The sequence below is a fragment of the Xiphias gladius genome, chromosome 22 (assembly GCF_016859285.1).
Source record: "Xiphias gladius isolate SHS-SW01 ecotype Sanya breed wild chromosome 22, ASM1685928v1, whole genome shotgun sequence".
NCBI lineage: Eukaryota > Metazoa > Chordata > Actinopteri > Istiophoriformes > Xiphiidae > Xiphias > Xiphias gladius.
In genome coordinates, this window is record NC_053421.1 from 17235374 (window position 1) to 17306596 (window position 71223).

Sequence of the window (71223 nt, forward strand, 5' to 3'; positions counted from 1 at the left end):
TCTTCTACATGTAGGAAAAACAAATGCCTGAAGTCATAAAAAATGTTTTGACATGACACATAAAGGCATGGATTGATTTCCATTACTCTAAAGAGATTATGCTGAGATTAAGAGATGCTTTGGATCAACAGTTGTCGGTGATACAAATGGGAGTATCTTCTGCTATCAGATTTTGTTTCACATACATCTTGTAGTTCAGTATAACTCTCCTTGAACCTGTTTTTCACACAGATCTCAGCTGACATTCTTGACGTGCCTCACCCTGTGGTGCTCCTCGCAGCGACAAACCATCCGTCACTACCCACAGTACAAACTACAAGGCCTCCTCCTCCAGGTCTCCTGCCTGCCTTTCATGGCCTAATCCTGATCACACAGTCAGAGTTTGAACGAACAGACATTGTTCATTTGTCTTAAATCCACCAAAGGTGTGATTTAGTATTTCCCTGCCTCTCTTGTAGTGCAGAACTGTTTCTGACTTAATTCTTGTATGTAGAAAGTAGAGGCCTTGACTATTCATCCAAGCGTGTGTGGGACATCTTGTGAATGTGTCCACAAATGTATGCTGACCTTGCATCAGCTCAACCGATTTGTGCCCTGTGCGATGTTTATCACATCTACAATCAAAACCCAGATTTCATTTTTGTAAAACATTACACTTGGTTAACCAGATAACCTCTTTGAAAAAAATGCATTACAATCACACAGTGTTCTATTGCTTGTACTTTATCTTTCTAACACTTGTTGCTATCATCAACACGCACAATTTCATCCTGGTTTGTGTGAACAACATAATCACGAGACCGTGTCCATAAACAGGATTGCTGTCCTATTTGTATCAACACATCAGCCGAGTTGGTTTCTGCTCTACATGATGCATATCGCAGTTGTGATGAACAAAAACAATTCTGCAGCAGGAGATAAGAGGGCAGAACAACACTGGCACTGTCATGGCCGCTGCAGGGTCAGTGAATTCTCTGCTGGAACAGCCGATGCAAACATAACAGAATACAGTAGGTCACATGTTGTGTTGTGTTTTTGGTGGTAATGTTTGATTCCCTACAGGGCCTGTGCAGGATGGGCAGTCTCGCTTTGCCCATACAGTAACTACTGTACCTCAACTCTACACAATAGGGAAGAACTGTGCATTGAAGAAGATATTAAACTTTCAGGAGAGCAAATAAAGTATAAACTAGCAATTTATAGACCTTTTTCACAGGTCTATAAATTAGACATAGCAGAGAGAATAGGTGTAATTAAATTTATGATTCAAGTGCCCTGACAAGACACTGAGTGAATGTGCACAGTTTCAAGACATTGGAACTGGTAAACTCAAATGGGAGGAATCCTTTATTGATGTTATTAGTTATACCTGTGGTTTTCCTGCCAACATGTCTGCTCTGCCACCAAATAAATGTTTGAGTTAAGAGAAAGCTGTAATTGGACTGGCCATGGGAATTAAGGTCAGATACTGGACACGCACAGCCTTTTGTCATTAGTTTTGATTGCACTAAGATAAAAACCATTATGTGTACTGAATAACTCATTCAGGTTCACACTTGTGTAAAACTCAGGCTCATATAGCAAAAATTACCTGTAATTCCAGAGAAGCACAGCCCCGAAGCCAAAACAATAAATAGCACTGTTATCTAGGTAAATTCTTGACTAAAGACAAAAACAATATAATTGGTTCATTATACTTAAGGGATTAGGGTACTATATCAAACTAATCCAGCATTTTTCATTTTGATTATTAAATGAGTGATTCAATAGTTTATTTTTAGACACATTTTAATGGAGAAGAATTGGGGTGTATTGTATGCACACTGCCTCTTATCTGGATAAAAGTTTTATTGACTTCCTCTAACTGTGTTCTTTTCAATTGAAGCCAACTGACCTTCCACAGAAAGTGTGGGGAGATTATCTTCACTTTAAAACCTATCACTAATGAGTGGAAAGTCTGTTATGTCTGACCCCTTCCGTTAAAGGGTAACAGAAACAATGAGGAAAATCTGTATCCTGAAATGTGCTAAAAACAGACTGCGCAGTAAAACCATCTGATTAACAGTGTAACTGTGACAAAGACGATACATGTAGATCAATTTAACTTAATATTTTTTATTGTTTCTGAATTTATAAGCAATAGAAAAAAATCTATTATGTGAAGTAGTTAAGGTGTGAAGGTATTCCAGTCAACAATTACAGAATGTACCAGCATCTTTAAATTCAACATATTTATACTGAACTGTCTAACAAATCATATGCACCATTTTCCGGTTTCACTGGAAAGACAGGGAGAAACGTTACATTGCAGCAAAATGTAATACAATTATAACTTCAACTGATTGTTCAAAATGTTTACAAAAATCAGCTTAAGACTCAGAACATCTACAAATGTTGAATACAAACACTTTACAAAAAAATCATTTTGACAAGAATTAGTCAAACAAATTATTTTTAGCATTTTAAGGCAATTTCAAGGCTTGAAATTACAGTATGCACTGTATGTTTCAGTGAGTTAATATAAGGGAATGCATAGAAATTGTGCAGCTTAAATCAATACACTTGTGAAGTTTCTACCACAAAGATATTTGGCTATTATTTTGCTCTAAATGAGGAAAACCACTTTCTGACATAGGAAAGTTGTTTTGTAAATAGAGACCTCTCTGTTCTGAAAGTTATAAACCACAAAACCAAAGTTCTAAGATCATTTGTATTTTCACCAGGAAACTGCTACAGATACAACAACATACAGATACCACAGATACCAAGATACATTGGGGCAACAATAAAACTAATCTTAATCTTTACACTAACACGAGGTTTCTGTCACATATGTGCTATTTATTACTACTTTTGAATCAGATTTTGTGTCCCTGTCCCCGGAAACCCCTTCGACATGCTAGTAGTGTTATACTGCCATATTTTATAATTCAGATTCCCTACTCTGTGCACCATATGACACTGAGGACTGGAAGGTGGCGTAAACCCTTGTCACGAAATATCTTCAGGCAGAGGAAAGACATATTCCATAGTTAAAAATATACACAAAAAATATATGTTTTGTTTTCAGTAAATAATTCCAGATTTCAGGAAACAAGAATAATTTGCAGTACTTAAACCATTAGATCTGGTTACTCAATTTCCATCACTTTTCAATCACTTGTGGCAATCATAATGCAGTCAGAGTCAGCATGCGGTCCATGTTTTTCAGTAGTCCTACCTAAGTGTGGTGCATGGTACAGAATTTGTGAGTTCAATTGGTTGACTATTGTGCTACAGATTAAACTAAAGTCCAGCATGTAAACTGTCTACACCAGGAAAGATGAGAGTATTATTCTTTATTCAGTCAAAGCCAGACATAATACGGTAAGTAGCTGACGCCAGTATCTCAACCTTAAAATGGTTTGAGATGTATCGGTAGTGTACTGTGTACATGACATGGATTCCTTACAACTGTACAGTGGAGAACATCTGTGTACACTGTAGACTGACGTGAATCCCCTGAAATGAAGAGGATGTTTTGTTTCCTTCCATTCACTCTGGTGTGGAAAATCATTCCCCTAACAACCTCTACAATTTGTAATTTACCTCCTAGGTGCTTGCATACCCTCCCTCATTGTCTGTAATACATACCATTCTAGCTTTTGGCTTTACTGCCAGTCTACAAACCAGATAAATTACACTTCCCTCCTTTTTTTCCCCCTTGGCAGTGCTACATTTTCCCAGCCTCGTCCTGTCCACAAAGTGCTGCTTTAACAGGAGCTGGTCTGAAGGTTGCTCTCAGTGAGGATGTTGGTGATGGTGGACGGGTCATAAAGGCTGTCGTCATCGTCTGAGCTGAGGGCTGAGGAATCCAAAGCTGGGCGCATTGCTGCCTGAGTTTTCCTCCTGTGACACATCATTATCACACCACCATCATTATAATCATTAATGTCATAATTAAGTACTGAAACACACTGTTCTTTCATTCTTCATTTGCTTTATTTGCAAACATTAGTGCCGCCGGGTGATCAGAGCGCTCCCTCTGCTGGCAATATAGGGAACAACATGCATTTCCTTGCTACTAGTCGGAGCATGTCTGGAATTTAATTTCCCCTGTGGTACATGAGTAATGTGCCGTTTGAGTTTGATGAAATAACTTTTCACACGTGGTTGATTGCCGATATGTTTTACACACATCACACTGTGAAATACTGCACCTCAGGGAGGCTGCGTGAATCTCTAACAGGTGTGTGTAATTGTGTGTAACAGCTGAAGAATCTGAGTTCACTAGTTGTGGCATCATTTGGATTTCAGGTTTATTCATTATATGACATGAGAAGGAGGAGATGGTCTCTCTCTCTCTCACACTCACACACACACACACACACCCACACCAACACAAACACAAACACAAACACACACACAAACACACACACACACACACACACACACACACACACACACACACACACACACACACACAAACAAAAACACAGCTGTGATAATCTGGCTGCCAGGAGGTGTCTTGCATAACCTTCAGAGTGACAAATTGGACGAGAAACAAAAAAACAGAGACAAAGAAAAGAAAATGCTTACTTGAGCTCAGCTTCCAGAGCTGTGACTCTTCCCTGCAATGCCTCTTTGAGCTCCATCTGTTCCTCCATGTCCCTCTGAACTTTTCTTCTGAGTCCATCTATCCTTTCCAGCTCTGTCTCTCCTTCATCCACCTGCCGCTTTAGAGCCTTCACTCTCAGAGCAAGCTGCAACATAGGATCGGGTTAGAGTGTCATTTAAATTAATACGTGTGTTTTTTTTGTACCAAGCAGGTCTTGTCTCCTTTCAGTAAATTCAAATACTGACATACAGTAGTTGGTGAATGTGTATACCTGGTCTCTCTGTTCATTGTGTGTTTGTCTCTCCTCATCCAGCGTCATATTGAGTTCCTTAAGTTTCCTCTCCAGACGACGTTGGGATGCCAACACAGAGTTCTTCTCCCTTTTCATATACAAGAGAGGAACAGAGCATAAAAAATACACACATGCTAATGAGCAACACACTTCCTATCTCAACTGCTACCATCATGCCCTTGAAGAAAACATTTGCCATCTCATTGCCCCCATCAAGCTGCTAAGTAGCAGTGTGTGGAAGTCTGGTTTTGTAGATACATAACTGTATTAATATGAAGCAGAATATTTTAGGAAAAGAGCATGCTTTCTGAGCAGAGCCTCTATTGTTTGACAAGCACAAACCCAAAATAAAGGTTTCAAGCTGAAGAGTCAAATCCCACCAAACTTGATGTTACAGCCAAAAACATTTAGATCATTTAGATTTTGAAAATGTCCTTTTAGGATAAGATGTTAGCAAAATATAATAAAATATTCCTCAGCTGATGACAAACTGTGTCCATTCACCAAATTTTATGGGAATCTGTTCAAAAACATGGATATTCAGTTCAAACAAGGGTGAAAAAATTTGAACCAGAATGAAGATCTGTATGAGTGGAGGAAGTTTTCTATCTGTTGCACTATACCTTTCCTCACTGTGTAGGCGTTCTTCAAACTCCTGGATCTTGTTCTCCAGCTGGGAGACTCCTGCTGAGGAGCGAGACTGGCCCTCCATGTCAGCCACACGACTCCTCAGCTCTTTCAGCTTCCCGGACAGACAGAGACAAACAGAAATGGAGAGTGAGGGGAGGGTGAGTGTTGGACTTCCACCTAAATGCTGTGTTTTTGAATCGAAACGAAGATGCAAAAGTGCAGGGACTGAAAAGTGTATTTCGGCAGATTGAAGACTTGAGTTATTGCTGATCATAAATGTCAACAAACACAAATGTGACGTATGTGGACATACATGTCTCTCCATGGCATTCTTGTCCAGCTCCAGGTCCTGTTTGGAGGATCTCTCCTGCATGAGCTCAGAGCGGAGCTGATCGATCTGGTCTCTGCTCCTGGCTAAGCGGTCTGTCAGCATCTCTACACTGCTTTTCTCCTCCTCCAGCTCCAACTCCATGCGCTTCAGCTTGTCCTGTCAGAGTCGAGACAAGATTAACTTCACGGGGTGCTCAGAAGGGAGACCGTGTACTGGATTAAGCCCCGGTGAGAGACTATGCGGTGCTGAGTTTGGACTCTGTTCCATTTTGCACAGAAAGTGAGGTGCAGTGTGAGGATAAGCATAAGCATAACAAGTCCATGAAAACCAGGCAGATAAACAGGTCACACAGCTCATCTTTAACACAGCATACTTACATGTTTTTTCTCCAAATATATTGCCTTCATAAAGTTTGTGTGAACTGTTCATCATCTTGATTGTGATGCTTTGTGCTACTTCAACATGCTTCTGAGGCACTACCACAACCGCTGATCCAAATGGAGACAGCAAATATTGTAGCAGAGCAATACGTTAAATAAACAAAGATTTGAGATGAATCATCATCATCATCGTGAGAGTTATCAAAATGTCGACTCTCAGACAATTTATGATTTCCAGACTTTTGATACAGACTTTCGCCTACGTGCATATGTGCAGAAAAAAAATTCTACATGCTAATCTATTAACCTTATATGTTTGATTTACAGATCGAAGTTCATAAACTGTACAGACTATCATACCAACAATGTATGCAGAGCATAACTGTTAACAGCCGGGATCCCAGTAGTTATGCTTAATTTTCCAATTTTGCATTCTCCCAAACCAGGTGGCATGCAGATGCACATATCTTACCTCCAGGATACGAATCTCCCGGGCTTTCTCATTGTGGTTGTTTTTATTGGACTCTATCTCTCCCTCAAGGTGGCGCATTCTGTTGGTGAGAAGCTCTTTATCCAGCTGGTGGTTGTCTCTCTCCTCACATACGAGCAGGAGCTCCTTCTTCTGCCGTGACATCTAGGTAGATTTATCATGATATTAGAAACAGTCACGGCAGAGTGAATGTTCATCATTCACTCTGTAGAGCTCTGCATGAATACAATCAGTCAAGCATGCACCATGAATATTCGTCAAAACTACTGGACACATTGAGAACTAGACATGATCTTCATAATAAAAACAAACAAACAGGCCAAACAAGAGAGTAAGCATGCACACAAACACTTAAAACAAACACTCAAAACACAAACTTCTTCCTCCAGTCTCCTTAGATTTATATGGCTTCTTTCCAGCTCAGTGTGAGCATCATTTCCGTGACGTTGCACCTCCTGCATTTCCTTGCGTGCTCTCTCTCTCTGCTCCTCCAGCTGAACCCTGAGAACTTTTGCCTCTTCTTTTGAGGACATGGTCAGGGACTCATACTGACAGGGACGGAGAGGGGACAAAAACAAGACAAAAGACAAAGACGATGAATATTATGCGATCTGTTTACTCTAATGAGCAGTCGGATGCTCCAGGTAGCACAGGCGTTTCATTATTTGCAAAGGTATAAGAAGGATCTCTCTGTCTTACCTCTTTGTTGAGTTTCTCTAAAACTCTCTCCTGCTGTTGTTTAGTCTCATCCAGCTGGTTGATGGTCTGTTTGAGCGCCTCCTTGTCTTTCTCCGTATCCTCCAGGCGCAGGCTGAGTTCACGGTGCTCCTGGCTCAGTCTGGAAGCTTTTCTCTTGGCCTCATCTAGCTCAGATCTCAGGCCTCTCACCTCAGAGTGCAGGGCGAGTTCTAGCTCTGAGCTCTCTGTGGCGTTGGTGTGCAGCTGAGCCTGAGGAAACCACAGAGGATGTCCAATTATGCTTAAATATCTCTAGTGTGTCCAGGGTATCTAACACACTGAGCTGAACAGTGTTGTTTGTGAGGATGAAATGTTACCTCTAAACGTGAGAGCTTCTCTTTGAGACGTGTGTTGGCCTCTTCCTGCTCCTGCTGGGAATCTTGGAGATATCTGAGGTCCATCTGTGTTCTATTGAGATTTGTTTTACTAGCCTCCAGTTCCTCTTCAGCCAATGAAAGTTTGTCTTTGAGCTGGGTAGCTTCATTACGTTCCTCCCCAAGCTTCTGCTCCAGCTCTGAGATGGTGGCTGGGTCTGGAAGCTGTAGGCAGGAAGACAAATGAAGGATTCTAACCAACCAGTGCAACTAGTGCAAATCGAATCTACCACATAAAGATAACCACAATTCGTTGTGCTATCTAGGAAATCTGTTTCATTTATGTTGTTGAAACCTCACTAAGATTTGAAATGATCCCTTTAGGATTCTGTAGCCCTTTACTGTGAGATTAAACTAACCCGTTTGTTTTTCTCCTGTGCCTTGGCAAAGTCTTCTTTCGCCCTCTGTAACTGGTCCTTTAGTCTGTCAATCTCATACTTCAATTCTGCCTCTTGTTCCTGGTGAGATTTTTTTATAGAGATGACCTCCATGACCTTCCTGTCAAACTCTGTCCTGTGCTTCTCCACCTCAGATTTTGCCTTCTGCAGATCAGCATGGCATTGCTGGAGCTCCTGAACAGAAATATGAACAATTGATGGTGACATTTGTGTTATTCACCTGTGCATCAGTGACCGTGTTAAGCTGCGAGTGTGTTTACTGCACCTGGTTGAGAGTCTGTGTGTGGCTGGTGTCTGGTATCTGTCGTTTCATGGTGCTCACTTTCTCCTGTAGCTCCTTCAGTTCCTCCTCAAGCTCCTCTTTTTCCAGACGAGCTTGCAGGAGCCTGAAAAATGTGAACATACAACTGATGTAAACCAACTATACCAGTCAAGCATTACTACTTAATTAGCTAATCAGTAGCAGCTGGATTGTATAGGTGATTCATGACACATGATCTCCATTTTTTTTTAATGTAGTCATCAAGCAAATAAGTCATTATTTAATCTTCAAACAACAGGAAATAAATTAGCATTCCCTGTTACCACATAACAGTCAGTCACATTCACAGAAAACAAGACTACAATACATTTTTAGCTAAACATTCATAAAAATGTAAGACCATCCACACCTCTCTCTGTAGCTTTATTGTTCCTGCTTACAGACAGTAATCTGTCAGTACAGACAGATTCAGTAACTGAATCCACTGTATGGATACAATGAAGGAAATCTTAATGTAAAAATGTCCTCTGCCGAAGCTTCAGACTGTGACTGATATTCAGCATAATTTCTGCTCAACCATAGTACTAAATACGGTCCATATTCTCTTTGGGACTCATGTATTAGGGCATTCATGGTCCATATTTGAACTTGGATCATGTGTGGATGGCCTTGACACTACAGTGAGACAATTGTTAGCACAAATAGCCACACCTACAACTCTGCATATCTAAACACAAATGCTGTTCAATCAGTGACTCTCACGGTGTTTCAGGGCTGCTGGGTGGCGCTCTGACAGAGAGAGGGAGGAACATTGACCAGGTAGAATGAAAGAGAAGACATGGACACACATTAGTAGCACAGCAGAGGCAAAATGAAATGTAAAGAGGGCGACAAAATCCATGTCCATGTACACATTGGAAATCCCAAACCCAGGTAAGTAATGATGAATACACTCTGTGATCAGTTTTTTTAAATGTCTATAGACTCACTCTTGTTTAGTTGTTCGAAGTTCATCTCTGGTGGCATGAAACTGCTCCATCCAGTGGCTGCTCTCGTCTCTACAGTCCTCCAACTGCTGCTGTAGAGAGCGAACTGATGCATTGACACGCAACCGCTCTGCTTCAATCCCTGCGTGAGACTGAAATAGGAGACAGAAGAATTGAGAGCACATGGTATTATATGTCACTACCATTTCATAAATAGTATTCTCAGTGTAGATAGACCACACAATTGAAAAGTAATTTGCATTGCCTCAGTTGAAGAGGTCAAGTTTAAAATGTTGTGTCTCTCCAATATTCAAGAAAAAAAACTGAGGGGGAAATGCAGCTAGATACTGCATCTAAGCTGAGCATGCTCAGTCCACCTGTGCATGCAGCTTCTCATCTGCAGACACTCCTGTGTTCTTGGCCTTAGGCTTTCATCACAGTACTCAGAAAGGTTGTTCACATGGAATCATGAATTCACTTCATATCTCTATGTACAAAACAGGTTACTGTAAATGGGGGTGCTATAAAAATAACTGCAATGGACACTGGATTGGACTTCATTTGAAAATGAAAGCAATAAAGTGCGTGCACTTTTATGTTGTAACGGTAAAATAAATTTGAACGATTGTCAGGGTTTTTTCCTTGAGCGAAACTGTTGTGAACCTGTCTGTGTGCTGTGGTGCCCTCCTGTGCCTGGTGCTTTGTTTTGCTAATTTGTTTTGAAGGAGCTGGACTTGCATATCACACACAGACTACCAATCACCAGCAATGCGCTGATCCTCAGCTCATAACTCAATTACTTCATTGTGAACGTATACCACTGGCCAAAGAGAGGATAAAGCAAGTCTTATTTTTCATTAGATTTTGAAATGTATTTAATCATATATACACCGTGAAACTCCTGTAACCTTCACAATATAATGTATCTATGAAATAGTATGTGCGTGTAAAAGACTTGATCTCAACAGCATCCACATGTCCTCTCCAAATAGCGTTGAGGGAGACATAGATGCTATACAAGCTGACTATTGTAAATCACTATCAATAAGATAGTCACTGGAGAGGCTGAAACCTAAAAGCATGTACAATCGTTTTTTTGAATGTATAAAGTTTTGCTCAGAGGCTCTGTTGTAGAGGGACTGGTTTTACCAATTTGCTTCCAACTTAAAAACATTTTCCTGTCAAATGTAAGTGATGTGAACGTGTACACACCTGAGACACTTGCTCAATGCTGCTGCGGAGCTTCTCCATATCAGCACTGTACTGCTCTCTGAGTGCCTCTACCTCTTTGTCATGTGTGGACACCTCTTCCTTCAGTGCTCCTTTCAGAGCTGTTAGCTCCCTCTCTCTCTGTCTCAACGTCTCCTCCAGCTTCTGTTTCAGCTGGCAGACCTCCATCAGCTGTGTCTGACAAGACATCAGGTCCTGCAGACACAGGGAATGTACAATATTAACTTTATACCTTTGATCTCTCAGCATACTGTTATTTAATTAAAGTTAATCCGGCTTTTAACTGCAAAAGCTTTATCAACTATTCAACCTGTAAAGACGATGCTACACGATAAAAATGCAGTCAGAAGAAGCAGTTTATTCTCAAGTCATTTAAAAAAAAAAAAATCCAGTAGTGGGGATAGATAATTTCTCCTTGTTTATCTCTGTGTGTATTTTGTGTGATCATGTTTCAGTGGTACCGTCTTGTTGCCATTTCCTCTTCTCAGTTCATCCTGAAACTCAGCCAGCTGGTCCTCCATCTCTCTGACCCTTGCCTCTGCATTCTCCCTATCCATACGCAGCTGAGTGAGCCTAGGAGGAAAAGAGGGTATACACATTACTGAATGATTCTTTGGATTCAAATGACTATGACTTACTTGTTTGGCCTTCTGAATAAGATACAGTAACTGCTTGTTCATGAAACTGTGAGGAGTGTTTGCTTGAAAACAAAGTGGGGTTGTCAATCCCCCTTATTCCTGACCACAAAGACTCACAAACATGCCCCTTCCCACTTTCCTGTGTGTGTGTGTGTGTGTGTGTGTGTGTGTTTGAGTGTGTGTGTGCTGTTGTGCCCTCACTCTGATTGTGTTTCATTTAATTCCATCTTCTTCCGGTCCAGCATATCCCGGAGTTGCAGATTTTCATCCAGACAGGACTCTAGCTCAGCTTTCAGGGCAGGATCAGAATTGCTAACAGAGTCCTACCCAAGAGGAGACATGATGAATAAATGAGAGCGGTGAAACATTAGACATCAGCTAGCTCTGGCGACATAAACAATGGGCTTTTAGGAAATGTTCAAGCGGCCTGGCATTTGCCCACCGATCAATATGCATATGGGATTAAGTTCTTAGGAGCTATTAGAGATTAAGACCTGCCCAACTTCCTTAAACCAACATTTGATGAGTCATTATTGAAGTTTACTGTGTGCGTGCACCTCTGTCCAGGCCAGAGGGCTTTAAGGACTAATCAGAGGATTAATCAGAAGCACACTCCAAGGAACCCCCAACCCTCCTGGTTAGATTAGTTAAAACCACACAAAAACTATTTGGACAGTTTCCTACTCTGAACCAACCAAGAACTATTTCCTTCACTTGATAGCTGGTGCTCTCATTCTGAGGAGACTTGGATGAGTGTTTATGTGTGGCATTGGATGTGCTCCATGTAATTAGAGCTGAGTTAAAGTGGCAGGTAACTCTCTGAATATTAACATCCCCTGGTGGCAGCCAGTTCCAGTTAGCCAGCAGAATTTAGGGAGGCTCAAGCACACATTCTCTACCCCCCCGCCCCCCAAAAAAAGGTGATGTATAAAACGACATAACACAATGAAATTTTACTACATTTAAAGCAAAAGACAGTCTACATGATGTTTTTATTCAATTTTAAAGAAAAGTATAGAGAAGAAGACATTTTAGCACTGCTAACTGGAACTGTTATCGGTGCATTAAAATCTCTATACCATCACATCTTTATTTCTGCTTTGCTTACTCTTCTTTCCTCCTGCAGGGCAGTTTGTAGTTCAGCCATCTTTCTCTCAAGCTCCCTCTTTTCTCTCATCCACTCTTCCCTCGGGCTTTCTTTGGACTGAAGAAAAAGGTGTAAGGGGACACATATACTGTACATAGGTAGTATGCCCATACTATATTTTTATGTGACATATGAACCAGTACAAGAACAAGTCCTCCACAGAACTAGATATTTTCCAAAAGGGACAAACCTTTATATTCTGAATCTTCTGAAAGATGAGCTTGACTTTGTGCTTGATGACAACATCACTCTCTTTGGTTCTGAGGGAAGGTGAAAAAGGCAAAAGGTAACTGCTTAACATTAACATAGTAATTTATTAGCATTTCATTGTGACCGTAAAAAACAAACAAACAAACAATGTGCTAATCCAGTAACAGGAGGATAGTGATGACAAGGAGGTCTTTACCCTTGTTTCAGGATGTTGTATATAGTCTGCATGACCTGGTCCTCCTCACTTCTCATCTCTGCAGTCTGACCCTGGTCCAGCAAAAGGTCAGGGGTCACCTTATGACATAGATCAGAAAACTAATCTTGCAATTTTTTTCATGCTCTGTGGTGTTTGGAGCACACTGAAAATCAGCTTTAATGCCCAACCGGAAAAGATTTCATTCTTACTTGTGCCTCAGTCAGACTGGCCTGCGCTGTCGCCACAGCAGCATATCTTCCTGGTGAAGACCACTGATTAGCAGAGTGCCCGTCCTGGCTGCGTCCAAAGCTGCTGTGAGTTGAGGACGGAGGTGAGGTGTAAGGGTTGGTGGTGAAGATAGGAGATGTAGCTCTAGGATCTTGTTGTGGAGGGAGGAGGCCTCTCTGCTGGCCACCAGTGTTACCACCATCAAACCTATTTACTAGTCTGTTGACAGCAGTGTGTCTCTGATTAGAGTGAAACTCATTTGTCTGTTGAGGAGGGTCCAAGCAGGACTGCCTGCTTGTCACTGACCCCAGTGACCCGTTGAGCCCTGTCTGATACGAACCATCCCACATATTCCTTCCCATGTCCCCTTCTCTACCACTGACACGTCGAGGCTGCTCCCTCTCTCCTCTTACTCCTAGTCCTCCATCTAGGTTCCCATAACTACCAGACTTTCCATCCCCTGGTGGCCTAGAAAGCTGAGAATCCTCATTGCCTGTCCCTCCCTCTCCATCCCTTTCCAGCAGTGACCCATGGGACTGGGCCCGGCGTAGTGCCCCTTCCTGCCCTGCTCCACTTCCTCCTCCTACATCTGCCTCCCGTGTTCCTGGCTCTGCCCTCTCTCTCCTCCGGGGAAGGCTACTGTAGCCAGATGGGTACTGGGTCCTGAGCTGGACTCCATACGAGTCTCCTTTCTCTCCGTCCTTCAGGACCACATACGGCTGGCCAGCGATACCCTGCACCCTGACCGCCACACCGTACTTGGAGGTGGTCTGAGTCTTGGTCTTGGGCTGGGACCCAGGCTGCCCACCACCAGTGTCAAAGAGGTCATTGACGAAGCGGATCTGGACACCGTAGTCCACTGGGGTCTTCCGACCTGAGGATGGTGTGCTCATGCTGGTAACACAGAAGAGATCAGGGTAAATACTAGAGAAAGGACACAAGGACAGGGAACATGCTGCACCAGACTACCAGGCTACATATTAGCTTTAGTCTAGTATTATCATATCCAAAATATAAAATTCACATGCTTCGTCTTGTTACATCATATTTAATTAATTTGGCAGATGCTACTGGTCACAGCAACTTGTGTTTTTTTTTCCCACTCAAGTGTCTTGTACAATGACAGTTCGACCTTTGTACAACCAACCCCACAATAAATGGACAACCTGCTCTACCACCTTAAACAGGTCATATTTAAACCAAAACAAACAATAAGAGATTTTTGTGGTCATGGTTTGGCTAAGGTATATTGGTAGTTGTGTGTATGTCAGTTGATAAGTAACAATAATCTGCAGTATAGAAATGCCAAACTGGGTTTGAGGTCATTTAGAAACAACTTAATAGTTTATTCACTGGTAAGTTAATTTTTTACTGTAAAATTCCCACTCAGTATGTATCTTGGTCCCAATTTTTTAATCTAAAACAAATATAAGAGGTCTGTATTAAGATTGTTTGTTTATGTTATGTGTTTATGTTTAAAATATTACTATTATATTGTTATTGGTTTTTTTTAAATCTAGTATCGATTGGGCTGAGAGAGAGAGAAGAGAGAAGTTAAAGACTGCCACAATACAATCAATAGCCAGGTTAAAAAATAAATAAATAAATAAAAAGCAGCTCTTCCATCAAATAATCCCTCAAAATTAAGAAATTAAACAAAGAATGCCCAGACACTCATTAGAAAGCAACTTGGAAATGTCAGAGCCTTTTCAGACAAAAGCAGAGATGCAACATTGCTTTGGAACAAATACAGCAACACAGATTTATAAGCAGTGACACTTTCTGGCTTTCTGGTTTCTGGCTGTTGACTTTTTGTGTAGACTTTGTCCTCAGTGCACTCCATTAGTCATTAACCTGAGAGCACACACCCACATATGACTCTCCACCTGTAAGAACGAACTAAGCCTTGCCCAACTTTTGGAAGCTTCCCAGCAAGATACCAAACCTCCCTTTACTATGCTCTGATACTACTTGATGAGTAATTCTATAACTATTCCTCTTCCACTGCAACAGATCACACCTACTTCAAGGTTTGGCCTTAAGTTACTGCTAAACTGGTCTGACACTGGCAGTTCCACAAAGTGCTGAACATTCTTGATATTACATCAATTGACTGATCATGCCTTTTGATAGATCACATCGTAAGATCCCATACCATATGTCATTACAATGGTATGGTTCATTAAGCCCACTTAAAGCCTATTGCATCACTCCCTCCTGACCTTTCCGCTCTGCACCTTTCACTTCCTCATAACAGCTTTCCAAGGTGAGAGACAGAAAGTGGGCTGGGAGATGAGGGGGGGGGTTGAAGTGAGAGAGAAATAGAAAAAAGAAACAGCCAGCTTTTCTTCTCTTATCAGTGCCTTGTGTGATAAAATCCAAAGTCAAGCTATTCCTGTGAACAACCCTCCCCCTCATACGCAAAAAGGACTGACTACAAAAGTAACCATCAAATAGATAACTCTGCTTGCATCCATCCATTATTGAACACCTACATACGCATTTTTATATTTACATACAGATTTTGGGGGCTTCATGACACAGTTCAAAACTGCCAAGCCATTCTCAGAAAGAACAAAATAAGATATTCAGCAAATAGCTTAAATCCTCACTACGAAAGTGAATACTAACATATATTAGTATTCAGGTAAATACTGAAAACTACTACTGAAGGTAAATGTCTGGGCTGGCAGTGAATGGAGCAACGTCATTTGAGATGACATGAATGACCTTCAAAGGTATCTGTGTGCTTGTGGTGCGTAAGCATTGTCCGCAGACAGACCTGCTCATCAGACATGCACAGTTAGTCGATTTTTTTCCACCCTTTGGGAACCACAGAGGAAGCACCATGTCACAACACGTTTGTGAAGCCAAGCATGAAGTCTGCAGCCCACTGCCTTTACACCAAGGTCAAGCAAACATGTCATGCACTGACGATTGTGGGACAGACACACCATATGAGGGACGCAGAAAACAAAGTCCACTGATTTAATGTGAAATGCTCATCTGATCTAGGGTGATCTGTAGAGTCTGAGCTATAAGTGGGCCAAATTAACTTAAAGAAAGGCAACCGTAAGGTAGAAAAATCTCTCTCTTAATATCTGTTCATCTGCATTTCTTCATCAGTTCAATTTTTTTTATGTCACAGAGGAAGAACCCATTGCTAGCCCCATGAGTGACAAAGGGTGAGGGGGAACCCATCCTATTGTTCAGTTTATGTGGGGCAGAAAACGAGGGCAGCAATCCTGAGAATGCCAAAACTATCCCTGCATTCTTTCGTTCACTCCTTTACACTGTCTTTGATTACAGCAAGTTTGTTTCAACATTGACATTTTGTTTTTTCCCCAAAGCTAATTTCTTTCCACACCTCTCTAAAATAAACATCCTTTTCCATACTGAAAGTAGGATATCAAACAAGTTCTTCTCTAATCCATTTGTTTATACAGTGTCTGTGCTGCCTAATTAACATGCAAGTCAATTTTTAAAACATGACAGTTTCTTGACTTAAAAGAAACACTGTATGACTCTGTATCTTTGTGAGGTGAAACATAGTCAATTACTTGTCAATTACTTGTCATTCATCAGATGAATCATCAGCTATTTTGATGACTGATTAATTGTTTACATTACTTTTCAAGCAAATTATTTGCTGCTTTTCTTTATCTCATATGATAGCAAGCTGATTCTCTTTAGGTTATGGACTGTTGGTTGAACAAAAAAGGTGATCTGAAGATGTCCCCTTTGGCTTTATTTTTTGCTGTTCCAACATTTTGTAGACCAAACAATTAATCAAGTGAATAATGCGGATATTAATCAGTCTTGGAAAAAAACCCAAAAACTTAGTTGGTTATTTACACCCCTGGTATTCTTTTAGCAGGATCAAGCAAAGGTCTCTAACCGACACTTTCATTTATAAGATGTGACTTTAACAACAGCTTTTACAAGCTTGTTTACCTAGCTTGGAGTTAATCTGGTGTTTTTGCCATTCTCTTGCCAGCCTCTTGTCATGTTACCCTGCAGTTCCGCTGGCGGGCCCTCCACCTCTGGGCTCAAATTGAATTCTCGCATAGTAAATTGAATTGAAGCTACTTCCCTGTTATGACTCAAGATGGAATAGAAAATATAATTTGGATATTAGCGGGTATGGAGAGAAATGAAACAACGACAATGTGTGGAGTCATGAAAGTGCCTCTGCTGACTCACGGAGTCAGCATGGTTCATGTGATCCCATCATCTCTGGCCAAATAGTTAGTTGGCGAGCTGAAACTATTAGTCGATTGATCACGTAGTTTATTAATAGGAAATTAATCGCCAACTATTATGATAATTGATAAATCGTGTCAGTCATTTTATAAGAAGCAAAAAAAGAAAAAAGATCTAAATGATTTGATGGTCCTAGATTTATAAATGTTAGGATTTCATGCTTTCCTTCGCCATATATGAACTGAACAGCTTTGGGTTTTGGACTAGAAAAAAAAAAAGACGGCTGTAGATGGTTGGGCTCATGGATATTATAACAGGCATTTTTACCATTTTCTGGCATTTTATAGAGAAAATGATTAATCAAAACGGTTGGTAGGTCATGAAAGTAACCATTATTTAAAGCCTCACCTGACTGACAAACTGATCCAATGACTGTTTTTCAGCCATAGTTTACAGCATCCTATAAAGCCAACATGGCCATTTACGTTAAACAGCAGTTTGCCCCCTTTCCTCAAGGTGAATCATTAAGTTTTACAGGAATGGCCTATTAAATAGAAATGTGAAGGTGTAAGTAACAGCGATGGAAAAAACAGTAGCTCACTCCCTCTCTGTCTCAGTCTTTAAAGGAAAGGCAGCCACTCAGTCCTCAGGGTATTCTCCCTCTCCATTACATTCTTGACATAAAACCAGGCCCTCATCCTCTCCACATTGGTCAATCTTGCTTTCCAAAACTTACCACTGCTTCACTTTCACACTCAAACAAAACAACCATTTATTCTCCTTTAAAGATCTAAAGAAGTTCATTGGCATAACAAAGAGAGACTTCAGTGTTACCAAATAGCAACCAAATAATACCATATTAGGAGCACATCAATACGCCCCTCCCTTGCCTCACATTCCATACACTTATTTCTCTGTCCTTATCACTTACCCAGGCTGAGTGTGTGTGCTTGTGTGTGTATGTGTGTGTGTGTGTGTGTGTGCGTGCGTGCGTGCGTGTGCGTGAGATGGAGAGCGAGACAGAGAGATCGAATTATGGGATTTTATCTGCAAACTTGAGTGTTTACCTGCAAGATTGGACAAAACCTTTATTATTGACAATTGCTATTACCCGACTAAACTTTCTTCCATGTTTGGTCTGTCTGAAAATGAAACTATGTCAGTGGTGGAGTTGCAGGTGCAGTGCTATAATCATTGAAATTCATGTCACCATCCATGAACCTTTAATTACCCAATTCAAAACTATAACCTGCAGTTCTTTCTTGCCTGTGTCATCGGTTTCATCTGATGCTCTTCAAGCTCAGCCTTAAGGAGCATTCCTGTACTTACAGAACAGTTTTTCACAAAAAAAGTTCCTTCTAGTGAATGCGTGTCAGGCTGTGTTATTATTGTGTTACCTAGATTCAAGGCCAAGGATTTATTTGGAGTCACCCTGTCAGGGGTCCTAAAATTGTTTTGCAGTGCAGTTTTTCCAGTGACGAATCCCCCTGGTAGCACAGGGCAGAGACACGGCTTATGCACAGAAATCAGACCTATTTTGGAGAGAAAACTGCTTCTTCAGTAGGAATTCCTCTGGCACTAAAGTGTGCCTTTGGCTAGAAGAAACGTGTGAAACGCCACCCTGAGAGCACTTTTAACTTTAACAGAAACAATTTGCCGACATCTCTCACATATATTTCCCATCACATAACAGGCAAAGTCAAGTATCCTGAGGTAACGTTAGCTGGGAGCACCGGTCCCTGTTTTTTTTTTTCTCTCGACCCATCAAATTAACGTTAGCTACCAAGCTAAACTGACAAACTGAGAAACATCACAGTGACACAATACTGTGAGAAATTACTACAGAACCATATTGTGCAAATGAATAAGTGACATGGGACATCAGAAAAGCCTTTACAAAGCTAAGAACTAATTGTCTGACAGGTCGTGTACGTCTGGTTTGGCTGCCTGGCTATGTGAAGTCCAAAACCAAACGTAAAGTTACCTCTTTCTCTCAAGTTGTTCCTCTGCTCCTCTTTGACACTTCGCTTCCCCTGTTTCGATGAGGATTCAAATATTTTCGCAGACATCCGTCAAAGTCCACAAAGAAAAGCAGGAGAAACAACAACTCCTACGCAATTGCACATAACAACAACTTCATTATACGGCGACTGCAACCTGTTACCTTTTGTCGGCGATGCAACCGTCCCGCCCATTCTCGCCGGACAGAGCTCTGTGATTGGATCCGGGCGCTGACGTGGGCGGGACTACAGATATCGGCTACGTTCGCTATTGTTGAGATCACTACGTCAATCATTTATTGTGCTGGGCCACTTTAAGGCATTTTCGCTGAAAAAGCGAACCACGTAGTCCTACTCCAGGTGACATACACAAAAACTACCGGTGTGACCAAGATAAACAAAACGTTTTCAGGACCAGTGATAGTCCAAGGTGAATGCAGACTGGTGTCCCCATGTTTTTGTTTCTCCAATTTACCAGTAGATGGTGCAACCATCTACTAGCTGGTGGATCAGCCGCATCGGGGCCCTTGAAAAAAAGTTCCAAACCTCTGCTACAGGTGCACGACCTCCAGTAACATTTAAAATAACTACAAAACAATTAGCAGAAGTTGAAAGAGCAGGCTACATACATCGTCCTACTATACTGTCGTTATACATATATTCTATTCGGGTAAATTTGGTTTTTCATCCTTGACTTTATAATTGAATGTCTGTTTAATTCAGATTTTGTGACATATTTAGCATTGCCACTGTAATCCATTGTTACTGCTGACTATAATGACATTACAGATCACAAAATAAAGTGCGTAAACAAATCCGCCCTGAGTGACCATTCATCGCAAATGTCTCCAAGTTGTTACCTATGGAGAGCTGAGCTCACCACAGATATGATTTCAGCTGTAGTGGACTGCTTAAGGGAAAAACTTCAAGGGTACATTTTTCAAACTTTGTAATAACTTGCCACATTTGAATCCTAAATTTGCTTATTGCCAGTCGTCTATTGGCATTAGGCCAACTGCTGATAAAGTTTGGAGATTTTCAGAAGATTCAGTTGTTGTGTATCCATTGAAATTATTACAATACCCCTACCCCGCCCCGTCCACACAGCCCCTCCCCAAACTCCAGCGACATCCCACTATCTGCTCAAACTGACTTTCCTCTCCATCTCATCACTTCGCCTGGTCGACAAACTGGACGCACCATCTCACGCTCCGGGAATGGGATCTTTACTGGGTTCAAAGAAAAACTTCCAGTTCTTTCGAGTTTACGCTCTACAGAAGCTACTTTTCAAACTGCAGGGATAGTTGTTACTGCAGGTGCAGGGTGACAACAACAAAGGGCCGCTGGCCAAGGATCTCCAAGACGCACCGTCTGATTGCCAAGGAGTTTCAGACGCTAGGAATCAGCGCGGCAACATAAAGTGGTCTCTGCTCAGTTTGATTATTCAGATATCCTCCTAGATACACCGAGGCGTGCGTAAAATATTTGTGCGTAAAGTTGGAGCTGTTGCGCACGGTTCAAAGTTAGTTCTAGTGGGGCAGCGTATGCAAGAACGTGTAAAAGACAACAGATTTGTTAACTATTAGATCTGTTGGAAGTGTTAATACCTTGACAGCCATGGCAAAATGGTTCAGAGATTTTCCCATCAACCTGAAGAACGGAAATGAAAGGGTCCGCTCGGCCTCTGAGTCTGGTCCACAAACTCGACCCAAACCTTCGTTTTCTCGGGACAGTTTGAAAGGAAATCAACGTAAGGATGGAGGAGTGGGGGGTTTGTTAGCAGGGAGAAACCGGAAAAATTCGGCCACAGAATTGGGTCGTAACAACGCTGGTTCTGGTGGGACAGTCTGGGATAGTCTCACCAATGGAAAAGGTCGCAAGAATTCCAAGATCGAGACTGGGATATCAGATGAAAACCGCCAGGTCAGGACCACTAGTCTGGCGCAAGCATACATCAGCAGGATGATCAAAGTGGACAAACAAGAGAAAACCCCAAAACTCAACGGGATAAGTGAACAGAAGCTGCCTGACAACGAGAAGGGAAGGTCTGACATTAAGACAACGGTAAGTAACTTCTAGTGATGGAACAGCTAACGTAAACCCCATGAGCCTCTTTTTGATCTTCACATTTATTTAGAATCAAACCAGGCCAGGGAGAGGCAGTTATAGTAGCAGGCCGATTAAAGTCAATATACTGTACAGTGCAAAAACAAAAAAATCATTGTGGGCTTGAGGTCAGTGCTTTCCTTTGTGTTTTCCCTCCCCACCTCAGTTCATAACCCTGTATTCAGTTTCCATCGCTCTGAAAAGAATACAATGCAATTTCACTACATTGTGTCAGATCAAAGAGGCGAACACAATGCGCTGACCTCTTTACACAAGTATTTCCGCTTGTCTCTCCATTAGTTGTCACTCAGTCATGGACACCACGCACACAGACACACACACCGTAGTGTATCAGATCCCTCTCTGCCCGCCTGCTCTGTTGTCTCCAGGTGAATGTAACTTCTGAATAGGTAGCACCCCAGCATTGTGCTTTCTGACTGGTCTTCTCCTTTTCACAGTTGATTATCCTGGAGGACTACGCAGATCCTTTTGATGCAGAGAAAACCAAAGAGCAGAGAGAGGCCGAGAGAGCAGGAGTGAATGATGGGTACATGGAGCCCTATGATGCCCAGGTCATCATCACAGGTGAGGTCAGGTTTATCATCTGTCACAGCAATTGCAGTTAAGGGAGTGTTTTCTCAGAAACTGACTTTGAACACAAACTATACATTCTACTGATTGTGCCATAAAAGTAGATTCTTGCCAATAGAAAAACAGTTGTGTGCAACACATCATCAAAAGTCCAATCTGAATATTGAAATAGCTAGACTGCAGTTTGTCTACCGACGGCATAACTTCATTAATTACGTCTTAACAGACTTTGGATATCAACTTTGATAAGTTAATTATGTGAGACAGGGACACTTTTTACACATCTTAGATCATTTTTTTCTGCACTCACACTAACTAAAATTCCTGCTAAAGGGCTGTTTTAAAGGGACTGAGAGCCAAGTTAGACCCTCGGTCTCTCTGCTGACTTCCCTCCCCGCTGGCGGTTGCTATAGGAACAGTGTTGTGCAGGGACAATGGGTGCAGCTTCCTCTTCCAACTTCCTGTCTCCTGCTTCTGTTTCCTTTGCCCCATTCTCTTGATAGGAAGTGCCCCCCCCCCACACACACACACAGAAACATATATACAAATAATACTTTAGGGTCCCTAACATGTGAAAAAGAAATGAAAGACCCTCCCCAAAACCTACAGACACCCCCCCCCCAACTCCCTGCCCTCACCCAATCACTTCCCAGCAGTCAGGAAGTGGCCTGGTCAGCCAGCCAATCAGCAGCTGTGTTGACCTTTTCTTCCTGTAGCTCCATTGTTTGGTCACACAATAGTGCAGACACGCAGGCTACCTGTTGGACAGCAAAGAAACACAACAAGTGAAATTCCTAAAAAACACAATGTCCAAAAGAATATACATGTGTTAGAGGAAAAAAACTGTTGAGGGTACGATGCGTCAAATTTCTGTATTAATTAAAAAAAACAAAACATAGAAATCTCAAATAAGCATGCCAATTAGTTTGAACTGATGGACAGCCTTACCAGTCCAAACTAGAAGGTAATTCAAATATGTATAATATGAAAATATGAAAAAGTGTACTTTAAATTTTACTTATTTTTGCATGAGCCTCAGTTTAGACATTTCATACAACTTTGATGATTGGGACACATTAAATATCACTCATCCCTGTGGATATGTCACAGACACATTTTGCAATTTAATACTGGGAAGTCTGCAAGAGGCGAATGCTTGATCACAGGTAAATTTGGGTGAATATAATTGAGGTTAATGGAATTTTTTAGAGTAACGTGAATATTTTACATTTTAAAAAAAAAGAAAGGAAATTCTAGGTCATCAAAAGCCTTACTACGGCGGAGTTCACTAATACGTTATAAGATAAGGTAGTTATTTTGCTATAATATGTATTTTAATTTGTCTCACGTAGGTTGATTTTCTGGTAAGTCAAACAGAAGGGGAGACTCCTAAACTATGCGACTAGAAAACAGTTCAGCTAATAGATACAGTGATATATCATCAGAGGAGATACAAGGCTTTGTCTATTGTTAGATAAGTGAGATTCCTACTTCTTAACTTATCACATGACCATTCTGCTGTAGAGGTTCGTAGACGGGGTTCCAAGGACCTTCTGAAAGTGTGTGTTCTCCTGGATCGAGGCCATAGAGAGAGGAAGGGAGAGGAGGGCAAGCCCACGCCTCCAAATATCTACGACACACCGTATGAGGGCGGACTGGAGGGCGATAGTGAGGGGGTGTGGATCCCTGTTACACGGCCAGAGTCTGACGTCCGTCCTGCTGGAGAGTACGAACTGCCCTGGGAGTGGAGAAAGGAGGACATTGTTAGAGCACTATCAGGTAGAGAAAGGGAGAGAGGGATGATGGGAAGGGAGGGGGTTTGGGTGTGGAGGAAGGATGCCATGAATTTTATTTGTACAGTTATGCCACAACAATTTTATGTTTGCTTTAGAGAGGAAACAAAACAATCCTGCTGAATCAATTTCCACAGATGTGTTTACTTTGGTAGTTCTGTTATGCTTTGATAATAATTTTATTACTAAAGGTTGATATTGTTTCTCCTGCTTCCTTCAGCTCAGTTTGAGGCAGTGGATTGTTCTCCCAGTAAAGAGAACGGATCAACCTCTAGCCGCCAGCAGCAGCAACACACCCTGAGACAGAAGAACTGGAACCATAAAACACTTGTCTCCTCTTCGCCATCCTCCTCCTCTTCTCCCTCTTTTCCCTCCTCTCCTATTCTCAAACTTTCCCCTCTCACACCCTCATCTCCCTCTTTTCCCACCCTCAAACCCCCACCCCTCTCACCCTCCTCCAGCCCTAAAAAACTTTCCCCTCCGTCCCCTACCTCCCCTGGTGCCCCACAGGATGGGGATGCAGCCAAAGTGGACCCCAGTCTGACCCTGGAGAAGCAGAGGTAAGAATTGAGAAGACATATTTGTCTTGTAGGAAAGAAGAGTGAAATGTTGCTTATGATGTTTTCAAATTTCAGTAAGGGAAAAATAAGAAAGCATCTGCATACCAGATGCATATGCTCTCTTTACGAGACTGAAACTTTATCGAATTGAAACAGGCAACATTTGGACCCTATCTGGTCTTCATTAGGCAAATGCTCAAAATTACAAACCAAGGTATGCACAGATTTATTACATCATGCTGACATCATGTAAAAAAAACCCAATATGATACTCAAGGTACAGTAGATTGTTACAAAGCAAATAGTTGCAAAAACAGATGTAGAAATCACAAAAAAATGACATAGAAAATCTTTATAATACTAAAAATATTACATCTTTGTAAAGATTCAGTAGACCCTACTGACTAGTAAATAATATAATGATAAAGGGAGGAAACCCCCACAAAAATGTAGGGAATGATTAAAGTTAGAGTAATAATTTTAAATGTTAATATAATATTGACACATTCACATATACCTCGGCTTAAATAACAAATAATTTGGTAGACTTAAACTAAATGGTAAATAAGTCGTAGCTTGAAAATCCAAGCTGGGTTTTAGCAGGTTCATTCCAATGTTCTTACACCTACATTCCAAAGACGTTCAGGTTGGGCGAATTGGAAACTCTAAAATATCCATAGGAAGGACTTTAAAGTGTTTTTTTTTTTTTCTGTTAATGTATTAGTCTGTCAATAGACTTTTGATCTACCTCTCACCCACTGCACGCTGGGATAAGTTTTAGCCTCCACCACAACCTTGAACAGGATTAGGGGATTGAGAGGAATTAAACAAATGAGATGAGGGTGGAGACTCTTGGTCACCTTTATCTAATGCCTGCGTATTATTTATGCTTATCAAAATTAACACCACATTTCTCATAAACTTGGCAGAGTAAAGTGCACTTCTTGTCCTGCTGTCTGCTCTCTGTGCTGCTCTGCTTGCATTTGTTATGACAGTTAAGAATAAGCATAACATTTTTTCATTAAGTTTTTTTCACCTTTTGGTCACTTGACTACATATTTTTATAAAGAAACATTGGGAAAACAGTGCCCTCCTCAGTTTTGTCTGCAAAAAATTGTAAAGCAATCAAGCAGATTTCCCTTGACATCTGATCAAATCATAAATATACTCTACACTTGGCACTTTTGAAATTTTTAAGTGAAATTGGGTTTTTATTACTGCGAGCATAAGCCAGTGACAGCCCCTCAGCTGCTGAACATAAATGCTGGAGGAAGGTGCACCCTTGAGGTGAGACTTGATTGAATATACAGGAGAGACTAATTTTAACTGTAGCCCTTCTTTCCTCATCCTTTGCCTTTCTGCTCAGATGGAACATGTGGAGAACATGCTTAGAGCATGTTAGCATTTGTTCCTCTCATGTTGTGGCTGAATGTCAATGTGTTTTGCCTCATAGTATCAGGGCCACACACACAGCTTGTTTATAAATGGCTCTTGCCTGTAGCCACTGTCAGCACCACCTTGTGTCCTAATAGGCCTGCCTTGACACTCTGCACAGCCATTTTATATGTTGATTTTATTTTTATCTTTGCCCTCTCAAGTTCACCCTTGACATTGTTAACTCATTCAGTCCACAATATTTATCTGTTAGTCTGATTTATGATGACTTTAAATCAGGCCTGTTTCGTTCCTGCTGTCAGCCTCCTTCTCTTTTTGTCTCTCTCTCGCCATCATCACCTATCATTAACTTGACATCTGACTTATCTCCATATGTCACTGAGCTGCTGTTTCTCTCTGCACCCCCCCCCCCCCCCTTGCCTCTCCAAGCTGGTACCATGGCAGTGTGAGTCGGCAGCAGGCTGAGGCTCAGCTGCAGCGCTGCAGGGAAGCCAGCTTCCTGGTGAGAGACAGCGAATCAGGAACCAGCAAGTACTCCATTGCTCTGAAGTGAGTGTGGGCATGTGTGTACGTGTGTTTAATTCATGTATGTGTTTGTTGAGCATGGTAAATATAATGCAACATGTACATACTTACTGTATTTATGGGGCTCTTTTAATCATAGCAATCTCAGTTTTTCTTCAGACGAGTTACAATATTGATAGAGTGAAACGTTTTCCTTGAAAATCAAAATTTTTCTTAATTATGTCACACATCTTTCTGTATCTTTACCTGTACATTAAAACAGCCACATTTACAAATGGGCATGTACAGGTCATTTGTCATACAGTGTATTCTAAAGATAAATATGAATGAAACTATTTTCTAGTAAATATTTTCACTGTTCACTGAGATTGAATTCCACACCGATTAAGCCTGATTTTGGCTATTTTTAAGACATTACTAAGGCATTGTAGCAGTAACCTCTGCGTGCGTCATTGTAGAGTAGAAAATACTGACAGGTGTAACAGGAAAAGGTTCTCTAGGATAAAGGCTGAAAGCCTGTGTGCCATTGTGTATGAATGTGTGTGTGTGTGTGTGTCTGTGTGTGTGTGTGCGTGTGTGCGTGCAAGCGCCTGAGTGCACATTTGTTGTACAGTGCTCATTTATTTGAGAGTCCACATTATTAACCCCATTTACACATCCGCTGAACTCAGTAAATGGTAAATCTACAGCCTCATTTTGGGAGAGACAGATAAGAGATGCTGAAGAATGTTTTCATTCTCCAGCATCTTATAACTCTTAACTTCAACTGTTACTGTGTGTCTTCTCCTTTCAAGTCTGTCTTTACTGAGATTTTTTTTTTTTTTTAATTTTGTGTTTCTCTCTGTCTTGTTCCACTAGGACCAGTCAGAGTTGTGTGCACATCATTGTGGCCCAGACTAAGAGCAGCAAGGGCTTGGGCTACACACTGGATCAGAGTAGCTGTGTCTTTTCCAATATCCCTGAGCTGGTCCACCACTACTGCACACACAGACTGCCTTTCACTGGAGCCGAGCACATGACCCTGCTGCATCCTGTGCCCAGGCCACACTGAACATGCCTAAAGGACAAACAAACACACTGGCACACAAACACACATGCACAGACACAGACAGGCAGAGACATGTATGACACACTGATGCACAAATGCGCACAGACACACTCATAAACTTGTTAATACAGATGTATACATACATACATTCATACTCAAAGATATGCTGCTTTGGATTGCCGTGTTTACCACCTTCATAAATTCATATGTTTGTAGCGCCACCAAGCGCTACCTTGTGGTCAAAATCAGACACTACAATAACCACTGATCACATTGTTTTGGTGTTGACTGTTTCCAATCTAAAATCAACAAAAACACACAAAAACACACAAAAACACACACACACACACACACACACACACACACACACACACACACACACACACACACACACACACACACACACACACATAAACTGTGGTCTGTAAATTAGCCTACTGTATTACCCAAATGTCCCATTATTTATAGTTACAGGAAAACCATCTCGTCTTCCACAGCCTGGTGTATTTGCGCCACTGTTTTGTCCACTGACTCTACAGACCCACTCTCTAACATGCAAACCTCATTGATTTGTGTAATACCTTACTACTTCCTATAGCCAATATGATATTTGAAGTTTATTTGAGGTTTATAATCTCCTCATGAGATGCCCTCAAGCAGAAGTGCTAACATCATCAATTAGCACCATTCTATCCAGTTAGGTCTTGGTCTGTAGGATCAATACACCTGATTGGAGTATATTGATTCATCCATCTGACATGTCAATCAGCTTATTGATCTATCCTGAAAATCGGGCTGATTTGCCCACCACTCTGTCTATCAAGACAAGGGGCTTTATTGATTAGATGATTAGAACTAGTGTAGAGGGAGGGGTCTTATAACATTACTGTATCCACCCAGCAATATTGTTTGAGTGTGTGTCAGTGTGGAAATAAATACATGAATATCTGGCCCATCTACGTGCCTTCACTGTAATCTAAATATGAGGGATTTATGATTAAAAAGATATCTTATTGTGAATGAACCCAAAAATGTACCTACCGTATGCATAAATGATGTATGTATGATGTGATTGTTGGATATTGTCAGGTTTTTTTTCACATCAACCACGCAAATGATGTGGGCTGTATATTATTGTTCGAAAACATTTATTCAGTAAATAAAAAAATTCATATTAACTGAAGACAAAAAGTGTTATTAATAGACATGCCCACAGCAAAAAAAAAAGAAAAAACTGGGTTCAAGGAAAATGGCACTGAAACAGAGATGAGAAGCTAACCAGAGTGAAACTGTGTGCTTTTCTCTTGTAGCTGTAAAATCACTGACCTGAGTGTGAAATCAATTACAGTTACACACACACACACACACACACACACACACACACACACACACACACACACACACACACACACACACACACACACACACACACACACACAGACACACAAGCACACGCGCACGCACATTTGGAGTCAACTAATCCTGACAAACCTAAACACACATAAGCACACATACAAAATGCATTTATAAATAGTGTATGCACAAAAAACATTTGTTGACACAATCCAAAAGTTGATGTATTTAAATCCTCGCCAACACACACAAACGAAGCTTCTCACAAAATGCAGAGAAGCTTTATCTTCACAATGATGCATGGAAGCATGTGTTTGTGGCAAGATATGTCTTACCAGCAAACACCAGCGTTTTGGTTTGCATGAGTATCTATTAGAGAGAGCGTGTGTGCTTGCATGAGTGTGTGTGCAAGCGTGAATGTGCCCATGTGTGCATCCATGTGTACATTTATGTGTGTGCACGCAGTACTGTTGTGTATGTGTGTGTGTGTGTGTGAGAGAGAGAGAGAGAGACAGAGAGAGAGAGAGAGGGAGTCAGAATTTTTCTGTTCAGGGATTACCAGGTTGCCATGGTGATTAGTTAGAGTGAGGTAGGGCCATCTCTACGGGGAACGAGGAGAGGGAGGAGAGACAGACTGCAATGTAAAAAGAGCTATGAATAACTGTGGCCATAGTAGCAATGCGCTCCCCCACAGAATAGCCTGCTTGGTTTGTCAATGGAGAGCGGCAACTTGTAAGGTCAAAGCAATTTGAGAAATTTCTAAGTAAAATTCAACTAATTCCTCTTACGGTCAGTTCACAAATCATTTTTTGTAGCACTTTATTGATCATATGACACCTCAGACATTCAATGTGCAAGGTCAACTCCAGAGAAAATACGTGTCCTGGTCAAAGACACCTCAGCAAAGCAGATGCTTGCTTTTGCACAGAATTGAATCCAGACTTTCTGGTTGAAGATCTTGACCATCCTGCTACCCAGTGTGTCACAAATGGCAATGTTACACAACAACAGACACCACTAACTATCACCCCTCTTTCCATCCGTGTGATCTGTTCTAGTTAGTCCTCTATGTTCCCTTAATTAAATCACAAAGTAGGTCAAAACAAACAACAAGCTTGGGGTGTTGGACACATTCCCGACTCCGTCTGTTTTTTTGGGAATGTTGCAATCAGTATCCATCCAGCCCACAATCCTAAATGCTTGTTGGAATTTTCTTGATGTTACATATCATCACTGTCAAGTAAAAACCATGTATCTCAGATTTTGGTGATTTTGAATTTTTTAGTGTTCCTTCATGGGCTGAGAAAATCAACCCCCTTTTTCAGCCGAATAAACTATTTGAAAACCCTCTGGAGTATCTGAAAACTAAACTGTCACATAGTTGACCACAGGGCTGTTTCAACAGCTCTTGAAAAGTTGACATTTTGGGGATACATGGTTTTCACAGGACAGCGATAATATACATAATTTCTATCACCTGCATCCTGGTTATGAGCTTATAACATATCCGTGGTGGAGGAAATATCCATATCCTTTACTTAAATAATAGCAGCAATACCAGAGTATAAAATACAAATAAAAGTGCTGCATCCAAAATGTTAAATAATTTGAATTACAGAAGTATTATCAGCCAGATATACTAACAGAAAAGAACCAAAAGTTTACCGATTATGCAGCAAGATGCCAGTACCATGTCAGTGTTATATTGTTGGAAGTGACATTAATTAATGTTTTTTGACTGTTTAATCTATAACAATATATAAAAGTCCATCATATTTTATAAGATTATGTTAGTTTTTGTTTGCAAAATCTTGAAGTGACTACAGCTGTCTAATAAATGTAGTGGAGTAAAAAGTATAATAAATGTCTCTGAAAAGTAGTGGAAAAGTATTAAGTAGCATAAAATGGAAATACTCAAAGTACTAAAAGATGTCTAAATGTACTTTTCTACATTCCACTATACTTTGTCTTAGTCTCAGCCTGTGATTCATAGATCAGATTTGTATGTTGTTTATCAAAGTTGTGTTTCCTGGATTTGACAGAACCACAGGAAGTAATTGCAGCCACCAGAAGACAGAATGACAGCAAGACAGGAAGGGACAGAGGAAAGAAGAGAGAAAGACAGTGTTAGGGGGTGTTAGGGGAAGACAAGCACTCGTGGGGGTCCCAGCTTTTAAATAATTCAGAGAGAGACTCACAGCACTCAGTGCAGAGGAGGAGCACTGTCAGGTCAGCTCATTCACTGCAGTGGAGAGGTAGAGAGCGAGAAAGGAGAGGACTGTACAGAGAAAAGGACGGTTTAAAGATAGCATGAGAGAGGAAGACATTACTGTGGAAGAGTTTGCCCGTGTGTGCATGGATATGTACATTTTGTGTGGCTATATGCTTTGTGTGCATTTATGCATGAGTGTGTGTGTGTGTGCTGTGTGCCAGCTGCGCATGTGTATTCTCCTTTGTGTGTGTTTGTGATGAAAATAGACAAAATGAAGGAGAAACAGGTCGCTTCCTCCTGGAGCTTTCTGGTTTCTCTTTGTCACCACGGCAACCGTCTCCTCCCTCCATCCTGCACTCCTGTTTACTTTGTTTACTCTTCCCCCATCCATCCATCCCTGCCTCCCACGCTCTTTTGACTCCCCTCCTCTCCCTCCCTCCTGCTGTTTGAGTCCTGTACCCCTCTTTATTTGCTTCATTCCCTCCTCTCCTCGTCATCCATATCAATTGGTTTATATCTCTTATCATCTGGCATCCGACTCTCAGCATGACCTCCTTAGTAAGCATATTACAAGATCCAGAACGAGCTTCAAGATTCTATATGTTCATTTTAACTTGCGTTTACCTGGCTACTCTTCCTCCTTAAAGCCGTCCTCCTCCCTGTTCTTTTCTCCTTCCCTTTCCTCCATCATCTCCATCATCTTGCATGTTTGACTTTGTGAATGCAGATTAGAGGTCACCTCAGGGGTCTAGAGGGGATGAAACAAAAACGAACATTTAATGAGATATAAGTGACAGGAAGGGAAAAATAGAAATGGGAAAAAGAGCACGTAGTAAAAGAGAAGACAGGAGATAACCCCTCCAACATTTAGAGGGTGGAGATTATTCATAATGACTACATTACGCTCAGGCAGTCCCGGACAGAAAGGTGGTGTGAGGTTATTTTAAATGGCAAAGATGTCTGGTGTGTCACATATACAGAGAAACATGGGCAGGGAGAGTCACACCTCAAGACACTGTAACAATATGTACAATTAAAGATGTCCAAATCTTGATGGTTTTATACTAAATTATTATATTTTTTAATTTATTTTTTTTACACTAAAGTATTTTACATGTTGGGATATGAGCGTGGATGCAGATGTCATCACATGTATAGCTGGTGCCTGTCTGATGAAGAAGAACCGTATGGCATGGGAAATTTTAGATATAAAATGCCACTGCTGCCACATTTGGCCTGGGGCTAATATTAAGCATAAAGCAGACAGAGGTGAAAGAAGTCATTAAGTCTGACAAGGTCACTAATAAAGTCGCTGTTGAGCACCATAAACACTCGGTGCGTGCCTAAGAGTACTGAATATTATATGGTGATGAGTGATTTTGTGCGGGGAAGACGCTGGCATCGTTGGCTGAGCCGTGGATCCTCTGAGGTATGCCACATCCACCCCTCCCGCCACCGCCCCCCCTCCCTCCCTCCCCCCTCCGCCAGCCCCGCCCCCACCTCCCCAGTGCGGTCGCCTCACCGAGCGGCGTTCGGCACGGACTGCCAGCACCGCACGACCCAGACCAGAGCTTACCTGGCTCCGACGAGATATACATTTTTTTTCCTCTAAAAAAAAAGTGTGGACCGACGGAGAGCCCCGACGTCGCCATGCCAGGTAGAGAGTGAAGGGAGGTTTGGGTCGTGAGGAGGAGGGGAGTAACACTGCGGGTGCGCTTGGGGTGGCCTCTCCATCCCGGTGAACACCTTTCGGGCTCGGAGCGCACTCGGACGCACGCATGATGACGGACGGCTGGCCGCCGCCGCTGCTGCTGCTGCTGGCTCTCCTCGCCATTGCGGGAGGTGAGTAACTTGCCCGTCTAATGGCTCCATCGATGCGCCTTTGGCGTGCATCGTCACCTCTGGGAGGCCAAAAAAAAAACACGGCGCGTTACTGCACTCAGCGAATCTTTCATAGTTTCCTTTAAAGTAACGAGGGGGAGTGAGGGCGAAAACAAAAGGAGTGGTAGGATCCCGAGGAGAGGCAGAGGTGCAGAAGATGACTCTTTCATTGCTGTGTCACCATCTCTCTCTCACAACAGCAGCGAGCGCGACGGAATGATGTAGTGGAGAAAGATTGCCCACCCTGTATATTACATGTGCACAATGTAGAAACATCAGCGAGTGCGATAGCTAACGTGATTGGCGTAATCCGTTTAAAACCTAAGACAAATGCTGTAAATTCAGCTATCTGCTGTATTTAATAGTGCGTTTACAGATCTCACTATAAAGTAAGACCAGGTGGTATTATACCCCAGGTATGGACTTACCAGTAAGCCTGCTGGTAGCCTATATTTGGATGGGCATTTGTTGGAGGGGAAGTAACATTATGGAAACCAATTAGATAAAAAAAATATGGCGCTTTTTGGAGGTATGTTCAGCCTTCTGAAGCCATGAAACGTTGCTCACACACGGCTTTGGTTGTTATTTGGCTGAGCACGAATTAGCTACTGTCCAGCAAGCGTGGAAGCCATTGCACAAAATATTATTAACCTGCCTCTAAAAAAGACTCAGGGCCTTCGCAGGGGCAGTTATCCCCCGGTATTAAAGTGAGAAGTAGCGAGATGCAAATGTTATCACCCACTTACCTCCACCCTCTCTCATTAACACCGAGGTCCTGCATTGAGTGGGCAGGTTAATGAGAGGCGCACTGAGCTAAGACAACTTCTACATCCTGTCATCAGAGGACAAATGGTGTGTCAAACCAGCAGTACAGGAAAAGCCTCCTGCCTCTGCACAACAGCTTAGCCAGATAAATGGTATTTTTGTCTCTATAGAGGACGTGCACGAAGTAGATGAATCTTATTTACAGCACTGTTGCATTCGGAGGAAAGGAGGTATTTGCTAAGTGTAAAGCTATTAGGGTGTTGAGACATATTTTACCTCCATAAATTGGCTGTAATTTCAAATTAATTTGGGCTTAACAAGAGGTCGCCCCAAGCCGGACGGGAGACACATCAGCTGATCGGTTGAATTACGGCTGCCTTAATATTTTCAGCCAATCCATAGAAGTGACAGGGTAGAGGCCAGCTCAGTGCCTCCGGGCAAAAGGACTGTTGGCCACTGCCTGTGTAGCAGCACACATAACCACACACACAAACACACCTCCATCCACTCACACACACACACACACACACACACACACACGCCTGGCCATCTGCCTTGCATTGACTAACTGTTCATCATCACCCATGGCGACAACATGCTCCTGCTTTCTCCTCTGTCACACTTAGACACACACACACAAACACAGAGGGAGAGGGAAAGAGATTTTAACACCATGCAGTTCATCACAGTACATCCAGGAGAAATCACAAAGACATACAGTAAAAGATCAAACGCTTTGACCTGCATTAACCCGCCATTTATCATCACAAGCACCAAGTCCAGACACACACAAACACACACACACACACACACACACACACACACACACTCACACACACACACACCCACAAAACAAACGTAATATTTTAATAGCAGGCTTATGTTTGAGTTTAATAATAACAACAACTTTTAATAATATTACACTTTTCAAAAACACACATAGATTCACTTAGATATAAGAGGGAATAACATTGCAAACGCCAGCTTAAGAAACAAGCACTGGCATGGACACACACACACACACACACGTGCACATATAGTAAGTTAATGTTTGAATTACTTAATAATACCCTTTATTTATATGACTTTTTTTTCCACTTTTCTAAAGCAAGTTTAAAGGGTGTTTTACAGATATGAGAGCAGACAAACATGAGATAGTAAATACTCAAAAGAGCGCATAAAATACATCAAAAATGAAGAGTGTACAGGAGTAAAGTTTACATAGTCTTATGAAGTTGAGGCCTATTTGTATTGTAATACATACTAAATGAAATAAAATCATGTAAACAATAAAACAAACATTAATAGAAAGCTACAAATAGAACTAACAGATAGAATATCAGTGATGTGCCTAATGGTACATAATATTTGGCACCTAGAGCAATACGTTTTGTTAGCCGGTCATTCCCGAGTTCAAACAGAGGCATGTGCGCTGAAAGAGAAAATGCTCCCAACATGCAATATCACTTTAAGGAGCTTCATAAGCAGTGGAGTACTAATGAGTCATCTTCCCTAAAGGGAGAAAATCTGATTAGCATCATCCTCAGAGACTATAAACTCAGTCCACACACAAACACACGCAAACACATGTTTGAAGAAATGCTCACAATAAGCACATGGTCGCACACACACACCTGGAGCATAAGCTTGTAATCGCACAATTTAGAGATTCCCTTCAAGGAAGCAAGCAAAACACATAATTGTAAAATATGTGCTCATAAAGCACACCAACAACATGCACAGACTCAGGCTAATATATGTGATCTTATGCGTGCTCATTAGTTCACATTTGCCCATGATGGCCCCCAGGCTAGAAACAACACATGAGAGGAGACGTGTGTTTGTACGCTGATGCATCAGACACACACAGGCAAAAATATCCAGTCTCAGAGCAAATATTGGACGTGATCGGTTGAGATGAGAAAAGTCTTAGCTTTACACCTCCAAATTCTGCAAGATTTTAACATACACAGATACACATACATCCACAAAAGGAGTCCTGCGTTTACTGGCTGTGCAAGGACGCTCAAGGACATTTCACCACCTGTCTCAGATGCTGCTGTGAGGATGTGGCCATCCTGCTGTGTGAGGAGAATGTCTCTTGTCACATTCCCGGAAGGCCATGCGTAATAAACAGGTCTGTGGTGCCGAGTTGACCTGATGCAGGGGTTACTGGATATGGAGCATGGTGTGCGACAGTCCCATCAGCCAAGGACGTAAAGTGTACTCTGATTAGTTTTACTACAACACTTTTATTATCAGCATCTTTAAACAGACTTCATGTATGAGAATGCATGAGTGTATGTATGCACTATAATCTTTGTCCTCTGCTCTATGAATGCACTTCGCGAGTATCAACTAATCATTTCATTGGCAGTTCTACAGTCTAGAAAGTTCTGCTGTGTTAGTTTGGCCTGACATCACTTTTCTGCTGCACCGTTCCAGCTCTCTGATCTCTGGAGGATCTGAACCTGCACATCATAACAGCCCTCCTGTTTTCTCTTTCTCCCTCTCTCTCTCTCTCTCTCTCCCTTTTTGTCACTCTCTTTCTTTATTTTCTCTGTCTGTATCTCTTTGGACTGACTCCCAATACACAGCAGCAACAGGATCAGTGGATGGGGGCTGCAGCTGTGATTAGAAATGCACAGCAGACTCAAAACAGTGGCCTGCGTTTGTATGTGAGAACGTGTGTGATTCTGTGTGTAAAACTGTGTGCTCTCATGTGTGATTTGTCTGAGATTGTGTGTGTGTGTGTGTGTGTGTGTGTGTGTGTGTGTGTGTGTGTGTGTGTGTGTGTGTGTGAGAAAGAGAGAGAGCGAGAGGGAGAGGTAGTATGTTTGTGTGAATGAATGTGCAGTAGCAGCAGCACACAGCAGTGTGCAGCCCTGGAGATTAAAGGGAAGCAGAGGGGGAGCACAGGGGTTTAATAGAAACCTGAGCAGCGGAAAAGAGGAAGAGGCAGATAAGACACATTTAGAAAGTTAAGAGTTTTAATTTCGACTTTGTCTGAGAATATTAAAAAAAAAAAGAAAACGGTGGTTATGCGCCGAGGTAGCACAACGCTTATGTTGCTCTGATGCAGGTGTTTGAAGAGGTGTATTGAAGATAACACATATCATCCTCTGATGAAATCATGTATGAAAGATAAAACTGCTTTATCTAGTCACTGTAGAAATGATCTGACATCTCAAAGTACACCAGCCTTGAAAAGTACAATAACACTAGATAAACATAGGCTTATCAGCAGAAAGTAATGTTTTTGCAGAAAGAGAAAAAAACACGTTTGCTATGATTTTGATCAGGACTCCAACAAGATAGGACCTAAGTCTGAATCGTTATCTAGATACATGTATTGCCGACCTCCTATCTCTTCATGTGCATATATTATTTTTAGGTGGCAGGCATGGCCTCAGGATTTGAGTAGCCCAATAATAGCTGTTATGAGAGGTATAATGACGTTCTAGTGATGTCTTTTATTGCAACCACTTTCATCTAACAGTTGCCTTGTGCTGTAAAGGATACAAATAAACCATACCGCTGTACATTCCCGATATGAGGATTATTGGACATTTTAAATCACAGCTTCTGACAGTGAAGCGTTTCAGCTGCATATTCTTTAGTAATCTAAACCACTTTCACATGTTCACCTTAAATTTCCCCTGATGTGACTTCAAAATTAAGTGACGTTTTCCACAGTGTTTGAGAGTAGGCTCTGTATCATCTTGTCCCAGTGATTCACTGAGGAAATATCAGTCATATGCTTATATATTAAAAAATATTCAAACCTAAGATGCAGCTTTATATTGAATGGAAAATTGTAGCTAGAAATATCATATGGCATCATTGAAAAGAAAAATGAGTTTTGTAGTTTGAAGCTATAGATATAAAATAGTACATTTTTATTTCTATGGTTGGAACAATGGTTAAAAGAACTATGTACTATTCGTATTAAGAACAATAACTATAAAGCCAAACATAAAACTATTATTAGATACTATTGCCAAACAGAAACAGTACAAAGATATCTGCGTTAAGTTCCTCAACAAATAAACCTTTATCTCTACAAATGTATTAATATTTATTAGGGCTGCAACTAAAAATTATTTTTTCATTATTGATTAGTGAGTTAATTACTATCTAGATTAATCAATTCAAATCATATGTCATATGTAATATATAAGAGAAAAATTTGGCATTTCCCAAAGCTGAAGCTGCAATCCAAATACTCCAGAACCCAAAAACATTCAGTTTACAATGACATAAAACAGACAGAAGCAGAAAAATCCTCAAATTTCAAAAGCTGGAACCAGTGAATGTTTTGCATTTTTTGTTGAAAAATAACTTAAGACATGAATCAATGATATAAATAGTGTTCTGTTGATCAAATAATTAATTAATCATCAATCACTTCAGCTCTAATATTAGCCTTTGGGTTATAAAATACTCTGCTGGAGGAATCTGCAAATGCCTCTTTTTAATGCACATCCCGCAGTACACTCTTACACATTTTATTTATATGTCAGTGTCTTGATTTTGCCCATTTTTAATCTTGTGTTGTTTTGCATGTCACTTCGTTTATGTTTCTTATTGTTTTTATCCTCAGCATATTTGATCTCTGCAAAAATAATGCAATATTTGCCTCTATAAAAGAGCTTTATGAAAACATAAATATTAGTATTCAAATTATGGTGTCGTTGCCTACAATAGTAGAAATACCTAGAGAGCTGAAGCAGATGCATAAAACATGTTAGCAGCTTTGTTGTAAAATGTATCTCCTCATCATTATCAACTGGCCATACTTTTCTCGACTCGGATGTTTCTTAAATTTGTAAAGTAAATTTGGCGACATTAAAGCTTCCGCCCTCAGTTAGTCCACATTGGGATGGCTTTGGAATGCTGTGATATTGCGGCTGGATGGAGGATCAATATTAATATCGCATTTCTATGAGCACTACAGAGCAAATTGGGTGTTGCCAGTAGATTAATGGATCTCTCTATTATTGATTTAAGAATATTTCGGCATAAAAGGTCCCAGCTGCAGCCAAAAATCCTCTTTGGCAGAACGCTGAGGGAAGAGCAGAAGGCAATGCCACTTTTCCTCGGACCTTTTCTCATTCGAGTGAGCTGCATAAATAGAGATCGTCACTGTAATAGTCTTAGTGGGATAATTCAATTTAGCTCTCGCTTTGTCCTCATTTTCTCCACACTGGTCCCTACAGCGTGTGTGGACTCTGGCTTCTAAGTAGCATTGTAAACTACAAACAGCAGATGCTGTAAAAATTTAACAATCGATCATTAAATATGATAAATGAGCTACTGTAAACACCAAATTCACCCAGATCAGGACTAAAATCTGCATACTTTCTGAGGTCCATCACCATGATAAGATCAATAGCTGTTTGAAGGAAGGAAAGAGAAACTGATGTCGCTGTGAAGCAATCAAACACGATAAACATGGCTACCATCTCATCTCATCTCATTGCTTCCTGTGCTGTGTCAGTGTGCTTGCATGTGCATGGTGGTGTGTAACTTCCCTACCTCCGGGGTCTAATGGGGAGCCCTGCTGAAATATTCATAGTGTCACATTAAGTTTGCAATATTTGCACTGGAAAACAACCAGAATACAACCTGAACTACCAGCAACATTACAACCACTCGGCTTGGCCTTTAACATGACAGAGTGTCGTATGTGGAGACGGAGGCAGGGAGAGAGATCGGTCTTTGTTTGGAAGCGTTAATAAGCGCTGCAGATGAGCAGCCAAGTTAACATGTTTGTGCAGTGATCAGAGCAGAGAGGCTGGATATTTTTGCAGTCTTATTCTCGAGATAAGAAAAACCAGAATAGACCAAAGCTCTCTGTTGGGTCTCTAATTTGTCTCGGTGTCGTAAAATATTAGTCTAGAATCTCGTCCTGAGCCCATGCAAACATCTTAGTAGAACTAAAAAAAAAAAAGGAGAAAATAAAAAGATTCAGTGAGCAGTAGTAGTACAAGCCAAGACTGCACAGTCCTCTAAATTTCTTGTTTTACTTTAATAATCAAAAGTGTTTCAGCTTTTTTGATCTGCATTTTCGATGTGGATTTGCATCAAAATACATATAGATGGATACATATGCCAGACTTTTATTATTGGAGTAAGTGCAGTAGTTCATGAGAAAATACTCAGAGTGTTCAACATGCTATATTTCACCATGTTAAGATATTCTGTAAAAAAAACAAAACGAACAAACAAAAAAAAGATCTGCAACTGTTGCCAGATCTATACAAAAGACACTTGTTCCTTGGCCTGTTAAGACTTGTGATCACATTTTTTACATATCCTGCTAAGGTCAAAGAAAACAAACAAGCAAAGTTTGGTAGAGATAATTATTCAGAGTTGAGATTTTGAGATAATTGTACACGGGAGTTCCTTTGCATTTAATCAGCTTCATCAATTTGGCCTCGAACTTTATGTTGGCTCCTTGTAGAAATGGGCTTAGTCACCCTGAGTGAAAAAACACTAAATTAGTCCCCATGCTGTTCCTCAAAAGATATGATTTCAGATTGAATCAGCTCTCATCTGTTATAAGGTTCGGTTGAGGTGCTGCGGTGAGCTTTGGAGCAGAGACCCTGCATTAAAATCTTCTTTTTCATTCACGTAAGTGGCCAGATGCTTCAACGTGCCTGGTACAAATATAATGTAAGATAAAAAGCAAATATAATTTGACTCTCCTCTCACAAACTGTTTATAATAATTGATCCTTTTGACAATTAAGCAAGATGTTTAAGTTGCCATCTAGTACATTTAGGCAAGAACCTACCATTTAAATTATAAGCTTGCCTGACAAAAATATGGATGTTTCCTGCTTCATCATTGTTTAAGTGTAAGTATTAGCTTTCCGTCTCATCCGACAGTGTTATTGCCTTGTGCCTCTGGGAATAATATACATTACTCATATGGCTCAGATGCAGACAGTAAAGCTTATTTCCCTCATGAATATGTGCAGACAAAAAGACACATACACATTTAGACATAAAAAAGCAAACAGGCGCTTGTGCACAATAAACAACCGGAGTGCTACACACATGCGCTGACAGGCTGTGTATTGATGATGCTGGATAAGCAAGGGAAGGAGCAATAAATGGACAGTGGCTGTCAGCGCGAGGGAGATGGAGATAACAGGAAGGAGAGAGGGAGGGAGGCAGTCAGGGGGAGTGAGAAGAAAATATGGAGGGGCTTGGATGACGGAAAGATGAGAAAAGTGTAAAAGAAAAGGAGACGGAAGAGACGCAAGAAATAGCAGGAGATTGGGGGGGGGATTACGTGCTGAATTTAATGAATAGAATGAATAGAGTCCTCACTGATCCAGAGAAAGACGCTCGCTTTCCTGTTTAGTATACACAGCAGCACTACAGGGCGAGGGGGGAGCAGCATTAATGGGTTTCATCTCGTTTGTTTGCTGTTTTTTAATTTCCATTTTAATCACCATTTCCATATTTTTCCATCACTAATTAGACACATCCCAACATTTTTGCCTCTCTCAAATGGCCTTCCTCTGCTTTTTCATTGTATTTACCTTTAGAGATCCAGATGTGTTTTTTTCTGTCTTTAACTTGTGTAGCCAATACATTTAATTTCGCTGTGCTATTAACCAGTGATATTAGTACTATTTTATTATTATTAATCTGATACTCATTTTCTCAATAATCTGAATTATTTGGTCTATAAAATGTCTGAAAAATGAGAAAAAAGCCTCAGATGATGTCTTCAGATTACTTTTTTGTGCGACCAGCAGTCTAAACCCCAAAGATATTCCTTGTACGGTGATATAAAACAGAAAAAAAACCAAAAAACAAATCCTTACATTTGAGAAGCTGGAACTAGGGATCTACTATTGACTTCATTTTGGTTAGCTATTGTTAATGCATTCAATTTCTTGTTAATTTTGTGCAGATGATGCATTTAAAAGAGGGTGATAAAGGTTATAAAAACCATGGTATGGAGTTTGTTTATGTCTTTGTACTTTATTCTTTATTATTTTGGACTGTTCTTCTGGATTTTACTTGTTAGTCTTACCTCTATGTTTTGCGTGTATGGACCGTCTTGAAAATGAAACATTTTCAGCTCAAGGGGTTTATCCTTAAATTCAGGAAAAAAATAAATAAATAAACATTATTTCGATCACATCAGCTTTTACATGTTTGTTTTCTCATGTCGCTAATAGCCTGTAAGATAGTAGGTTAGTATATTACAACACCACGTTAACACTACCAAGTTAACAGTAAGCAGCCCGTGTTTATCTTCAGGGGATAAGTGTGAGGAACTTGTGAGAGGGAAACGATGCAGCACAGGAGCGGACTGATGCCGGAGAAGCAGGGAGTGAATAGCTGGAGAGAGAGGAAGGAAGGAGGAGGTGCAGAGCAGTTGTTTTTCTCTATGCATCGTGTGTCTCAGTAAAACGCCTCCCTTTCTGTGTGCAGTGTTGTGACAGTTCTGCCCGAACTCCACCACTCACACAGATACGACTACAGTTGGCTACAGATGGACGGATGACGGATGGGGGGGCGGAGGCAGGGATAGAGGAAAAGGGGGTTGACAGGGGAAGGGAAGTGAGAGATGGATTGAAAATAACCCAAAGCTAGAAAAGACTGGCAGATGAGGAGAAGTGCAACACGGCTGAGGAGAATAAATAGAGACAGAGCAGGGGCACGAAGAGAGCGATGGAGACAGAAAGGATAGCGATAGAGACATTCAGACTGGTTGACTCATTCTTATGATGTCAGATCTTGTAAGAAGCGTGTATCGAACTGTGCTGACATGCTCCAGCCGGCAGTGATGAGTAAAGCTATAGTTCAAAGGCTTTGCATTCTCAATATACATGGATAGCCAAGCAGCCCTCAATGCTGCGAGTGAATGCAGTCTTGCTCCTGTGTGTTTGTACAGGATATCTGATATGATAAAATTCTTTTTAACTGATACCAAGAGAGACATAAATGACTGCAATATTATTTATCTCCATATAGAGGCAGATGATGATGATAATGTGTTCTCATTACAGGCGGCCTCGGGGCAGACACAGAGGAGCGGCTGGTGGAGCATCTCCTAAACCCGGCCCACTACAACAAACTGATCCGTCCTGCAACTAATGGCTCCGAGCTGGTTACTGTGCAGCTGATGGTGTCGTTGGCCCAACTCATCAGTGTGGTGAGTGTGCACATGTCTGGGCCTGTGTGTTTGAATCTATGTGCACATTGCACAGCAAGAAGACGATTTAGTATGATACTCATCACATTGTTTTGATTACACGTAAAAAAGCCTCCAAAGGATGATAATTTGGGACAATGCGGACTTCGAGCTGCACACCACCCCTGTCTACTTTCCATCATGGCAACAAAAGGGAGCCCCTCATCTCCATCACCTATTCGAAAACAACCAATTCATACCAATTCAGTACGCTGATCCAGAAGTACGGGGTTGGGAGAGACCAGTTCCTCCACTCATCCTGACCACTAACCCAAATTTGCAACCTATACAATATAAAACTATCCACAGAACCAACATCACCCACACTAAAATGTTTAAAATGAGATCTGCTGTCTCAGACATCTGTTCACATTGCTCTGACAATTCTTTTCATGCCACTTGGGCCTGCCAGTTCACTCCCCTTTGGAGAGCAGTAACTGAGAAACTCTCCCCTATCTTGAGCTGCAGAATCCCATTGTCCCCATCACTCCTGCCTACTGGGAAATATTACACAATTTGCCCTCTCAACTACTGTGAATACAGAAACCCATTAGTCATCCCTCTAGCTATCGCAAAGAAAATAATGTTTCAAAACTGTAAATCTAGAAAATCCTGTCATATCACTCACTGGATTAACCTGCATACAGAAAAGCACCTTAAAGAAAGAATATTATATCAGCCTTTAATGAAACCTGGAATACATTCTGACCTCCTCTAAACTCAAAACAGAACCCACCCAATGACCAAAGCCATGTACATGACCAAATATCACAATACACCCAACCATGCGTACAGGCATATTCAAAACACACACACACACACACACACACACACACACACACACACACACACACACACACACACACACACACACACACACACACACACACACACACACACACACAATAGACAAACACAATTTTTTTTCTCTCTCTCAACTCTCTCTGTTCTTCTTTCTTTCTTTTCCTCCTTCTCCTCCTTTCTCCCCCTGTCTGTCTATCACACTCGCTATATAAGACTGGTCTAATCACTGTTATTACTATTATTACATAACAATATAATTTGCCTCTTTTCCAATCCTTGACAAACTCACATTTTGCTTTGTATTTTCATTGTTATATTCATTACTTATATTTGCCTATATACATTGTGTTTTATATATAGTATTTATATTATATATATTATATTTTTTCTTTTTTTCAGTTCTTCATAATGTTGTTATTCTGATCTGTATTGATGAGTATCAACCCTGTGTGTGTGAGTGTGTGTAAGAGTGCGTGCGCACAAGTGTGTATGTATACATGTTTATTTGTGTTTGTGTGTGCATCTGTTTGTGTGTATTTGTCTCAGAGAGAGAGAGAGGAGGACGGGTAACGGAGGATAAGAGAAAAAGTATATACTCTCAACCATTGTTTATTTTAGTTTGTCCTTCTTTAATTTTGGATAACTTTATATGTTTGGAGTGGCAGGTCTGGTCTTGTCCATCACGGGTTGGGTGAAAAAAAAAATCTCCCTTCTCCCCTGTGTTGCACGCCCTAAAAGAAATTAAAAGAAAAAAAATACACTGTTACAAGTAATAGTCCTGCATTCAAAATCTTGCTTAAAAAAAAGTACGGAAGTATTATCAGAAAAAGTACTTAATGTATAACAATTAAAGTGCTCACTATACATCCATAATGGGTTCCACAAGTGTTACATTATCACATATCGTACTTGTATATTATTATTATTGATGCAGTAACATGTAAGCATCAATGTAATGTTACTAACTGCAGTAGAGCTAAATTTATTAATTTTATATGCTGTTGGGTGGTTTTAATTAAGCAATGCAATGTTTATAAGATCATTACAGGTTATTAAAAATCTGCAAAGTAACTAATACGTACCATTATCAAATAAATGTAGTGGAGTAAAAAGTACAATATTTCCCTCTGTGGAGTAAAAGTAGAGAAGTTGCATAAAATTAAAATACCCCAGTAAAGAACAAGTAACTCAGAACTGTATGTAAATACAGCACCTGAGTAAATGTCCATTGTTGTTTTTCACCACTGCTAACAAGCTCGAGAAAAAGGGTAAAATCACTGCTGTTTTAAAGTAAAATGCTCTACAGAAGTATATTCGTTTATCTTGTGTAAGTTCAAGGGCCACTCCATTGGCCATAACAATACACAAAAATATCGGTTTACTCACTACGTAGACCACTCCTCAGCTCATGAAAACAATTGTATAATGTCTTCTGTGGAGAAGAGTTCTAAAGTCGGAGAAATTAATCCTGATGTCATAATCAGGGTTATCTTGGCTTGAGCTTGATTTCTTTTTTTTCAAATTTTTTTTTTTTTTTTACAGAAAGCCTGTGCTACTAACTGGGACATGGAGACATTTGCATTACCCAAGCAGGAAGGGTCTAATGAAAGACGCTATCAAGTTGCATATTGCAGATTGTTGGATCCTTTGTTTTTGAAGCATGACTCAGCCTCTAGGGACTGAAAGTCAGGATATCCCAGCCGCGCTGCATCCATGTTATGCCATTTAAAAATAAAAAAAATCTGTCACTTGCAGGTCCTACATCTTGCTGGAAGTGCTGTAATGAATCACTGAGGTAACCCTTCAATCACAGTTTGTAATGTCTTCTTCCTCTGCAGCATGAAAGAGAGCAGGTGATGACCACTAATGTCTGGCTGACACAGGTGAGACTTCCCACTCTATTTCTTCATCTAGCCATCTTAAAAATTCTTGTAAACATTCTGCCACACACAGAGAGAGAGATAAAGACAGAAAGATTATTAAAATATAGTCCAAACAATGACTAAAAGATTTGATTTTGGATGGTTTCACCGTAGTCACAGTGTGAAGTGAATCACAAACCTCTAGGGACTTGAATGGTAGTCACGGCACTGAGTGACACTCTCTCTACAATATTCTACAGTATACATGTTGATTTACATTATATAATCAAGTGCTGCAGTGTCATCATACCAGTAGAAAGCAGCATATGAGCAGTGGTCCAGTTACTGGAGGGGAAAGATGCATCTCTGCGTTCCATATGTTTCACTGTTTCTGTGGCTGGCAGAGTCTATTCTTGCCTCTGCTCCTCATGTGGAGCAGCAGCTCTGAGATGTGACGAGACTGGCAAAGTGTCAGACAGCGAGAGAGACATCAAACAATGCATGTCCTCGAAAACCCAAAATCTGACGGGGAAAATGTGAAAACTGAGTTCAAAATTTATGAGCAAGAATCATGGTCTTTCTTCGTGTTTTACACTCAAAACACAGATAACTGATGGTAACGAAAGTGCATTGCACAAATCCTGGACCCCTATTATTTTGGTTTTTGTGATTTTGGATGAGACCTACCATAACCTCACCCTGTGAAACCTTTAAATAATGTGACTGACTGAACTGTGACTCTTTTCTACATGGCTGGCTCTTTGTAATGCTTACAGCTGAGGCCTGCAACATGGTAGAACATGTAGGTGTACACACTTACACGCACAAGGTATACAAATCAATCCACCCCCACACACAATCAACATATGTGCTTGCTTTTGATGGCAGGCATTAAAAAAAATTACACAAACATATGTTTAATTTGGAAGTAAATTTAGATCTATAGATGAAACAGATGAGACTTCGCTAAACAGCCTTCTGTGTATAATGTCACCATCATGGACGTTGCATTCTTGATCAGATTTTGTATAGCTTCATGCATTTTTCTGTAGCATGTCCACACACACACACACACACACACACACACACACACACACACACACGTGCACATGTACTTGCACCTGAGCAAGTTAGGATTTATGACATGTAACGGAGCTTAGAATGGCCATCAGTGCTCTATGGATTCCTCGCCGTCGGTAAGCAGGGGAGCCAAGGACAGCTGTCCTGAGCCAAGACAAACTGTAATGACCATAATGCATCACAGTTACTGCAGCATGGGCTTTACAGCTCCAGCATGGCTATGACATAGAAGAGCCAGACAGGGCTGCTGTTACAGGTCACAGAGGCTTCAGTGTGGCAATGTCAATGACTGACCCATAACATACAGAACAAGATAATGCTGGTCTTTTACGCAAGGTTACACAGAGGACATAGGGATGTTTGCTGATGCACACACATGTGCACACACACTCGAGAACAGCTTTACTGTAGATGCCATTTTAATCATGCTGATTGGTTTATGGCTGGGTGTGTTTAAAAGACCATTCGGGGTAAGGGTTTACATGAGTGCTTCTCCCTCTCTCTCTTCGGCATATAGTTAAAAGTATGATGTAAGTGTAGGGAGGACCGCGCAAGATGTTCCCCAGGCTTACGTGGCTTCTGATGTGTTATATTGACCACCGAATGACTGACTGACAGACGACAAGATGGACAGAGGGACTTTCTCCTCTCTGCTCCTCACAACACGTCCTCTTGCTGCTGTGTGACTGGTTGATGAGTGACTAAGCACTGCGTTTTTATCGGCCCTCAGGAGTGGCAGGACTATCGTCTGACTTGGGTCCCTGAGGAGTTCGATGGAATGATGAAGGTCAGGCTGCCCTCAAAACACATCTGGCTGCCTGATGTGGTGCTCTACAACAAGTGAGTCACTCACTCACCCTCCTGTCCTCACTTCAGAGGGCTCCCAGAAGACACACACACACACACACACACACAGGGTCATGGAAGCATGCATGCTCATAAGCACGCACAAGAAAAGCACTTACAACTCTCACATTAAACTGATAATATTTTAAAGCTAACTCCCTGGTACTATAATGCAGCTGCCACCACTGTAAGTCACTTTGAAATCAATGAAATGCCAGAAGTTTGAATGTGCAATACTCACAGGTCTGCCACACATGACTGAATATGTCCACTGTAATCTCCTTATATCACTCATGCTACATTACTGCGCAGTATCTCCAACTCTCATGAGACACTTCAGCGATGGAGTCATTTGCAGTCCACACTAGATAAGCACATATAAATGTATGCAAATAGAGTAGATACGGTTAACATACCGTTAACTGATAAAAAGCACTTGCACATAAATTCAAACAAACAAACACAAACTGTTCTTTTTCCTCTGTGGGTTGTGCAAAATGGGTGATGTTTATGTATTCTGCATGCAGAGCTGCTTGATGAATGACTGTGTCTTTGGGTTTTAATTTAGAGTCCCTACTCAGGACCATCCCTTGCTGTTAAATTCTTACAGCATCTATGACTTCTAGAATCATTTACATAACTCTGAACTAAAATGTATAGCTGTAGGTTTTGATTCTGAGACCTACAGACCATGCCTACAGCTTAGCCAACCTTTGTACATTGTGCATGCACCCTGTTTTAAAACTATATTTGGACCCAGGATAAAAAAAAATAAGGTCATAATGCAGGACCCATCTAAGTCAAAATTGTTTTGAAGTGGTGCAAATTCCCTGACAAAATGTGCAATTAATCAAATTAGCTAAAAACAATTGATAGTGAAACTGGGCCTTTTGGGGCTTGACTTAAATGTCGGTTTGGGCGAGGTGATTGAAATCACCCATTTGCTAAATGTATGCAAAATCCCATATATGTAAAATAATCAAATTTATGTTAAATGCAATGAATTGTCTTCCACTATAATGCATTATATAACACAAAACTCTTCACATGTAAAACGGAAACTTAATCTCTTAGAATTTGCTTGTATGTCTGAGGGAGTTAAGGATGTTGCAGACTACTTGTCTTAATGTAACTGAGTGTCAGCCTGCAGTTTGTAAATCAGCTCATCAGAGTACAGTGATCTGTCTGGCCTTCTCCTCTTTCCATGCCTCAATCCTTACTTTACTGAAGATTAAAAGATCCCTGACCCACCTCACTCCGGATAAAATGATCCCGTTAATCCCATGTACCCCAGGTCGACACACTATCCTCCAAGCCTTCTCCATTGCTTTGAACTCCTGTGAGTCACTTAAACAGGAGGATTATCTCTGCGTATGGCAGCACTAGAGTCTCAGTTTGATTTTGTAACTAAATTTGCAGGAAAGTTGGTTTTTCTTATAATGGACTTGAGTAGGTGGGTCAATTGCATAAATACAGTCAGAAATGATGAATTATCCTCTTGTGTATGTCATATCCTACACCATTAGCTATAATTAATTAGTTCTCTTGCCAAAATCTTGAGCTAAATGGAAATCCAATTCGTGGCTTTAATGTTGTCAGCGGACTTCTGAGCAAAGTGTCTCATTTGAGCTGTTTAAGTTGACCCAGTCTGACCTGTGAGCTGTGTTCCCGTCTAGACTGCCTGTTCATTTGGTCCTGCTTCCTCATTCCTTGTTCTTGTATAAGCAGGTGTGTGTGACCCTGCTGCCCTGAGACACTTCAGAGTCTCAGCCTCGTAACCTCTGAGTCTGTGTTTCTGTGTGCGTGTTTCTTTGTGTGTGTGTGTGTGTGTGTGTGTGTGTGTGTGTTTGTATGTGTGTGTGTGTGTGTGTGTGTGTCCTAGAGCTCAGTAATGAGATGCATGATGAGATGTGTCATGTCCCACAGTTCGTAAGACACAGGACAAACTTGGCCTCTCATTATGATTTATGTTTACAAAATTATTAAATAGTAAATCCTCACACAAAGGTGTCTTTCTCTTTATGTCTGACTTTCCTCTTTATGGCTTTCTCCTCTCTCTCTTCATCTCTCTCACCCTGTCTCTCAGTGCCGATGGGGTGTACGAGGTGTCTTTCTACTCTAATGCAGTTGTCTCCTACGATGGCAGCATCTTTTGGTTGCCCCCGGCCATCTATAAGTCAGCCTGTAAGATCGAGGTCAAGCACTTTCCCTTTGACCAGCAGAACTGCACGCTGCGCTTCCGCTCCTGGACCTACGACCGCACCGAGATTGATCTGGTGCTCCGCGCCGATGTGGCCAGCATGGATGACTTCACGCCCAGCGGGGAGTGGGACATCATCGCCCTGCCAGGTAGACGAAACGAGAACCCAGCTGACCCAACCTACGTGGACATAACATATGACTTCATCATCCGACGGAAGCCTCTATTTTATACCATTAATCTCATCATCCCGTGTGTCCTCATCACCTCGCTGGCCATCCTGGTCTTCTACCTGCCCTCAGACTGTGGAGAGAAGATGACTCTCTGCATCTCAGTGTTGCTGGCTCTCACTGTGTTCCTGCTGCTGATCTCCAAGATCGTACCACCCACCTCACTGGATGTCCCTCTGGTGGGGAAGTACCTGATGTTCACAATGGTCCTGGTAACCTTCTCTATCGTCACCAGTGTGTGTGTGCTCAACGTGCACCACCGCTCGCCAACCACACACACCATGCCCCCTTGGGTTAAACTGGTGTTCCTCAACAAGCTTCCTGCCTTGCTCTTTATGCGCCAGCCTAGGAACAGCTGCGAGCGCCAGCGGCTGCGCCAAAGAAGGAGAGCCCAGGAGCAGAAGGAGGGTGGGCGCAGTGGGGGGGCAGGGGCCTTGATGGTGGGTCTCGGGCTGGGTAGTGCTGGCGGTAACGGAGGGGGAACAACCACAGGGGTATTCGGCAAAGAGGACACTGACCCTTGTACCTGCTATGTGAACCGTGCATCTGTTAAACAGTTTGGAGGGGATTTGGGAGGTGCAGGAGGTGAATCCATGGATGGTCTGAACAGGGTGAGGGATGGCCGGGAAGGGGGCACCGGAAACCTGTCAAGGGGGCAGCAAGCAGCAGGAGGTCCTGCTCTGACTCAGGCCCTGTTGGCTCAAGCCTGTCCAGGCTTTGAGGAGGCTGTGGAAGGAGTACGCTTCATTGCCAACCACATGAAGAGTGAAGATGATGATCAAAGTGTGAGTGCTACTAAATTTTTACTGTGTAAAACCATTTACGACATTACTGTAAAATTCTCTGAGGCTCCTTATCAGAGCCTGACCAATACTAGACGTTTTGAGATGAGAGCATAATAACAATAAATAACATAAAAAACATTATGTGGTAGAGAGTCTAAGAAAAGATATATACTAATAATTTAATTTTTTTGTTATTTTAAATTTTTTAAGTTGCTTTAATACTATTTTTCTATTAAGAATAGTCAGCTGTCGCCTGACTCTGCAGTTCCCCTCAGCTCTATAGCTCTACTTTTTTTTTTTTTTTTTAGCTAAAAAGCTCTGTTGTAGCTCATTGTTTTGGTTTTATGGCCTCCAACATGACATTTTTTTCCTAACTCTCAGAGGTCTCATCAGCGTCATTTCCAGCTGCAGTAGGCAACTGTTTTCAATTAAAAAACTTTGATGAACCCACTTTATGCTATCTGCCTAGCGCCAAAAACAGACAGCAGACAGACAAAGATAGCAACAAGCTGGTGAACAAGGTGGAGCCCTTAGTGGCTAAAGAGACAAAAAAAATTATGAATGTAGGTTTAAATAACTAAACACATAAAACACATAAACAAATTATATTTTTAACTCTACTTTGTAAGTTAAACAAAAAAACACAAGACAAAGTAAAATATACATGATGGTGATGCTGCCAAATCCTCTATTGCTGCAGCTTACTGCTCTGAAATTTCTTACTGTCATGCACTTCAATGCCAATATATCTGTGATAAACAGATTTGGTGATAATATCAACAAGCCAGTGTGTCGCTCGGGCTCTTCTCCGTATTAAAATAAAATATTATCTTGTCTGTTTGTGGATAACATCTTACCATAAATCACTTTATTTCATGGGAATATGTGAGTAACCATAAAAAGCATTCTGGGCAGCACAGATCTGTCCTCTCAGCGCCATATCATGTTAAAATAGAGCCGTACAGCCGTGCCGTTTAGCTCTGCCATTTGAAATGCATGGGGAGCTACACCAGATCAAAAGCAAAGGAGACGGATCTGGTGACGCAATCATAGCCCTCTGAATTTTCAACACAGACATGTAATTATAGCGGTGGCATGATGCGTGCATAGAGAAAGAGTACAAGTGGGAAAGCGCTGGAATGGAGGAGCCAAGCCAGTGGGGTGAAGGTGGCATTTTTCTCCAAGGCGTCTTAGGAGACCAGGCTTCTGTCCTGGAATGAAAGAAACTGACACAGGAATTAACAGTCCGCTGTAATTCTGTCCATCATCGCCATGGTAACCATCCTGTCACCATGCTGACAGCTTTAAAATCCTCCCTCTCCTGCCTCAGCCCTTCCCCTCCCCCCGTCCGCCTCCTCCCCATTTCATCATCACTGGGTTACAGTGTCAGCACACCCTCCGTCTCTCTGCCCTCCATCACTCTCTCTTGTCTCCCACGTCCTTCTCCTCCTTGACTCGCGCTGAACCTCATCAGAGCTTTGTGGCAGAACAAGTCTCCGCTCACATTAACCCCTCACCTCCATTAACCCTCTGCATAGTGAAAGGCAAAGAGATAGATAAAGAGAGAATGAGAATGAGAGGATGTGGGAGAGTGTGATTCTTCTCACCTTAATCTTTCTCTTCACCCCATCCCAAACCTCTTTTGTACCTCCCAATCCACAGGTGAGCGAGGACTGGAAGTATGTTGCCATGGTGATTGACCGCCTCTTCCTGTGGATCTTTGTGTTTGTGTGCGTGTTCGGCACAATGGGCATGTTCCTGCAGCCGCTCTTCCAGAATTACACAGCCAAGACCATCACCAGCTCGCCAGGCTGACCATCCCCCGGCCACAAACATTCTGACGGACAGCTCCCCCGACCAATCAGCACAGCAGGACAAGGGCCGCAAGTAGGGAGGGGGGGCAGGTCTGGGTTTTATTGTGTCTATGGAACTGGAACCAGAACTGGAACTGAACAGCAATCATGCCCATTAACTTTATAGTAACGTTTTTTGCAACGAACAACTGTTTTTCTTGTATGAAGAAAAAAGGAAAACACCGTCATACTCTTACCTGCAGTTTTTTGTCCAGATGTTTAATGGACTGACCTCCCCTTTCTGGTGGAAACGCCTCTCCCTGCTCTCCTCTTCAGCCAGTCAGGGAGCGAGGATACTATGACTTACTCCTTGTTGAACCTTACGCCAGCTAATCGACACTTTCCGCCGGATGCCAACTGCTTAATTGACACGTGACATGCCCGCCTATGACATTATTCATTCACAGTATTGACTAATGTCAGTAAAAGCTAATCAGAAAGGGAAGGGAGGTTCATATCAAGGTTCTTATACATTCATTTTATTTTTTCAGAACTCCACTACGTCAGTGATTCAACTGATTCAGTATATTTTATCATAGCATAGCGGCTTACCACAGTATAGCATTGAGTATATATTATTAAGATTTCTCTATGTGTTAGCTGATGCAAGGGTCTGTTGCTGATAGAGGGGCTACGGTGTGTTGTATGATTGTATAGATATAACAAGAATGTGATATAAACTATACTACACAGCCTGTGACGCGCACACTAACACAATATGTGTACAAGCAACGGATTGTGAAGTAAAATACATAGAGGGTACTTATAACTACAGAAAGAGCCAGGACGCATTATTAGATGAAAGTCAAAGGCATAAAGTAATAGATTATGCATGGACAGTTTTTCGCTTAGAGAGTTGTGCACAGTAAGTAGAGAACAGCAGCAACCTGCTGTGCCAGAGTGCACAGCTGCAGTGAGATGAGTCGAGCTCCAGAGAAACTGAGGAATCTGAGCCAAGATGGTGGATAGGACTTCCTATATGATGGTCAGTGGCATATGATTTCTCTAAGATGGAGGATTGGAGCTCTGAGGCAAAGATCAATATTGGAAAAAGTCAGATGTAAATCAAAATATTTTGGTGGAAGGATGGGGATTTTATCATGGAAATCAAGCTATTATGTGTATTAATATGTAATTTCACAACTGCTTATTTTCTGTCATTGCTGTGATTATCAGATCAGAGTAAGACAGCGTCTCACCTGTTCCTGCTTACTTTGTTTTTTCCTCTCCTCTCCTCTCCACTCCAGCATATCTATTTCTGCAGTGGATTCTGTTCATGTATGTAATGTTAAGAGCATATGTATACATGTATGCGTGCCTCATACCCTAATCCATTATCACATCTGTCAGATACAATGTTCAGGAGAGCATACTGTGTGTATGTCTCCCCCCACCCTTTCTTATTAATCTTTGACAACCTCTCTCCAGTCCTCTCTCCCCTATCTTCCATGAACAAACACATTTCTGAGATTTAGTCTAATTAGAGCAATGATAACCTGAATTCTGTAAACACCTTTTTGTCAAAACAGTTTTCCTTTTTATCATGGAATGAATGATTTCTCTTATTTTTGCAATCTTCCCGGGTTCACTGACGACTGAGTGAGATGCAAAAGGCCCTTTTCAGGCAAATGGGGAGCGGGGTATGAATTACATTTTCAGCAAACAAGAGAGAAATGACAATATGGCCAACACTGAATCAGTCATATCAAGCAATAGAAGGAGTGATGAAGAGGAGGTCAATACATGATGCTAAATAATATAAATGTGTTTGACTTTATAATGACACTGCAGTTGAGGATTAGCACACTGAAAAAACTGGATAATCTGACCACCACAAGAGCAAGCACAATCCAGATAGTGAGGAGAAATAAAGAAGGATAGGCAGAGACAAACGACTGTTAGTGTTGTTACTGCTTAGGAAAGCCACTATAAATCTCTGAAAAAATGCTGTCTAATCCTCGGTCACTGTCACTTGCTGTGCGTTTCCCTGGCTTTTTACAGTCATGTGGCCAAGTCTGCAGCTCAGCTCAGTACTACACTGGGAGTTGTCTCTCTCTCTCTCTCTGTCTCTCTCTGTCTCTCTCTGTCTCTCTCTTTCTGTCTTTCTGTCTCCGGAGAATGGGATTACCCAGGGGGATTCCCAGCAGATCCCAAACAAGTGTGAAAAGCCTATCAAAGAACTATGAAAACTGTCGGCCGCATGGCTCCACATGGACAAAGTGCTGCTGTCCACCCTCTTTTCCCTCTCTTTGCCCTTTCCACTCTCCTTCCTTTCTTCTCACTTCCTCTCTCTTTATCCTCCCCCATTTCTCACCTTCTCCTTCCTGACTCTCAAATCTGCTCCTGTGCACACCTTAACCAGTCCAATAAAGGTTGTAGGTTCAGATTAATCAAAGTATGTGTGAGTGTGTATGTGTTCCACGTTTTTACTCTCACACACACACACACACACACACACACACACACACACACACACACACACACACACACACACACACACACACATAACCTATAGTCTGTAAATTAGCCTACTGTATTACCCAAATGTCCCATTAATCTTACACCACAGGATAGCATGAAAGAAAGAAATGTTTCCTGGCTTTCTAATACTGAGGCTGGTGACTTCCTTTTTATATACACACAAACACATACACATGCCTACAGACTCACATAGTACTTTTTCCTTTTAGGAAGCAGGGCTTTTAAACAATCATGGGTGTAGGGCCCAGCCAAGGTCACTTCAAGCTCTCATTATTCTGCAGTAAAAACAGGAAAACTACCTGTTCATATACAACTTTTGACTTTTTTGATTCAAAATGGACAGTATGATGTTACAGGCAGCCTCTTGTATACTTAATAAATACTATCACATTGATATATTGTAAGGGAAATCTATTTTAAATACACATCTATTTCCCTAAAAGCAAACTAAAGCTAATGGAATAATCCTCTATCAGAACTACAAGAAACAAGTGACCGCCACTTGCTGCCACCTGGTGCCCATCATGTGTTATTACTCTCCTCTGCTGTAATAAAGTACAACCGACATTGTATTATTTGAGTAAAGGTCACATTTATTCTCTCCAGGGGGGAATTCTTTTGTTTGAATGTGTTAAAAAATACATGAAAATAAAAAGAAGGAGAGGTATATATTCACATCTTCGACAATGACAGGTGTTAAACTGACTTCATATTGCAATAAATGCAGTTGGTATTGGATCGATGGGACATTGCAGACAAATACACAAACACCCACCATTTACTTCTTTAGTGACTATTAGATGTGTGTGTGTGTGTGTGTGTGTGTGTGTGTATTTGTGCATGCGAAGTCCATGACAGGATGTCCTTCTCTCCTGTCTCAGCTGTCTCCTCCCTGGAGCTTGTCTGTTTGCAGAGTGGGCGTCTTTGTTCCGAGGGCGTTCACTTCTTCTTCTCTTGCTTTTCGTTGTACTCCAGGAAGAAGTCGTTGCAAGCTACAGTGAGTGCCCCGACCAGTATGATGAACTCAGTGAAATCTACCTCCCCGTCGTTGTTGGAATCCAGGTCCCCCATAACCTTATCCACTGCCTCCTTATCCTGGGCATTCTGCACATGTGAGGATGTAAAACAGAAGTTAGGCTGGATCTATTTTATACACATAAAACTTGTGTGTGCATATTGTATCCCTAAGTATGTACATGTGCATCCTTACCCCCAGGTAGTTGCCAAGCTCTGTGGTAAGCATCTCTTTGAGCTCAGCCTTGCTTAGTGTATATTTGTCCCCCTCGTTTCCAGAGTACTTATGGAAGGTCTGGATCATGAGCTGCATGGCGTTCTCCAGGGTGGAGGTGTTCTCTGAGTTGGGCAAAGACATTCTGGAGAAGGATAGAAGAGAAAGGGAGGGGGGAGGAGACAGCGAGAGCAGTCCATGTCAGTACTTCTGCCTGCAAAATCTGCTCTCTCAAGCATGGAGGACAAGTCTGCTGCAAATAAATACAGGTTACAGCCTCACTCTGTCGCTCGTTCTCATACACAAACTCATGCACAAACAATTTTTCTCTGGTAGACACTGCCAGATTGGCTGACAGACAGATATACAGATAAGGCATGAAGAGAAACACATAGCACATAACACATAGCTGCAAACTGATGCTGTCTAAGCCTATCTATCTGGTGACAGCAGAGGTATTTGGCAGAGTCAGAAACCCTGCACAGCCCCGGAGTCAAGTTTGCCCTAAGATTTACCTCATCAGGAGTGTTTCCTCCCTGCCAATGGTCCTGATAAGATTTTGCTTCAGATAAACCTATCCTCAATCTGTTTTTTGCTTTGCCCCAGTAAAGAGGACCTCTGGGAGTAAGGACGTAGTCAGCAGCCGGACATGTGAGCCAGCTGATAAGAGTGAAACTCTAAGCTGGTGAAACAGCTGAACCAGTGGAGGAGATGTAACCAGGGCACACAGAAGCAACCTGATCTGGCTTTTACTTTAGCCCTGCCAGATGGTAGAAAACACTGGAGACAGGCGTTAGTCCTTACCTTTCCTGAACCTACATCACCTCTGAACTGCGAAGACTTTTCCCAACTGTCAATCACTTCCTACATCAGTCTCTCCTCATGGACACAATTTTCCGAATTGTCATCAATCAGGGGCATAAAAAAACTAGCAGAAAAACATTTTTGGCATTCTTTGTCTTGCTGTTGGCCAGATAACAAGATGTATTAAGGTTCCATAAGTTATCAGTGAATAAACAGAAAGCTCTTCCGGTCATTGTTGTTGATTTGCACAAGGACTTTGAAAAGGCCGTGTACCTACAGACAATATCATGCATTAGCAGCACATGTAAAAATCTACTTTTAAAAGTAAAAATAGTCAGAAACAACATCTCAGAAATGTGGAGACAAAGTTTTCAGTGTTGAAATCTGTTCTCTACATTCTCCTATCTTTGTTTTTTACCTGAGTAGAGGACGAATGCCGGTCAGGTGCAGAGGAGAGAAGGCGATAGCGATGATGAGGAGGATGAGGGGGACAGCGTCTTAAATACATCCTTCACTCCACCCATCTCACTTCTCCCTTCCTCCCATCAACCTCCATCCACCTGTTGCTCCTCTCCATCTTCCCACCCCCCTTCCTCTCTCCTCCTTCTCTGTTTACGCATCAGACACCTGCTATCTGCTGAATGGAAATAGGTAAGATTCACCTGTCCCCCATCGCACTCTGTTAGAGATGACCCATTGACAGAGAGCACAAATGGCACTGTAACTACAGCGAGCTTAAGTAAATTGATGTACCCTTAATATGACCACCAGACACTGCACCAGTGGCCTTGTATACATTAAATGTGGTCTCGCCGGCACGGAAGCTCAGTAACTCAGCAGCCACCGAGTGTAAATACTGAGTTTGAGAGACACAGAATTGGTTGTATCATTCAGACTGTGATGAGCTCATCTCACTGGACCAATAGCATTTCCTGAGCACAATGTGCTGTGGTGCAGTGACAATGACATATCACTTACTGTGTTACAGCTCTCTATTGTGGCAGTGGATTATCCTGCTACCTCAGAGTGCAACCCTTTTGTACTTCATGTCAAAACAAAGGAAAGGCTGGGAGGGAGTGCTAACATAAATACTGTACCAAGACAGAGATAAATAACTTGATAACTCTCTGAAAGTATCTGATTTTAAGCAGCAAAAAGGGTATCGGGGTAAGTGTGGGGGTAAAATGTTTACTGGAGGAGATGGGACCATTCCTGATATAGTATCCGAAGGATTAGTGTAGCAGCGATGAATGGAGCCATCACACCTGGCAGCCATGCAGAGAAATCCTCATACAAAGACCTTGCAAACACACACAAAGGCGAACACGTTAATGCCAGGACACTCACACACATGCACACTTTCACAAATACATTCACTAGTCAAGCTCCAAAACATACTACACACGTGCAAAAAAAACACACTGAATAAAAAAGGTTCAACTAGAGGTGCATTTTCGACAGACAAACGTGCTTTAAATACTTCAGGTCATCTATCCATCAGACTTAAGTATAATGGATGCAGTGAGAACCAAAGGGCATGAAAAGTAAATGAAGAGCAAAAATAAATGACACAAACACATATGATAAACTTCACTTGAATGAACGATCCAGAAGATCATGCGTATAAAAGCAAACAACAACAAAATTAATGCAAAAGTGCTGTCATTGCAAGATGTCATGAAATACATGTTTAAATCTGCCATCACACAACTCTAAGTGCATCTTCTTGTTTATGTGATGTCGCTGCATCATATTGTGTCCGTGAGTGGGGTAGCACGGTGTGTGTGCACAGTTGTATGCACCATGTGTGTGTATGTATAGTGTTGTACAGTGGAGTGTGGTACACAATAGCAAGAGTGCACTGTAATGTCAGGATCTGGTTGCACTAGTTGATGCTTCTAAAGGCTGCTGAGTTAGACTAGTCAGGGATGTCACAGCTAATTTTAGCAAGTTTCGCTGGTAGATATGGAAGGAACAGGTATCATTGCAGTGGTGCCTGTGCGTCACTGTCAAACTATATCAGGGAAAAACCACTGTATGCATACAATATTTGTGTTTAGTTTTCCCAGCAGCATTATAATGGAAGTTAATGGCTAACATCAGCAATGAGACCAGTTGCTCACTGATGAAAAACCAATGAAAAACTACAGACAATGAAGTGTTAATATAAAGCTTTTATTTTTGAAAATATAGTAAGTATCCTTTGTATAATTGGTATAAAAAAAGACAGGTCCAGCTAAGAGTCCTTCAATGTGTCCTTGACAGTGGACATCAGAATGATGTGACTGAAAAAAAAGGTTGATCTGGACAGACATTAAAGTGTGGTTCAGAGCATTACACAACTGTTGGATTAGGTGAATGAAAGCAATTATGGACTGTCATGAAAAAATGTATACATGATCGTTGGAACATTTGGAAATGAGAAAAGATACTTAAAAAGGTGCAAAAAAAAAAGGAAAAGACTGTTAATTTGCTGAACCACCGAACACTGCAGCTTTACAAACATCTACGATGCATCTGCATTGGATCCACATGTGCGCTGACTGATGGAGTTGGCCACGTAGCCAATCAGAGTGAGGTATTCCTGGAAGCTGACCTTTCCATCGCTGTTCTCATCCAGCCCCCGCTGCATCTCCTTAATGGCAGAGGAGCTGTTTGTATCCTGAACAAAACACAGAAAGATAGACAGAAGGAGACAGGTATTACTGTTAGTCATAGCAATGTTAAAGCTTCCAAAACAAAGATAGAAAGAAAAACTTTCCCCTGTACTGATGGATTATTTGTTTACAGCAAAGGGTGCTAGAGAAAAGCAAAAAGTTGTGTAGGTCCTTACCTCCATGATGCCACCAAGCTGTTGCTTTACCAGCTTCTGGAAGGCTTTCCCATCTAGGTTCTCCTTCCCCCTGGCAGAACTGAGAAATGTGGTCACCACTGTCTGAATGGCTGACTCCATATCTAAAGAGAGAAAGGCAAGGACAGAAAGAGGAGAATTGAGGGTGGAAAGTGGCAAGAGGAGATATGGCCTTATCTCAGACACGCAGACATCATAAAGTTAGGTTACTAATTCCAATCCTTTTTTACACTAATAGTTCCCATGAATTTTATTAATATGAAAATAGATTTACATTGAACTTCCGGTAGATAAAAGGCTTATTTCAGTTATTTAGTGCATCATTTGTTTGCGTTGCAGAAAGGAAAAATGTGCGTAATAACCTTGGAATGCTTGTGCACAGCTGTCTGATTAAGATTAGGGATTCTTCCCAATTAATTATGTGCAATCATATCATTTATTATAATGTATTTAAATTGAGTGCTATTGATATTAAAACTTTTCACCTAATTTAGAATGCCTTGTATGATGGAAATAGTCAAAATATTGATAGAAAATTGAATGATTAAATTTGAAGGACAATATTGTTATAATACGACTAATGATACCAATTAAGAATGCAAAATTGTCTGAGTTGCCATTTAAGCCATAAATATGCAGCAATGACAATAGGACAAAAATTTTTGTTGTTAGATAGAAACTGTATTTGAATTGGATATGTGTTGATATGTCCTCTCAACATAAACATGAGAAAGGTGAGACACACAAATGATGTCAGCATAGAAGAATAGGAGGAGGGGGGACTGGGGGAGATGAAGGGACCGAGCCTGGAGGCTCTCCGAGGTAAACAGAGCAAGAGAGAGGAAGTGATGGAAGGCTGAAGAGGAGGGGAGTCTCTGAGGTAAACACAATGGGAGCAGTGATCTCTGACGGTGGACATCTGATCCCCACAAGCCAGCGGGAGGCCACGGGTTCAGATTACTGCCTGCTGCCCATCTGCCGCAACACACCTCCCCTCACACTGTAGGACTACACTGCATGACGAGCTCGTGTATGAGTTGAAAAACACCCCCCAGCCAGTCAGCTGAGCAGTAATTGATTAAACTAGCCTGAATGCAAACATCTAACGCTGCTTTCACTGAGAGAATCTAAGAGCCATTTGAAGCAAAATCCTCAGCTGAACATTGGAGACGTGCAGATTTAAGTTCTCATTGCTTACTGTCAGTTGGGCATGGCCAGGAACAAGACTCATGCTTTCACTGGACGTCAAATCTAGTGAGAAACCAATAGCTAAGTCATACACGCAAATTTGGAGTGTGTTGTGCATACTGGAGAAGTGACAAAATGCCAGTATGCATACTAACTTCACTGACTAAAATTCACACATCCACATTCCATTTAGCTGCTTCAGTTTCAGGTTCCTGGTATTTTGTGTTCTGGCACAAAGCTAAGCACAAATGAAACAGAGGAGCTACTCACAGGTGCAAAAAATTAAAATAGATTCTGACATTCTCCATGTGACATTTAATTGACAGTGACATTCATCTGTAACAAATTAAAACTAAATGCTAATGGTGGTTAAAAAAAAAAGATCTGGGAACACTTCAGAAAACTAAAAATAACCCTTTAAATCCAGCATTTTGATGTCTATTTGTGGTGTTTAATTGGCAGTGACTTTCCAGAATTTGATTGATATCCATCATTGCACATATTAAACCATTTCCTGTTGATTAAGATGATTAAGAACTTTTTTTTTTGTATACTAACTACAAAAACAGTTTACTATGACTATTTGTTTATAGCATATCTTGTATACTATTAGTGTTCAGTAAATGCTTTAAACATTTAGTATGTTGTATGGACCAGCAATTTGAATACCATCTATCAGCACACAAATTGCATAATTTCCTGGTGATACAAAAGGGATTTTTATATAGTGACTGCTAAAACAGTACACTATGGCAATTAGTATGAAAATGACTATGTAGTACATAGTTTATTTGGTCGTATGGAACTGGGACATTGGGAATGTTATGCCTATAGTGTTAAAAAGTACAGCCATTGCATGTGCAACCTAATGTATCCTGACATAATTCAGCCCACAGTCGGGTCTCTCTAGGTTTCTGCCCCCATTTAGCTTTCTGTTGTGTCAACAGGCAAGATTTCCAAGGCAACTGCTCACTGAAAAATAAAAGGCCTGAATAAATGCTGCAGATACTTGAGTAGAGTTGATAAGTATCACAGCAGTGTGGGGGTGAGACCTTGCTGCAGGATTTCCAGTGTGTATTGGAAACTACCACGAGGCAGTGGTGGCCACGGGACGGGTAATGATGATGGGTGCCTGGGGTGATGCTGTTAGAGTAACTGTAGAGGCTGGTAAATCTCCCATCTGACACACACGTCACACCTCAATGCTCACACTATGCGCCCACGTACACTGACCCATAAACACAGACATAGAGACGGAAAGACACACACGCAAACACCCACACGCACACGCACACACACACACACACACACACACACAAACGCACATCTAAAAAAGGACAACACCAATTAGGACGACTATTGCATTAACCTAATTACTGGGTGAGTGAGAGCAGGCACCCAAACCCTGGGTTCTGTTTCATGTCTCCCTGCCATGCCGGCACACACACAAACACACACAACCACACCCACACACACACACACACACAGCTCTTTCCTACATACAAGAGAGCCTCAGTCAACAGCATGCTGTTCATCATTATTTAATAGGTTACTATAATTGTCCACCTTCCTAACACTGTCTACAAGATAAACAGCAGCAAGGGGAGCAGGCACACCAGTGTCTGTGTGTGTTTGTATCTGTACAGGCCATATATCAAAATGCCTGACCGGCCACCATCCATTAGCGTCACTTCCGAGTGTAATGAGACGAACGTGAAACCAAGAAGCCTTCAGTCAGAACTGGGCGCACCAGGGCCACAGAATTACAAATGGGTGGAAAGGAACATGTAGTAGGGTTTGTCTGATAAGAGCAAGAGGTGGCCTCCCTGCGAGTGTGTGCTGAGTACACACGAAGCTCTCTTATAGCCTCTCAGCACATGTACTGCACTCATAGTGTGGCGATTGTGATCACAGTGACTCAAGTGTGATGAATGCTTCTGGGAAGCAAAGAATAGTGTTTTATTTGTATTTCTGTTTAACTGTTTATTTCCTATTTAACAAAAGAGTGATAGTTTGATCCCTTTTTTGAATATTTCTAAAACCATCCAGCAATTCCTAAGTGAAAAAAAGACAGGATCAGAGGAACATCTGAAAAAATAAATATAACTGTATGTGTTTTTCTATTTTCCTGTCCCGTTTCTTACACTCCAGATATCTCTTGTCACCCCTTGGGGGATCCTGGTCATCAGACTGGAAACTACTGCCCTAGCCTGTTTAGAATTTGGTTCATTAAATGTCTCGTGAATATGGTGAAAAAGTTAAATAATATCAAATTAAGGAAATTGGTTAAGGAATCTTGTTCTCTGGCAGAATCCAAGACGATTTTAAATGATAAGATATATGACTCCTCCTGCTGTCTCAATAGCTCACTTCAGAAAACTTAGTAATTGTTATTTCTTTTATCTGTTGGCCTGATTTTGTATTATTTTCTCTCCCTTTAATGAATCGCATAGTGTTTGCCTAGTACGTCTCAATTAAATCAAATAAGTCAAGAATACCGTGCAGACGCAGGTGAGTAAATGAGGCAAAGTCAGTGCTGAAACTAGCTTTGAGGCTTGACAAGTACAAACCAGTTTACAGGTGAATCAGGTAAGGCCACCCAACCCACCCACCACCCCTCCGCCCCTCCAGCCGACACGGGCTGCCAGAAAATGTCGGTAGAGGCTGTCTTCGATATCTCCCACGGCAAGTTTTTAGGTTTTGGGATGACCACAGACCACCACAGGTCGTCAATCTGCGCGGGCAGCCGCCAGTTTCTGAGCATTGACCGGAGACGGATCAGCTCTGCCCTGGTTTGCACTAGGTGCGACTGACTCACTTCCTCCATGAGCATGTTATCTGTCGTCGCCCGGGTCGCCCTTTCTCCTCCGCGCTATTGAACAACACCAGGATGCAGCCAGGATTCGAGTTCTCGCTACCGGAGTCTTATCATAAAGTTAATAATTCAGACGGATGAGAGCCAAATCTGACCTGCCGACTACAATGGCCCCAGTATGATTGTCTAACGGGGCGATACTGGCCTCGGCGCCTACGCCAGAACTAGTCAGCGCTGCGCGTAACAGAGATGTCGGGGGCTTGCCCGTGTCCCACATTTACACGTAGCCCCAACTAATCCGGACAATTTGTAGAGCGGCCAGAGGCAGGACAGACACACAACAAATGAATAAGTAAACGTGACTCGAGAGTCTGGTGTCTCTGGGAGTGTAAAGGGATTAGACTTAGATTACCAAGAAGGAGAACCCGATCCCTTTGGCCACCGAGGTGGGCGATGACAATAGAGACGCTCGCAAATTATGCAGAATTGATGACACGGTGGAGGAAACGAGATAAAGTGATCATTTTCAAGTTTGCCTGGAAAACAGTTCATCGGGAAAACACAGCAGAGGGTCCGGCACAAAATGCGTAATCAGAACAAAGCAGACTCACCGTTAGAACAGGGAACAAAAGGCAAGAAACGGTCTCAGCAACTGCTCTCCTTCTTTCCCAGAGATCCTCCTCTTCGGTCTTGTGCTGGATTAACCAGCAACACATATCTTTTCCGTGATTTAACTGCTCCCTCCAGCCAACTTTTTTTTTTTTTTTTCATTGTCATAGGGCGTGTGCCTGAGAGAGGAGGAATGTGGAAAAAGGCGCAGCTTGAGCAACACAGCAGTTTTCGGCAGCATTTTCTTACAAACATTTCCACTGGTCAAGAAAACAGAGCAAGTCTCTCTAATGTGGTTTTAGAAATATATAAATACATCTGTTTATTTGTCTGTCTGCTTTATACTTGCACATTCATGTCTGCATTTTTTTTTTTTCTTCTGGCACACACACTCTCTCTCAACATTTAGGAGCTCATGTCTAAGAGCGCGTGTGTCCACAGCTCTCGACAGACACATGTATTCAAGCCACACCCTGAAACTTTACTCACTGCTGCAAAGAATGGAAAGATAGTGCTCCTGAAGAAAGACGACTTATGAACAAATGAACAAATTAAGGTCTGGGAAGCAAGAGACACATACGTTTTTTGCATTTTTATTTAGATTTCATTCCCAGCTGTAAACATCAGCTCTAGCTTTGCCAACACTACACCTCTGTTTCTGTCCTGGAGAGAGATGGTAAACATCACGAGGTGCGTTTCCAAGAATCAGACAAGCCAAGAATACATAATGCCTATACACACATCCTCAGCTTTCAGACAATGCATTCCCATTCTACAACACCCTTGCAGACCTGTAAGCACAAGCAGCTGTGAAGTGCCATATGTGCGTGGATCTGTGTGTGTGTGTGTGTGTGTGGTAGGAAACAGCCTGGACTGGTTTTAATAGTGCAGAAATTGTTCAGTAGTATTCTGTGACAGTGTGTGGGCCAGTCCGGCAGCAGCTGGTGGGAGAACGGGGTGAGAAGAATAGCACACCACTGATAAAAGCAGCATTGTGCAGCTGAAACAGACTTTAGGGTGTTTTCCATTTGGCTGATTTCCTTTTTTTTTTCAAACTGTATGGCACACAGATAAGTTAGACAACACACATGGAGCTGTAACAGAGTGTCTGGGGACACTCTATTGGCCGAACACCCCATACTTGCCTTCAAGATACCCAATCAGCTTCCAGAATTCCAGGAAGTGGAGCTCTCCATCATTGTTCATGTCCAGTGAGCTAATAAATTGATCAACAACAGCAGGCTCACCAGCATTCTGCAGGAAAACAGGAAGATACATGTCTCAAACACTAAAAACAACCCTGACAGTCACAGTGGATGATACAGTACTTTGATAGTATTGGTTATGTGTGTGGTGAGATGAGTCGGAGGCAAGCTGGCGCCACTGGCACGGTACACCAGTTAACAAATTCATGCAAGCTCAGCAGAGGTGGTTTGGCACAAGGATCTTTGACTCTGTCACCATCTAGTGACCACTGTGTTTACTTCATGCAACTAGAAACACATGGAATTTTCCACACTTGGAAGAGGCAGCCCTGTATTCTTTGTTAGGCCCCAGGAACTGCTACTTTCTAGCACCGTGTTCTGGTTGAACGTGCAGAGTGAAGACGAAAGGGCAAGACTTCGAAGTGTCCGAAGGGGGGCATATCTTTCTTTCTGACAAACTCATTGTTTATGTGGAACATTCAACGTGAAACACTAAATGTAGTTATATCCTGCTATAAAACTGCTCTTTCCTGCTGAAGGTCACAGGCAGGAGTGGAAAGAGGAAAATATTCTAAAATGTTCTTTTCAAGTCCTGTTATGTGACTCAGAAGTACACTAAGACCACATACATCAAAGACTGCCCACGTAAAAGAATGATGACTAACATTTATTGTAATTATATAGTAAAAGCAATAAGAGCCAATGTTGCATCCAGATGATACCCATTTCAGTATGAATCCATCCTTATGAGAACACCACTTTTACCTGGCAAACAAAAAGGTTCAGAGCAAACACAGAATAACTGCCTGAGTCTTGTTTGTAACACGGGTAGCCGAGTACAGTTCCTCGTCAAAATCTACGAATAAGGTATTAAGGTGATATATTTACGTTATTGTCAACAAATCCCATGAAAAGTCAAAAAACAAAAAGGCATTGTCCATTTCTAAATATTCTGATGTCAGCATGTCAGTCATTCTTAGCCACAAAAGCATTCATCCTTAGTAAAGATGTAAATCTTAAAAAAACAGGTCACAAATACATGTCTATCATTAAAAGGCTAAGGGATTCCCTAAAGCAAGTGGGTGCTTTAGCGAATGTTGCTTAAAAGGAGTGAATAGTGTATTTGTTGGGGACTATTTCCAGCCGTGATATCGTTCACAATTTATGCACTACTGAGTGTTTATGGCAGCAAGGCGGTATATGAGCGACCGACTCAAAATAAACTGCAGTGACCATGTTCATGGTAATGAAGGAACAGGTCACCCAGCGCAATGATGTGGCTCGCTAATGTGTTTTTAATAGTTTCTGGACAACAATGGAGCTTTATGGCACAGAAGCATTAGCTACAGTATATCAGACTTTGGCCACACAGGCAATACTTGCTGGTCGGATCATGGTATTGTTGGTTTTGGTGTTTTCATGGGATTTGTTGACAAGAAGAAAAATACAGAATATCACCAGGCGTATGTTGTAAGTCAAATAATATTCTACACACCATAGTAACAAACCTATACATATACAACTACATTGCACAAATCTATCACTGCATTATTGTTGTTTGTTGAACCTACATTCCTTACCTTGACAAAGTTAGGGAGCTCTGATGTGACCGGTCTGTGGAACTCTGCTCAGTGTGTCAGAGGAACCATCACTGCCGGTGTACGCCATGAACGGGGTAACCAACACACCAATAGCAAACTCCATCATGAGCTGAAAGACAGGTAGGGGGGAACTTGGGCCAATCTTTCATGAACGATAGAAAAAAAGAGAAATGTTGTTCAGTCTAAGATAGAAGAGAAACAACAGCATTTGTGCTAGAATTCCATCGGGCAGCACAAATCAAAGAGACATGTGTGGGTAAATTGTGCTGGCAGGAGTTTTCCTGGTCTTTTCTAGCCTACCTCTCCTGGTAAAGGAGATACAACATTCACTAATTCATCTCTTTATATTTATGGCTAATGTTTTTGGACCGGTATTCATTGCAATGAGTAAAAATGTAAACCATGTTTCCCAAACACCACTGACCCTCTTCCATGACGTGATTGTATTTTCAGATGCCACTGTAGTGTGTAACTAGTCTCCGGCAGAAGTTAAGGATTACTGGATGAATCACCTCATTCAAGAAAACCCCAGACTAACTCTGACTCGCAACTGAAGTTAGGACAGCTTAAACATATCACAATGTGACTGCACAAATAGTTTAATGTTTTGCTCAGTTTGTGCATTTGCATGGACCATAGCCTAACATTTTTCAATTCCTGTGTATGAGTGTGAAAATGAGGGCAGGACTGCTGTAGAGAGTAAAATGAAAGCAGTAAATCAGATATAATTATAATTCTGTGTTAGAAAAAACTTTTGACAATGAGCTGCTTGGGTTTCACCTCAGAAAAGTCATATTTAAGCCAAACCTCTGACAGGATGTGAACAATTGGCATATTAGGGAAGTAGTTAGTGCTAACAAGCCCAGTGGCTTTATCGTCCAAATATACCCACACACCTATATCCAAATATACCCGAAACAGCAGTCTACACTTCTCCTTTCATTCCCTTGGCCATGATTGAGGAAGAAGAGTGGGGCTACTAACACAAAATAAATAGCTTACAAAGAGAACTGTGAAATCATAGCACGATCTACGGTCGCATAACAGCATCAGGGTTTTCCATGAGGCGATGCTGCTAGTTGGTCTTATAATTAATGGCTTGTGATTGATAATTAGCTGTAGCTGTATTTGTGTCTAAGGACTTGTTTGTGTTTCAAAACATTATTTATACTTCCTGAATGTCTTAATTGCCTGCTGTACCCACTCATCCAGTTTTTGGCCTTGAGAGTACCATTTTATGTTTTAAAAACTGTGTTAAAAAAATTAAAAACTCAGAGGACCTTGAAGTCATACAATCATACAGCAGTGCCACAGGTCTCATTCACAGTGTCTCCATCCACAGACTTTATTAGGTAGTTATTCATTAGAGAACTGTACGTTAGGGGACGAAACTCTGCATGAAACTTTGCTTCTACGCAGAGGCAGCAGGATATGGATGGACAGATAGGTATTTGTGCCTCTTTTTGTGTGGGTGATATTACCACTGAAGCTACACTACAGCAGTTTAACAATATTATGAGGAGGAATGGATATCTATACTGGTACGCAGTATTTATGTAAAAAAAATCAAAAAAAAAAATCAATATTTAACAAGGTAAGAACTCTACTTTCTAGTCTCAAACAGACACAGTTATTGACTGACAAAACACTGACAGTGACAGAATGACTTGAAGTCATCATATCACACCTCACCCTCTGTCTTCTTTTCTTTCTTCTTTTCCTCTGCTAACATCAGCCAAGTTGTTGCTCCACGCATCCAAATACAAAGAGTCTAAAAGAAAGGAAGAGCAAAAAAAATATCACTAAGGACAGAAAGACATCAGGCTGGCAAATGCAATCCATGGTCCATGGACAGGAGACACTCAGGAGACATGTAGTATTGATCTGTCAGCAAACAAGTAAAAACCTTTTAGAGGCTTTAACTGACTTTCAACAGACATTGATAAGGCTGTCGTTCAAACAACCATAAAATTAGTTACATAAAATCAAGTATCTCACCTTCTTTCCAACATTGCAGATTCATCAGAACTTGTAAATGCTATAAGTGAAGCATGAACAAAGACCTGAAATCACTGTCCAATAAAATGAGTAGATGTTTGCACGTAACCCTCTTTGAAGATGTTTAAATAATTTCGCAGGTGAGTAAAAGAAGACAAAACACAATTTTTTTAATCACATGGGTGCACCAAATTTATTATTCTGCTCTTATGACAATAATATGGGCAAATACGAACATTCTTAACATACAAAGTTCTGTTCACAGTTCTGCCTTGTTACCCTCTGAAAAACTGTGTGGCTGCAGACCCTTGAATCGTCAACATTTCATAAGTTAGCATTTAAACATAACAAAAAAAAAAACTATTACTGCTATTTTTAAAAACTATTTCCCATAACATGAAGTGCCATGACCCACCTAAATCAATAAAAACAAATGTTACATTCATGATAAAACAGTAAGGACATTAAGGACATTTTAGTGCACGAGTTCTGTACCTGAAAAAACAAAAAAACAAAAACGAAAATACATGCTCAACATGTCAATATTTTATGTGCCTGCCAATTGTTTTTACCTGCATTATGACAACTTCTATAAAATAAGTTAACTATATATTTCTACATTACAGCATAGTTCTTAAACTTGTTTAATGGAATATTTACAAACATTTAAAACAAAATCAACACAGATTTCTCTAATTTCACATAAAATATTCACTAAACCATTTCAGCACTTCACGTTCATTCCACTGTTTATAAAAAACTGTTAACGCTTTGAAGGTTTGACTAAGACTGTACAGTCACTATTCTACAGATGAGTGTCAAAGCAGAGTAACATCGAACTCAATCCAACAGGTTTAATCTCCCCTACGCGAAGGGAGAAAGTAACGTCTACAGAACTGACTTTCACACCCGTGGATGTTCAACATCAGCTGCAGCTGCTCATTCAGATATAAAAAGCTAGATGTGGGAGTTTTCTAATGGACACAAAGACCAGGTACCGTATGCATTATGCTTTATTAGTGCCTTCTCTCAAAAAACCTTATGATCTGATCTAGATGCAAGCCCTTTCTCTCCCACTGTGTACTAAGGTGTGTGCATGTGTGCAAGTGAAATAGAAAAATTTCCAAAAACAGTGAAATTAAATTATAAGTTGAATCACCGGGACAACAGACCGAAGTGGTAAAATAAGATCCTGTAAAAACGATGACAGGGTGATAAATGTATACTTGTAAGCATTTGTGGCCCAATGATAAGTATTCCCTTTGAATAACCCTTCATCTGTCATGACTCCTCCCAGCTGCTTTTGACAGATCTGTCAATTTTTTCACTTCAGCCACGTCCTCGTCCGCTCTCCTTCCTCCACTCCTCTTTGATTCTCTCCTCTTTCCCTCCAGCTCCTGGCACTGAAAACTTTTTCATGACTTCTCTTTCAAACTCCTCCATTTCTTCCTCTGTGGCACTATCCTCCTCTTCCCCGTTCTCATCCCCTTCCACCATGTCTTCCAGAATATCTCCCACATCCTCCACAAAATCTTGAAAGCTCATCTGGTCATGAACAAAGACTCCATTCTTGAAGAACTCAGCAGCTAGCTTTTTGAGCTCCTCTCTTTTGGAAGCGTCCACTCCTGCCTGCTCTGCCTTGGCTAGGTAAGTTTGAAGTATGGTCTCAAACTCAGTGAAGGGGACAGGAAGCAGCCCCTCAGCCTGAGCGCAGGTCTCCAATGAGTTACAGTGCTGTGGTGGTTTGGGGTTGTGCTGGAGCCGGCCTCTTTGCTGGACCCAGTACTCATGCTGTTCGAGGGAAGGTCGGTTGTGTGTGTGAGTGGCCTTCCTGTCTCCCCACACATGCTCTTCATGGTGGTCATGATGGCGATTGCCAGAAAATTTGTGATCATCTTTGTTTTTTTGAGCGCTTGATCTTTCCTTTTTCCCATCTCCGTTGTGCCTTTTCTCTTTCTGTTCTCTCTTCCACTCTTCCTCTTTCTTTTCCCACTGTTTCCTC

At 41.4% G+C, this 71223-nt stretch overlaps 6 protein-coding genes and 1 pseudogene across 12 annotated transcripts in view; 2 read left to right on the top strand and 5 right to left on the bottom strand.

Annotated features, from left to right (window-relative positions):
- Positions 1-2124: 2124 nt before the first annotated feature.
- On the bottom strand, positions 2125-19494 carry LOC120784463 (cingulin). 3 transcript variants are annotated; one of them, XM_040118308.1, is made up of 21 exons: positions 19315-19494; positions 18728-18817; positions 13109-14021; positions 12900-12997; positions 12684-12753; positions 12455-12550; positions 11548-11669; positions 11170-11281; positions 10691-10903; positions 9482-9630; positions 8496-8616; positions 8192-8404; positions 7776-7997; positions 7420-7668; positions 7098-7268; positions 6703-6864; positions 5833-6006; positions 5513-5631; positions 4869-4977; positions 4579-4742; positions 2125-3888 (listed from the first exon to the last, which is right to left on the bottom strand). In XM_040118308.1, the coding sequence occupies exons 3-21, from the start codon at positions 14018-14020 to the stop codon at positions 3753-3755; spliced, it is 3612 nt and encodes a 1203-aa protein (XP_039974242.1). In that variant the 5' UTR covers position 14021; positions 18728-18817; positions 19315-19494; the 3' UTR covers positions 2125-3752. The 3 variants fall into 3 exon arrangements, with proteins under 3 accessions (XP_039974242.1, XP_039974243.1, XP_039974241.1); XM_040118309.1 differs by lacking the exon at positions 18728-18817 and having other exon boundaries at positions 12900-12970; XM_040118307.1 differs by lacking the exon at positions 18728-18817.
- Positions 19495-20495: 1001 nt separating this feature from the next.
- she (Src homology 2 domain containing E) lies at positions 20496-28483 on the top strand. The gene is made up of 6 exons (XM_040116614.1): positions 20496-21394; positions 21895-22021; positions 23552-23806; positions 24041-24380; positions 26205-26324; positions 27159-28483. The coding sequence occupies exons 1-6, from the start codon at positions 20948-20950 to the stop codon at positions 27349-27351; spliced, it is 1482 nt and encodes a 493-aa protein (XP_039972548.1). The 5' UTR covers positions 20496-20947; the 3' UTR covers positions 27352-28483.
- A 4208-nt stretch (positions 28484-32691) lies between these two features.
- Positions 32692-52403, top strand: chrnb2 (cholinergic receptor, nicotinic, beta 2). Its single transcript, XM_040117886.1, has 6 exons — positions 32692-32755; positions 42597-42742; positions 45424-45468; positions 47258-47367; positions 49460-50588; positions 52251-52403. The coding sequence occupies exons 1-6, from the start codon at positions 32692-32694 to the stop codon at positions 52401-52403; spliced, it is 1647 nt and encodes a 548-aa protein (XP_039973820.1).
- Positions 52404-55548: 3145 nt separating this feature from the next.
- On the bottom strand, positions 55549-56294 carry s100t (S100 calcium binding protein T). The gene is made up of 2 exons (XM_040118193.1): positions 56133-56294; positions 55549-56026 (listed from the first exon to the last, which is right to left on the bottom strand). Exons 1-2 carry the CDS (start codon positions 56292-56294, stop codon positions 55862-55864), a joined length of 327 nt encoding a protein of 108 aa, XP_039974127.1. The 3' UTR covers positions 55549-55861.
- Positions 56295-59113: 2819 nt separating this feature from the next.
- si:ch211-105c13.3 (uncharacterized protein LOC325758 homolog) lies at positions 59114-64552 on the bottom strand. The gene is made up of 3 exons (XM_040116753.1): positions 64420-64552; positions 59788-59909; positions 59114-59616 (listed from the first exon to the last, which is right to left on the bottom strand). The coding sequence occupies exons 2-3, from the start codon at positions 59905-59907 to the stop codon at positions 59461-59463; spliced, it is 276 nt and encodes a 91-aa protein (XP_039972687.1). The 5' UTR covers positions 59908-59909; positions 64420-64552; the 3' UTR covers positions 59114-59460.
- Positions 64553-65536: 984 nt separating this feature from the next.
- On the bottom strand, positions 65537-67329 carry LOC120784643 (annotated as a pseudogene).
- Positions 67330-69402: 2073 nt separating this feature from the next.
- The window catches only part of pbxip1b (pre-B-cell leukemia homeobox interacting protein 1b), a 10930-nt gene continuing 9109 nt past the window's right edge, over positions 69403-71223 (bottom strand). For all 5 annotated transcript variants that reach the window (XM_040118242.1, XM_040118244.1, XM_040118243.1 and 2 more), the window contains one exon: positions 69403-71223. This exon is cut by the window's right edge. In XM_040118242.1, coding sequence (XP_039974176.1) covers positions 70551-71223 — 673 coding nt within the window. In that variant the 3' untranslated portion in view covers positions 69403-70550.

Coding starts and splice junctions, on each gene's coding strand:
- LOC120784463 (XM_040118307.1), bottom strand. CDS start 14,020: ATGAGCACACCATCCTCAGGTCGGAAGACCCCAGTGGACTACGGTGTC. Junction 12,998..13,108: donor CCAGTCTGACTGAGGCACAA/GTAAGAATGAAA, acceptor CTATGTCATAAG/GTGACCCCTGACCTTTTGCT. Junction 3,889..4,578: donor GCTCTGGAAGCTGAGCTCAA/GTAAGCATTTTC, acceptor GATGTGTCACAG/GAGGAAAACTCAGGCAGCAA.
- si:ch211-105c13.3 (XM_040116753.1), bottom strand. CDS start 59,907: ATGGAGTCAGCCATTCAGACAGTGGTGACCACATTTCTCAGTTCTGCC. Junction 59,617..59,787: donor AGCTTGGTGGCATCATGGAG/GTAAGGACCTAC, acceptor TGTTTTGTTCAG/GATACAAACAGCTCCTCTGC.
- chrnb2 (XM_040117886.1), top strand. CDS start 32,692: ATGATGACGGACGGCTGGCCGCCGCCGCTGCTGCTGCTGCTGGCTCTC. Junction 32,756..42,596: donor TCTCCTCGCCATTGCGGGAG/GTGAGTAACTTG, acceptor TTCTCATTACAG/GCGGCCTCGGGGCAGACACA. Junction 45,469..47,257: donor CTAATGTCTGGCTGACACAG/GTGAGACTTCCC, acceptor ATCGGCCCTCAG/GAGTGGCAGGACTATCGTCT.
- she (XM_040116614.1), top strand. CDS start 20,948: ATGGCAAAATGGTTCAGAGATTTTCCCATCAACCTGAAGAACGGAAAT. Junction 22,022..23,551: donor TGCCCAGGTCATCATCACAG/GTGAGGTCAGGT, acceptor ATTCTGCTGTAG/AGGTTCGTAGACGGGGTTCC. Junction 23,807..24,040: donor CATTGTTAGAGCACTATCAG/GTAGAGAAAGGG, acceptor TGCTTCCTTCAG/CTCAGTTTGAGGCAGTGGAT.
- s100t (XM_040118193.1), bottom strand. CDS start 56,294: ATGTCTTTGCCCAACTCAGAGAACACCTCCACCCTGGAGAACGCCATG. Junction 56,027..56,132: donor AGCTTGGCAACTACCTGGGG/GTAAGGATGCAC, acceptor TCACATGTGCAG/AATGCCCAGGATAAGGAGGC.